We start from the raw sequence: 57,996 nt of genomic DNA on the forward strand, positions 1-57,996 counted from the left end.
TTGTTGGCCCATATCCAATAATTATAGTGAGATACTGGCGGTGGAAGGCCTGATCTATTCTGGCATCTGGTACATTGTTTTATTCTAATAATATTTGGGCACATCAGAGAAGTGAGAGAATTTTTAAAATTCCAACTTGTTCTCAAAATTGATGGACGATGCAGGCAGCGGAAACGAAGCAAATATGCTTTTTCAGTTAATGCCAACTTCTGTCATGTGGTTTTGAATTCAGAAGCATTCTTGCCACAGTCCTTTCATTACACTGTATAATTCATAGAGTTTAAGATGTCATTAATTATAAGATGCGCCATGATTTTATGCACCATTAAGAAAGACAATGTTACCAATTAAATTATGGAAAATAATAATCTTACATTTAAATTTTTGTCTTTTATCCTTATTTAAAGAGTTTTATTACACGTATTTAAGTAGATTTTTATTACTTATTACTCTTAGGCAGATATTAAAAAGGGAAATGTAAATATAATAAAGTGGCTAAGGCTAACTCTTCTTCATATTCAGTCCAACTTTTATGAATCCGTTTTGAGACAGACTAGTCAATGTCCAAGTTATTGCCCTCAAAATATAATGAAAGTAGAGCACAATGACAACTGCATCACCACCATCACCTGGCTGACAGTGAGTCTAAGTGCCAGCAATTTCTAAGATGTCTTGGCTTGTGAGAAACAGGATTTGAGACACACCCTGATTTCAGAGATCTTAAAATGTGAATATAAAATGTGCATCTTAAAATGAAAGAAATAAGTGTTTTGGTATTGAAGCATGGTACCAGGTGTACTTACATAAAATTCTACAAATATTTTACAAAAATCTCTGTTACTATTTCTTAGGTTCAATATCAACCTTAGGAAAGTAAACAAAGTTTAAAAATCACCTCTGCTCGAAGCATTTTGCTGAGATTGAATTACTGTTTTAGTTTAAATGATTTATAGGGCTCCTAAGTGAGCATGCTTATTTTGCTTCTAGAAAATCTCTCCTCGACAAGTGGCTACTGACTGGTTTTATCAGTCAGTGCATCGGGACCATGAAGCAATTTCATATAGTTACAGGGCAAGGTGCCTGCCAATATTTACGCCTTTCGTGAAAAACAAAGAAAACCCAAAATGCAATTTCTAATATAAGAAGATATGACATATGCCTATTTGGCAAAGCAATCTTGTCAAAAGAAGGCTAGTAGCAGTCTTTTACATTTTTTGTCCCTAAAGTTTATAACAAAGTACGTATTTTTCCAACGTTAAATCAATAGTATTTTCTTTATGACTAATACATTCTGTACAAGAGGTGTTTTTAGAAGGGAAAATCAAAACTGGTAGCAGCCACTAGAAGTATATTGAAGAAAATGTACTACATTATTTGAATAAATTCAAGATAAACTTCCCAGTTTCTTTTCTTTTTCTGATCTAGTAATTGCCCGTGGAGTAGATTCTGACTCATAGTGACCCTACAGGACAGAATAGAACTGTCCCATAGGGTTTCCAAGACCGTAAATCTTTATGGAGGCAGACTGTCACATCTCTCTCCAGCCACATCTTTATTCTACAGGGTGGCTGACCGACCTCTTGGTTAGCAGCTTAGGCTTTTACCACTCCACCACCAGGGCTCCTTGCATTAGACCCCAAACCCCAAAACCAAACCTATTGCCCTACCGACCCTATAGGACAGAGTAAAACTGCCTCAAAGGGATTCCAAGGAGCAGCTGATAGATCGGAACTGCCGACCTTTTGGTTAGCAGCGAGCTCTTAACCATTTTGCCACCAGGGCTTCAAAAGCGGAGGGAGTTAAACGTTGGTGATTCTGTCTCTGTCCAGCGGAGGGCAGTAGTGCACATCTTTGGAAACAGGATTCCCACTACTGGATTGGATAGGCATCAACTGAGAAACCTTACACTATGTTCATGTCTCTGCAGTCAGGTTCCTGCTACAGTTCTTGGCAGGGTCAACAAGGCCATGCAAGGTGGCTTCGGGGCTCAGGTGGCAGAGCTGAAGCCGCCTCTTCCTCGTTCTGTGAAATGTCCTGGGGTGTGCAGTACAGGAAAAATGCCAATGCAAAGGGACTGGAACAGGGCCGTACTGCTTATCTGGCCTTTGGTTAAATTCGAGAGAAAGCAGCTAAAATGCCACTTATTACCTTCCCAAAATTTCTGTCCTGGGACTAATTCCCACTTAGAAGATTCCATTTTCTCCTGCCTTCTGCTCTGATGAAAGACGATGAGTAGGAGGTGTCGAGGCTTTGGTCCTGTAGCAGTATCTTCTATTCCAAAAGCTGCCTCCCCAGCTTAGCACTGGCCAGTGCTTTGCTGTCTTCATGCAGTGTTTGAACAACCTGTGAACATCAGGCCCCTGAGAACTCCCAACGGGCTGACCAGCAGGGGTGCCTCTCTTCCTTTGAACTTTCCATTAAAATGGAGTGCCTTGAGCAAGAGTCCCCCTGAGGTCATTTTTATTATTCAATATAAAGAAAATATTAAGTTAAAATATTTCCAAATTTCCTCAGTGAGGTAGCAAATACTTAGGAAAGGAATTATTCTAACCTCACATTACTCAAGTCTATAAAAGCCCTGAAAATAACACAGAAAGGGCATAGAATCTAAAGATGTCATAACAAGTGTAGTCTTAGATCCACCCCCTCCACAGCTTTTCATTAGTACAGAGTAAATCGCCCACACTGTTAAATACTATAGAGTGTATATAATAGGTGCACAATTTAAGGAATAATAGCAAAATGGACACCAGTGTATCCACCTCCCAGCCTAAGAGAGAGAATATTTGATGCTCCTGCTTGTTCTTCCCTGATTCCATTTGCCTCCTTCTTTCTCAGAGGTAACCACTCTTCTAAATTGCAATCATTTCTGTGCTTTTCTTTATAGAATGAATCCTTCTGTATTCTGTTTCATTGCTGTGTCTATCCCTGCACTAAAACCACTCTGTCCACATTACTGAAGTTTTGTGTTGTTGTTATTGTTAGCTGCCATCTAGTTGTCTCTGGTTCATGACGACTCCATGTATAACAGAACAAAATGTTTCCTGATCCTGCACGTTCTTCACCATTGCTGGCATGTTCGAGTCCAAAAAAACCAAACCCGTTGCTGCCGAGTCGATTCCGACTCATATCAACCCTATAGGACAGAGTAGAACTGCCCCATAGGGTTTCCAAGGAATGGCTGGTGGATTCAAACTGCTAACCTTTTGGTTAACAGCTGAGCTCTTAACTACTGTGTCACCAGGGCTCTTGTTTGAGGCCAGTTGGATAATATTTTGTTCCGATCTATTAAGTTTTCATTGGCTAATTTTCAGAAGTAAATCACCAGGCCTTTCTTGCTAGTCTATCTTAATCTGGAAGCTTCACTGAAACCTGTCCACTGTGGGTGACCCGGCTGGTATTTGAAATGCTCATGGCATAGCACCCAGCATCATAGCAACATTCAAGCCAACACAGTATGAGAAACTGACAGACAAAGGGTGGAAGTTTTATAGGCATGTCTTAATTTCTAGTAGGTCAAGTACAGGTCCCCCTTCACTTCCCTGCCCTCTGTTCTTCTTTCTCAGGGGTGTCTTGACTATTCTTGAACCTTTATAGAATTGGTCTTAATATTAATAATTAACTTTTATTAGCACAAAAACTAAGAGAAAAATAGGGTATGAGAAGTTGAGTCACTTAATGTGGTGATGAAGAGCAGGGGCCCCTCAGTTTGACGACCTGGTTTGAGCTCTGGCTCTCCCTTAGATCTATACTGCCTTGGACTTAACCTCTCTTAGCTTCAGCTTCCTCATCTGTGAAGTGCAGATAATAATAGTACCTATTTTGTAGGATAGTTTTGAGGATGGCAATGAGATAATGCCAGGCACTGAACTTAGAACATTGCCTGGAAAGAGCTTGCCCAATGTCAGCTATTTTTATTGTGACTGTTGACTTTGAAAAGCCAGAATTTTAAGATCGGGGTTTCTGAAATCAGGCCTCAGCTGGAATCCTGGCTGTCTCACACCAGCTGTGCGACCTTAGAGCAACTTCTTAATTTCTCCAAACCTCTGTTTCCACATTTTCGAAATGATACTACTAAGGTTGTTGTAAAGATTAAATGAGAAAACCAAGGCAAATCATTTAGCATGCTGTCTGGCACCTTGTCAGTGCTCATCAATTTCTTTTAAGTGGTTTAAACCCATTGCCGTCAAGTTGACTCCAACTTAAAGCGACCCTACAGGACAGAGTAGAGCTGCCCCATAGAGTTTCTAAGTAGCACCTGGTGGATTCGAACTGCCGACCCTTTTGGTTAGCAGCCATAGCTTTTAACCACTACGTCACCAGGGGTTCCTTCAAATGGTTTAACTAGTTTTAAAAGTGAATTTCGCCTTAATGGTAAAAACCGCTGCATCTCCACTTCTGAGTCTCTATAAAAATACTTGCCAGGGTGAAACGGGAAAAGAATGCTGGTAGTAAAGAGATTTGCAAAACTACTTCTGTGTTCTTGCAGCTTTTCTTTGTTTTCATCTTTTCTTGTTTGGCAATAGCTTCATTGAGATATGATTCACATACTGTACAGCTCACCCATTTAAAGTGTGCAAGTCAATGGTTTCGAGCATATTCAGAGTTGTGCAACCCTCATCACAATCAATTTTAGAACATGTTCATCACACTCCAAAAAAACTGTAAACTTGACCAATGAGGGTTCCAACCTTGCTCACCTTAGTTATTATCTGTCTTTTTTATTATAGCCATGCTTTCATCTTTTTTTTTTTTGAGGTACAGGGAACTCAGGAGGGAGAAACACAGCTGTCGCTTATCAGGGCCAAGGGTTAGAGTCTCCCTCGCAGGACTTTTTTCTGCCTCCACATCCTCTTTTTCAGCTTAGGGAGGACAATGCAAAGCCATTTCTTAACATGTTTTCCAGAATCAGAGGAAAGTTCAACATAACAAAATTTTATAACTCCTGCCCAGAAACATATATTACCTTAAAAAAATAAAAATACCTTTCCCTTATCATGCATTATTCTTTTACATGTACAATTTGTCTGACGTATTGAAGTAATGTTCCATGGTTAGCTGTGACTTGGAGGTTTATAGCCCTTCTGTGGCAGACCAGACTAAACATAATTCATTCATAGCTACTTAGTGCTCAGGGAAATAAAACCCTGAACTTAAATAACTATGGTGTGACCTCTGTAAAATATTATTTATGGTTTTAAAACTACTATTATGTAGATATCAAGATGTGCCAAATGTCATAAACCAAACATCAGCCAGCAAATGGGACAACTTGTATTCCATTTATTTTTGCCTTCCTTTCTGGATAGTATTTCTCTACAAATGCTATTTTTGTTTAAATGGATTCAATGATAATTGCTAGGTAGAGGAAGGCAATGTTCATTTACATTTTATTATAGAATAGTACAGTAAAGGAAACCCTGGTGGTGTAGTGGTTAAGAGCTATGGCTGCTAACCAAAAGGTTGGCAGTTTGAATCCACCAAGTGCTCCTTGGAAACTCTATGGGGTAGTTCTTTTCTGTCCTATAGGGTTGCTATGAGTTGGAATTGACTTGACAGCAATGGGTTTGGGTTTTGGTTTTCTACAGTAAATATCACACTCAGGTAAAATTTTGCTGAAGATCACTCAAAAATTGTTGCAGTAGTACATTAACAGGGAATCACCTGAAATTCAAGCTGGATTCAGAACACGATGTGGAATGAGGGCTATCACTGCTCATGTCAGATGGATCTTGGCTGAAAGCAGAGAATACCTCTGTTTACCTGTGTTTTGTTGACTATGCAAAGGAAGATGTTTACCTGTGTTTTATTGACTATGCAAAGGCACTTGCTGTGTGGATCATAGCAAATTATGGACAACCTTGCAAAGACTGGGAATTTCGGAACGCTTAATTTTGCTTGGAACCCTGATGGCGTGGTAGTTAAGCTTTCAGCTGTTAACCAAAAGGTCGGTAGTTGGAATTCACCAGCCATTCCTTGGAAACCCTATGGAGCAGTTCTACTCTGTCCTGTAGGGTTGCTATGAGTCAGAATCACCTTAAAGGCAAGGTTTTTTTTTTTTTTTTTTTTTTTTTTTAAATCGTGCTCATGCAGAACCTGTACATAGATGAAGAGGCAATTGTACAAATAGAATAAGGGGATACTGCGTGGTCTAAAATCAGGAAAGGTGTGTGTCAGGGTTGTATCCTTTCACCATACTCTTTCTGACTGTGTGCTGATCAAATATTCTGAAAGCTGGACTATATGAAGAAGAACAAGGCATTAGGACTGGAGGGAGACTCATTAACTCATTAACAACCTGATATGCAGATGACACAAGCTTGCTTGCTGAAAGTGAAAAGGACTTGAAGCACTTACTGATGAAGATCAAAGACCACAGCCTTTAGTATGGATTACACCTCAACATGAAGGAAACAAAAATCCTCACAACTGGACAAATAAGCAACATTACGATAAATGAAGAAAAAATGGAATCTGTCAAGGATTTCATTTTCCTTAGATCCATAATCAACAGCCATGGAAGCAGCAGTCAAGAAATCAAACGACGTATTGCATTGGGCAATTCTGCTGCAAAAGAACCTCTTTAAAATGTTGAAAAGCAAAGATGTCACTTTGAGGACTAAGGTGTGCCCGACACAAGCCATGGTGTTTTCAATTGCCTCATATGCACGTGAAACCTGGGCAATGAATAAGGAAGACTGAAAAAGGATTTATGCCTTTGAATTATGGTGTTGGTGAAGAATATTGAATACACCATGGACTGCCAGAAGAATGAGTAAATCTGCCTTGGAAGAAGAACAGCCAGAATGCTCCTTAGAAGCAAGGATGGTGAGATTTTGTTTCTTTACTTTTGACATGTTAACAGGAGGGACCAGTCCCTGGAGAAAAGGACATCATGCTTGGTAAAGTAGAGGGTCAGCTAAAAAGAGGAAGTCCCTCAACAAGATGGATTGACACAGTGGCTGCAACAATGTGCTCAAACATAGCAACAACTGTGAGGATGGCACAGGATCAGGAAGTGTTTCATTCTTTTTTACATAGGGTCTCTGTAAGTTGGAACTGACATAACAGTACCTTACAACAACCACAGTAAATAAAAAAATTTCCTCTATAAAGCTGTACCACAAAAATATAAACATTCTTTAACTTCTTGAAGTTTAATAGAAAAGACATTGATTACTTTTGAATATTAAGGAACTGCCTCCACTATCAGTGGACTAATATAACCCATCTGCTATTCATTTATGGAAATTGGTTTGTGGGGGAAAATCTAATGACACATTTAAGTTATTCAAATGGGAATTCTAAACACAGCACTTTCACACTGTTAAGAATATATATGAATTCTGAGCACTCCTTACTCTAAGATTTTCATATGTTTAGGGTGCTATCCTCTGCATTTCGTTTGCTTTCTGAATTATTTTCTATGCATACAACTATTGTGGAAAATAAAATGTTGTTCAGTGGTCATACAGTAATGGACTCACCGGTTTTCCAATGCTCTAGTCATTCAACAAATGTTTGAGGTGTCAGCTTGTGCTAGTCACTCTACTTGGCACTGGAAATATTAAAACTGAATGAGAAATCTCAGCCTTCATAGAACTAACAGTCTGGACATGGAGATAAGACTGAAAGAAGCAATTTCCAGTCAATGTGTTAAGTGCTGTGAGAGAGAAATGGAATAAAGGACCATTCCTGGGGGCAGGGAGTGGAGGAAGCAAGGACGAGCTGAGGAGGACTTCGAGAAAACACAACCGCTGAGCCAAGTATTGAGGATGAATGAGTGAGTAGATAGGGATTGTCCTGTGGACCAGCACAGACCAAGACATGAGGATACTTTGGGCTCAGACCTCTTCAAATCATTCCATATGACTAAAATTGTGTGGGGCCTTGGAGGAAAAGGAGATGAAGGCCTTGTATGCCCTGTGAAGGCATTTGGACTTTGTCATATAGGCCACGCACAGGCACGAGTGATTTTATGGTGAGGAGTAACACGGTGAGATTTGCATTTTAGGGAGTTCCTTATGGCTGGAATGTGGAGAAGAAACTGAAGCTCAGTTAGGAAGTTCCTCTGTTTCCAGATTAGAAATAGCAAAGTCAGGACCTGATTGAAAGTGCACTTGGGGTATAGAAGCAACAGGATCTGATAACCAGTTGCATGTGGGTGAAAACAGAGATGGAGGAATTCAGGGGGCAGTTCAGGTTTCTGGCTTGGGCGATCGGGGACATTAAGGGAGTCATTTTCAGCATCTAGTAATATACTTGGAGGAACAGGTTTGGAGAAGAGACTGACCCCACTGAACTTGAGTACCTGTAGGACATTCAGTCGAGTCCAAGAGGTGGTTGGAAATATGAGTTTGGAGTTCAGGAAATAAAGTCAGGGTTGGAGATGGAGATTATGTCATTTATTTATGTGATGTTGAGTGATGTTTTAAAAGATTCTTGAAAGTTAATATACAAGTTAATTTGCTCCTCTAATGTTAAAACTTGATAAATATAATTCAGTTATTTGAAAATTATGTTGATGAAACAGATGCCTAAACCCCTAAAATCTTCTAGGAAAAAGTAAAGAGTAGAAAGTATTTTACATTTGATTGCTTGATATGAATAAAAACAAAAACCAAACCCAGTGCCGTCAAGTCGATTCCAACTCATAGCGACCCTACAGGACAGAGTAGAACTTCCCCATAGAATTTCTAAGGAGCGCCTCGCTGATTTGAACTGCCGACCCTTTGGTTAGCAGCTGTAGCACTTAACCACTATGCCACCAGGGTTTCCTGCTATGAATAAAAAAAAAATTTTTTTTTTTTTTTATGAATAGGAAGCATCAAATCTCCATTTCAGATTCTTTAACAAAAACGGGCAATGTTTTTTGCTTATCAAAATCATAGCAAGGATTAATCAATTCTTCTTTTGAAAATACTCAAGTGTTCCATTTCCAATAACTTTACTGCTGCCTCATCCAGAGCCTATGCTATTTTTTTTTTTTAAACATTACCTACTATTATAAAATTCTAAACAAAACTGAGCAAAACAGAAAGGGATCTATTTCTACATTGTTGATCTTGATGACTTTCTAAAAGCTCATTTATCTTGATGGATAAGATTAATGAGACCACATAGTGTTAAGCACCTTGGACTTTCAGAACAAAGGCCTTTTAGCAAAACAAAGTATCATTATTAATGACACATCATTTACAGTTTTCAGCAGTAATGTAAGATTTCAGCCGCTTTAATGGGAACTTAGTTAAGAGCTCAATGTGGAGGCCAAGACTCTTAGCTAAGTTTCTTGACAGTAATACCTTTTGCTTCTAAGGAAAAAGATACATCACACTCAAATTGATCAAAAAGACAAGCTGAGGAGTTCAAAAGGAGGTGAGCCACTGGTTGCTTCCTGACTTTCTCAAAGGCCTTGTCATCAGTGAGTGCTATTGGTGAGCCCTGCCCTCTGCAATGGGCTCCCTTCACTGGCCCTTCCCTGCCTCCTGGACACCTACTGGCCTAGAAAATGCCTCGTGCTTCAGACCTCATCTTTCCTTTTTATTTCCCCACTCCTATCTCTCTCCACCACTCATCTGACTGTTGTACTGTGGTGGCTTGCATGTTGCTATGATGCTGGAAGCCATTCCACCAGTATTTTAGATACCAGCAGGGTCACCCATTTTGGACTGCTTTCAGCAGAGCTTCCAGACTAAGACAGACTAGGGAAAAAGGCCTGGTGATCTATTTCCAAAAACTAGCCAATGAAAATTCTATAGAACGCAACAGAATATTGTTCAATATAGTGCTGGAAGATGAGTTGTTAGGTTGGAAGGCACTCAAAATACACAGTGGCCACAACAGTGGACTTGAGCACACCAATGATAGTGAAGATTGTGTAGGACCAAGCAACATTTTGTTCTGTTGTACATGGGGTTGCCATCAGTTGGAGCTTACTCGAGGGCTACTAACAACAACAATAGCCTATGTCTCTACAGCCCCCAAACAATCTTTGTTGAGTTTAATTGCCCCAGGGTTTTTCTGTATCCTATATAAGCTGGACAGCAAAGTACAATAAATGAAGACGGAACACTTCAGTAACCTAGTTTTCAAGAATACAGCCAATGATGGGAATCGTAATGCAAAGTGGCAAATCAGTGGGGAAGTTTCTGTCTGAATACGCATTGATAGTCTCATCAGGGAAATAATGAGGAATACGTGTATACCCAGAGTCAACACTGTTAGGAATTTTCTCAAATTCTGTACACAAAGTGCTGCTCTTGTTTTCAATCTCTCAGGGACCTTAACGTTTTTCAGTGAGATTCACTAAGGCCTTCTCAACGGTGATTCAAAAATGACTGTTTTTGTTGGAGGACAATTAGGAGAAAATTTCCTGCAGGAAAAAATTGAAGGTTAATTTTCTTTTTTAATTTGCTGTTTAAAAATCAACCAATCATGTTTTAGCCACAGAAAGAAACAAAATCTGGGATGCAAAGAAATTCCCAAAAAAGGAGGAGGGAATTTACTATCATTACAGCAACTAAGGACTTACATCTAAAAGCACATAAGGAATTGATTATGTTGCGACTCTTCCAACAACTCCCTTTGAGAATTAAGATTGTTGAGGTCTCCAATGACTAGAAGAGGGCAGTGGCCTTAAAGGTGAGGCCAAAGTGTTGTGGCTATACATTATGAAGTGATATTTGCTATTAAAGGAAATTCCAGACTATTTCATGTCTCTGGTTTTTAACAATTGCATAGTCAGTAAATTGTTTAGCTGATTTGATTGCGGAGATACCTGAAAAGCCTTTCTTATTTTGTCATTGTTTCAGGAGCTTCCATTGACCACTTTAGTCTTTTGTTTGTGGTTTTATTTTACAAGGTAGGTCAAAAGCACATTTTCAGTCAAATTGTTGAGGTCACTCTTTTCTACCTTACTTCCAGAGGGCACACCTTCAGCTGGGGAGCAGTTACTGGATAACATGGGGATTCAAGCCCAGCTAGAAACCTGAGATACCAGACAAAAGTTACAGCACAGGGATCATCACGGGAAGATATTTCACGTTTACATTTTTTCAGTTTCTGAGGCTTTGCAGCCCAAAATGTGAAACATTTCCCCATGATGATGCCTATGCTGTAGAAGTAAGACCAATTATGATCACACATTCCTAACTTTTAATATGAAAAAATTTTTTTAAATGACTGTTTTACCAAATTTAAACAATAGTTAGCACCATCTAATTCATACTACATGTTGATAGAAATCCAAATTCTGTTTCAGAAAGTTAATAATGAAAGATTATGTTCACTTTAACTGAGACTCATTCTATAAGATGCTTTTCTTGCTGCAATATAAATGGGCTAACAAATGAGCAAAGGGCTGATATTGTCTGTGCCTTTAAGATCATAGTTCAAAAGAATTAAGCAAACACAGTAACAAAGGTAAGACAAACATAACCTTTATTCACTTTTGGTAACTCAAAGTAAGGGGTTGGAATCATATTCAGTATTTTAGTCAGAATACCTTAAGTTTCATGGTCTCATTTAAGATTTTATAGTAATGGACTGAATGTTCTAAAAATGTTGTAAGGGACTGCTGGAAAGTAGTTGTAATAGAGAGCAGGTTCTGGAGAATTCTGTCTGACAGAACACTAAATACTGCTTGCTTTCAGGAAATAAACTGGTTAAGATGATATCACAGAGTTTTTTTTTTTTTTTAAGTTCCTTTAAGTTATTTTGCTATGAAAGGAAATTTTGTTTTTAATATTTTATTGCTTCTTAGAGTAACTTTATACATATTAGGATGACTATAGAATAGTCCAGATTTGAAAATTATCTCAGAGGTTCAAATAATTCTCAAGATTCCAGTTTACATATAAAACTCTATACTCCTTAGCATTCATTCAAACATGATTATTGGAAACAAACATCCTTCTTCTGAGAACATGAATTAAAAAGTTTTCTCTCTGATCCAAGGGAAAAGGTATGAATGAAACCATTTCTCTTTAAGCATATAAAAAAGTCAGATGGCACGGAGAACTGAGCCAGGAGTCAGAAGATGCAGATATGACTTTAGGAAAGTCACTTTCTCTCTAAGATCTCTTCCAACTCTCTGATTCTAAGGTTAAAATTTTCAATTTTCTACACAGTACCTGGTATAGCTTTTTTCTTTTTTTTAACTCCAATATTAATTGATACAAACCCTGCCCTGCAAATTTGTATGACAACTAATTCAATTAGAGATAGCATTTTTTTTTTTCCTATTCATTCCACAAATCAGTTAGAGCTTCCTGCGTTCAAGGGAAGGAGCCCTGGTGGTGCAGTGGTTAAGCACTGGCTGCTAACCTAAAGGTAGGCGGTTCAAACCCACCAGCCACTCGGCAGGAGAAGGACCTGGCAATCTGCTCCATAAAGATTACAGCCTAGGAAACCTTGTCTGTTCTACTCTGCCCTATAGGGATGCTATGAGTCCAATCGACTCCATGGCACACAACATGTTCAAGGGGATGTGCTAAACCAAACCTGCAAAACTGTGATTGTCACTCTCCCTAGGAAGGAATTACTGCCTGAAAGCCTGGACTAGGTGGCTGTTTTAACAGCTTCAGTTTCAACCTCAGATACAGGAGAAAACGGGGAAACATCAGTATTCTATTTGCTCCCTGGTCAGGGCAGTGATTGCCAAGCTTGAAGGAATATAGGACTCTCCAGAGGAGCTTATTAAAACACAGTTTCAAGGGCTCTAGCCTTATTGCGTCAGAATCTCTGGGGACGGTGCCTCCAAGCCCATGTGTTCTCCCCCATCCCTCCACGCCTTGGCAGGTTACCTGTAGGCCTCACTCTACACCTCCCCTTCCTCTCCCCACCTCACCTCTCCACAAAAAAGGAAAGGAAGAATAAGAAAATCACTGGACTGTAGTGGCAAAAGCTCTAGATTCAGGAGTCAGGAACCAATAAGCAGCTGCTTGATCTTGAATGAGTTATCTAAAAGAACACAACTCGTTATTGGATGGTCTCAGTCTCTCCATCCGATAAGGAGTCTCTACTCCCCTCTGCTCTCAAATGTTACAGACTGTAAGGATCTAATGATGGGGAAATGTCCAAGGATGTTTCACTCTGCAGTCCGAACAACGCAGGGAGGATGTCTGGCAGCCCCAATTCGGTGGGATTCCTTTCTCTGGCTTCTCATTCCCAAGAACCGGAAAAGGGAGGCAAGGTTGGAATTGTGCGAGAAGGGAGGAGGAGATGGCCAAAAGAAGCTTGCGAGAGAGTTTTAGCAAGAAGTAGGAACTACTCCTCGTCGTCGTCGTCGTCGTTCTGGTCCTGGTAGCGAATGTAGACGACCAGCATGACAAAGCCTGTGAGGATGCAGAGGGAGCCGACCACCAGGTAGGCGATGCCCAAGAAGGGGTTTTTGCCGCCCATCCACGAGATGCTGCTGAAGATGATGCGCTTGTGGCCGCCGAAGGCCGTCACCGGGTAGTTGTAGGTGATGTTGACGCGGTAGGCGCCCCGCGGCAGGCCGGCCGTGTAGTTGCCCTGGCGGATGCGCGCGTACAGCTTGCGGAACGTGGGCAGCGCCGCCGTGCGCATCCACACCACGAAGTCCTGGTTGATGAAGCCGGTGTTGTTGGGGTCGGAGCTGAGCTCGTAGACCGGCCTGGGCCAGTTGGGCGGGGGCGCCGTGCCCTGGAAGGCCAGCGCCAGGCTGCCGTTCACCAGCGGCGGGTTGCGGAACTTGACGTGGTAGTCGCTCCACCAGGCGATGCCGGTGCGGTCGAGCGGCACCTCGACGTAGGGCCCGCCGGCCGAGCGCTGGTGCCACAGCGAGAAGGAGTCGTTGAAGAGGCTGTTGGCGATGGCGCCGCAGGGTGCGATGGGCAGGCCGCCGGCGCTGTACTGGTAGGGGGCGCACTCGTTGATCGGCTGGCGCAGCGCGCTCTGCAGCCCGCTCAGCTGCGCGTCGTCGCGGGACACGACGTAGCGCCGGTAGTTCTGGTAGAAGTTGGAGAGCTCGTAGTAGAGGAACACCGGGCCCTGGAAGAGCTCCGGCAGCGAGAAGTACCAGGCGCACTGGCAGCTAGGCGGCGGCGCGCGGCCCTCGGCGGCCGCGGCGCACACCGAGCAATTGCTGGTCCCCGAGTTGCCGGTGTAGTCGTACTCGAGCTCCTTGATGCCGTTGGAGGTGTAGTAGAGGCCCAGGCCCAGGCCGATGAAGGCCAGGCCGGCGCAGAAGAAGAGCGGCAGCGCGATGCTGGCGGACAGCAGCGGCTGCCAGGCCGGGAGGCGCTGCTGCGTGAACGCAGTGTTGTCCGGCTGGTGGGCGCCCCGCGCCGTCACGCTCCAGGTCATGGCGACCAGCGCGGGACGGGCCGACGGACTGACGGACGGGGGGTCGCTCAGGTGGGGCCTGCCGCTGGGACCTCCCCCTCCGCGTTGGGTGAGTCCGGGGCTACACCCGGTCTGGTTTCTCGCCGGCTCAGGTGAGTCCTTGCGCTGGCCCCGCCTCCCGCTCGGTGAGTCTTAGTTCAGGTTCTTCGTGTGGTAACCAGACCCTTCAGTTCCGTCTCCGCCCAAGCTATCCTAGCCGGCTCCGCCCTGCAGGTAACCCACGGATGCGGCTCCGCCCCTTCCGAGGTGAGTGCGCCGGCTCTTCCTCTCCTTACCTGGCCGGTCCCGGCTCCTGTTTCCTCTCAGTCCAAATGCCAACTCCTCCTCCCCGAGGTAAGTGGCGGCCCGGGGCTGCCTCTGAGTGGCTCATACCTTGTTCAGGTTCCACCTCCTCTTCCGCCTTTCAGTTAACAGTTGCACCTGGGCCGGTCCTTCTCGAAATCATAGGAGCTGTAGCCTCCGGCAGAAAGTTCCGCAGAGTGAAGGCTTGAAGATACCAGACTGCTAATTCTCTTTTAATTGGGGGGAAAAAAGTGATTCTAGACCCTCGTGTCTTTGTAGGTTAGCTTGTGGACCGCTTTTAACTTCCGCTTCCAGCCACAAATCGTAATGCCCGGGAAGTTACACCGTGTCAATGCTGTTTCAAAATCAATGCTTGCATTTAAATTCTAACATATATTTTTTTTAATAAAAAATTATGTTTAGGTCCAAATCCTCAGTTAGGGTGTATGACTAAGACAGATGGAAAATTCTCTAAAATGACTCTTAAAAAAGAAAATCGAAGACCGGAGAGGTTAAGAGCCTTTAAATATCTTTCTAGCTGTTGGTGAAACCACACAAGGAGAAAAATGCACTGGACTACATGTGATTTCTTTTTCTTCTCAGATTATTTGCCTGACCGGAGAAGGGGTTCCAGAAGACCTAACTGTTATCCACAGTGAAGGACATTTGGAATGTTTGGCCAAGGAGGTAAACTTCAAGGATTTATAGGGCTTACTGTAAAGAGAACCCAAATTTGCTCTGAACATTGCCTGGAATTCTGGCGTTTATATCCAGGCTGGTACAACCCATATGAGGGATATCCAGTAATTTCAGCCTTGTGCTAAATCCTCCCTAAGCATGGAGGTGTTCCTACCTTTCCTCCAGCTCATTAAATGCAAATAATGTAAATATTTTCTGCATTACACTTCTGCAGCTACCATAATATGTTGCGTTCAGGAGGCATTCAAAACCCATAGAATCTTGCTTGTTAAATTAAACAACAGGTTTTATTTAGTATCTTTCACATGTGCCCTATGATAAGCAATGTAGAAGACAGGAGAGAATTAATCTAAAAATGACCCTTGACTTCAAGGAATTTGCAGTCTGGTATGGGACATATTACTTAAGAGCAAGCAACAATCAAAATAGCCAATAAACTGAAAAACCAAACCAGATATGGTCAGGTGGATTCTGACTCATGGCAACCACATGTGTTACAGAGTGGAACTTCTCAATAGGGTTTTCTTGGCTGTAGTCTTTATGGAAGCAGATCACCAGGCCTTTCTTCCATGGTGTCCCTGGGTGGGTTTGAATCGCCAACCTGTAATAGTCCAGTGCAAACTGTTTGCCCAAGCCAACCCATTGCCTTTGAGTTGATTTTGACTCATAGCAACCCTATAGGACACAGTAGCACTGCCCATATGGTTTCCAAGGGTGTAAATCTTTATAGAAGCAGACTGCCACATTTTCTCCCTCAGAGCAGCTGGGGGGTTCAAACTACCAACCTTTCTGTGAGTAGCCAAGTGCTTAACCACCGTGCCACCAGAAAGCATATAATCAAATACGAATTATGCTTTAGAAGAATGATACTAAAATTAGAAAGGGTAATATTAATAATGGAAAGCTCATTCCATGTTGTTGAATGGAATGAAGGCACATTGAAATGTTTAGCAGTTAGAGAATACTGAGGGAGGCCCAATGACTTGAATGTGACTTCCCTCACTTCTTATCAAGGAGCTCTGGTGATGTGATGGTTAAGTGCTCAGCTCCACATCCATAAAGATTACACCCTAGGAAGTCCTATGGGGCTGTTCTACTCTGTCACGTGGGGTCTTTTGAGTCAAAAATTGACTTGACAACACTTAACAACAACATTTCTTATCATACCCTAAGAGAGCAGATTCCGGTATTGTCAGTAAGTTCCTCTAGTGTGAGCCATTCTCTGTTACATGTTTTTTCAATAAGTTACAGGAATAAACAGTTTTCTGCATGATTATGGTTGAGTCCCACTCAACCCTACATAATTGAATCCGTCAGTCTGCTTGATACAGAGTCTGCAAAACAGGTCCCCAATGTGAAATTCAGTTCTCAAAATATTATCTACCAAAAAACCAAACCCGCTGCTGTCGAGTCGATTCCAACTCCTAGTCACCCTATAGGGCAGAGTAGAACTGCCCCATAGAGTTTCCAAGGAGCGCCTGACAGATCTGAACTGCTGGCCTTTTGGTTAGCAGCTGTAGCACTTAACCACTACACCACCAGGGTTTCCAAGAAGATAGTAAGTGCAACAACTGCCATCACCACCACCACCCCTAAAAGTGCACACCTTCCTGTTGAGCTCAGAGCCTTTAGAACCCTCCACTTCCTGGATGATCTCAAGGCCTCAGTTTATTCATTCTGGTTACTAAGGTAACACCAGAGTGTCCAAAAGCCAAAAGAGGAGAGTATTTCCAGACAGGGAATGGTCAGCAGGGTGAAACAGCTGAGGATTCATATCAGATAAAAAGGTCTCAAAAACAACAAAGAATAAAATGAGTTAAAAAAGGAAAGGAGCTATTGGATTTGACTTTTGTTGGAACAGTTTGGGTGGTGGAGTGGGAGGAGTCGGACTGTAGTCAGGTAAGGGAAAGAGGAGGTGGAGACAGCCATGGTAGGACAACTCATTTGAGAACTGTATGAAGGGATGGAGAAAGGTAAGTGATAATTATTCTAGAAGACCATGTATTCTAAAGGAAAGGCTGCTTTCTTTTGTGGTAGTATACATACAATAAACATTTGCCATTTCAACATTTTTTACATGTACATCCCAGTGACATTAATTACGTTCACTGTGTTGTGCAGCCGTCACCAAATCTCTTTCCAAATTTTTCCATTACTTAACCAAAACTCAGTGCTCCCTAAGCAATGACTCTTCTTCCCCACCCCCTCCCCCAACCACCTCTGGTAACCACTAGTAAATGTTGGTCTCTATACATTTGCCTATTCTAAATAGTTCATGTAAGTGGAATCATACAATATTTGTCCTGTTGCGACTGACTGATTTCACTCAGCATGATGTTTTCAAGATTCATCCATATCGTAGCATGTATCAGGACTTCATTTCTCTTTACGCCTGAATCATAACCCATTGTATGTATGACCACATTTTGTTTATCCATTCTTCTGTTGATAGACACGCAGGTTGTTTTCATCTTTTGGCTGTTGTGAATAGTGCTGGCAGAGAAATGTTTATTCTGAGGGAAAAAAGATAACAGCGCAGGAGTAGTTGAAGAGAAAGGAGTGAGAAACTCATGGATGTTACAAAGACCCTGAGCAGGGATTGGGGTCCAGAGAACAGGTAGAAGGTCATCTTGCCTATGAAACTGGATGGCAGGGAGTAAGGATGAATGCAGAATACAACTGGGAGTTAGGCCTGGCTAGAAAGAGGTTTCATTTAGTAACTTCTTTTTGTGTAGCAAAAGGCAGGATCACCTGCCAGAGTGGGGAGGGGGGAGCGTAAGTGTGCACATGGGAAGGCTGAGGGGGTGGGAGAGAGGGAGCTGACTAGGACTTGAAGGGGTGCCACGTGACTTTATCTAGGAGAGTCCGGCATCCCAGGCTGGGAGAAGGCAAATGATTGACAGCATCTTTTTTTTTTAGTAGATAGGTGTTTTCGGGGCAGGTGAACTGGGAAGATAAAAAGTTCCAAGATATTGCAGTCTGACTAAATGGCCAACAAAATGAAACCAAAAGGGAGCTGGTGGATCAGAAGGAATGAACGGACCAGGAAACTGGCAGTCCTAATATTGTTTGTGAGCAGGTGGCTTGAAAGCTGGGAGGGAAAAACCCTGGTTGAGATAAACTGTTGTTTTAGTTATCTACTGCTGCTTTAACAGAAATGGAAACCCTAGTGGCATAGTGGTTAAGTGCTAAGGCTTCTAGCCAAAAGGTTGGCAGTTCAAATCTACCAGGCGCTCCTTGGAAACTCTATGGGGCAGTTCTGTTCTGTCCTATAGAGTCGCCATGAGTTGGACTTGATGGCAATGGGTGGGTAACAGAAATAATACGTGGATGACTTTAACAAATGGAAATTTATTTTCCCACAGTTTACGAGGCTAGAAGTCTGAATTCAGGGTGCCAGCTCTAGGAGAAGGGTTTCTCTCTCTGTCTGCTCTGGAGGAAGGTCCTCGTCTCTTTAACTTCTGCTCCTGGACGATCTTTACGTGGCTTGGCATCTCTCTTCCCCCAACTCTGCTTCTCTAGTTTGCTTGTTTAATCTCTTTTGTATCTCCAAAGAGATTGACTCAAAATACACCCTAATCCTACCTCATTAACATAATAAACATGACCTAACCTTCATTGACATACCCTAATCCTGTCTCATTAACATAACAAACACAACCTGTTCACAAATGGGATTATAACCACAGGTAGAGGTTAGAATTTATAACACATATTTTTAGGGTCGCTATGGATTTTTTTTTTTATGGATTGGAATCGACTAGATGGCACTGGGCTACTGGGTATTTTCAGGAGACATAATTTGATCCATAACAACTGTTAAAGATTCTGGAGGTGGAGCAGTGCCGAGATCTATGTATTTGTTATATTTCCTCTAAAAAAAAAAAAAAGATTTTTTTTTTTTTTTTTTACCTGTAAATTCTGAGAGGCCAAGGACTGATGTATCACTGTGTCCCTCAGAGTTCATTGATAACAAGCATTGTGACCTCAGGTCTCTCACTCTATTGTACGTGTTATCATGATGCATTAAAGGACATTTGGATCATGTAGAGTCTTCCATCTCAGTACCAGTAAAGAGATGAATTTGTTCTAAACAGTTCTTTATTGAATCAGGATTATTAAGAAAACTCAAAAGAAAAGGGCATTCATAATCCAACTATTCTTATAAATCACTTTATTTTTCCATTTAATTGTCTAGATTTTGTCCATATAAATATTTAATTTCCTTGGTTGTAATTATGATGAAAATGCAGTTATCATTCTACTTGTAAAATTACCTCTGTTTTGGAATGGGATGGAGAATAAAATATTTTCCATGTTTCTTTGTGGTCTTATAGTTTTTTTTTTTTAATGGTTCCATAATTCATTGAATGAGGCTACTGTATTTAACTACACTTACTGTTGGGCATGTAAATTATTCCAATTTTTTGAGTACTCCAGAGAATATCGTAGACTTATAACCTTTACTTTTAGATTATTTTCTTAGTATAAATTTCTAAAGTAGGAAAAGGAGCTTAAAAGTCAAAGGTTTTTTTTTTTAAATAGTTTTTATTGTGCTTTAAGTGAAAGTTTACAAGTCAGTCTGTCACATATAAGCTTATGTACACCTTACTCCATACTCCCACTTACTCTCCCCCTAATGAGTCAGCCCGCTCCCTCCTTCCAGTCTCTCCTTTTGTGACCGTTTTGCTAGTTTCTAACCCTCTCTACCCTCCCATCTCCCCTCCAGACAGGAGATGCCAATACAGTCTCAAGTGTCCACCTGATACAAGTAGCTCACTCTTCCTCAGCATCTCTCTCCAGCCCATTGTCCAGTCCCTTCCATGTCTGATGAGTAGTCTTCGGGAATGGTTCCTGTCCTGGGCCAACAGAAGTTTTGGGGACCATGACAGCCGGGATTCTTCTAGTCTCAGTCAGACCATTAAGTCTGGTCTTTTTATGAGAATTTGGGGTCTGCATCCCACTGTTCTCCTGCTCGCTCAGGCGTTCTCTGTTGTGTTCCCTGTCAGGGCAGTCATCGGTTGTGGCCGGGCACCATCTAGTTCTTCTGGTCTCAGGATGATGTAAGTCTCTAGTTCATGTGGCCCTTTCTGTCTCGGGCTCATAGTTATCGCGTGACCTTGGTGTTCTTCATTCTCCTTTGATCCAGATTGGTTGAGACCAGTTGATGCATCTTAGATGGCCGCTTGTTAGCATTTAAGACCCCAGATGCCACATTTCCAAGTGGGATGCAGAATGTTTTCATAATAGAGTTTATTATGCCAATTGACTTAGAAGTCCCCTTAAGCCATAGTCCCCAAACCCCCACCCTTGCTCCGCTGACCTTCAAAGCATTCAGTTTATCCTGGAAACTTCTTTGAAAAGTCAAAGTTTTTAAAGACACGTACTGCTAAGAGTCTTTTATACTGCCATAATAATGTGTATACTTTGCTCATTTCACCAACCTTTGCCAGCAAAATCAGTTGATAACCACAGGATAAATTAATCTATGCTATTGATCTGTCAGAGACTAGGGGAGGCAGTATTGATTGGGAAAGAATGCTGGTCTGGTGTTAAAGAAATTCAAATTCTACTCTCGAGTTTGTCAGGAAATAACTGTGTGACCTGGGTCTAATTGCTTAACTTCTCTGGTCTCATGATTGGTTTTCTATATGAGTGCATTAGCCAAAATGACATTTAATATCTCTTTCTATGCAAAGATTTCTATATTTCTTGTCAATCTCAAGGAATCTTTCTCACACTGACTCACTCAATAACAGTAATAACTACAACTGAGTGTTTACTGTGACCCAGTCACTCTGTAAGCACTTTGTATTATCTCATCTAATTCACAACAACATAGCTAGGCAGTGGATAAAGTTACCATACCCATTGAACTGATGGAGATACTAAGGCTTAGGTTAAAGAATCGAGGCTGCTCAAGTTCTCATAGTTGGTAAGTGACAGACCTGGGGTTCAAAGGTCAGCCTAATTCCAGCATCCTGAATTTTCAACTGCTACCTTGTAATGTCTTGGCCCACTTCCTCTTAAAAGAACCTAAAAGACCTTAGCCTTGACCCAGTTTTTAGCATTGCAGTTCTTCTCTTATACCCCAAAGATAAGAGAATTCCATTCCAGTTATGAAAAGGGCCCTAGAACATCTGAGTTGCCTTTGTTTTTGTCTTACAGAAGTTTTTGTTTTGCAGCCAACTTTTGTTTAGCATGATTATTTCTCTTGCTAAAGTAGAAATAACTTCATTTGTCTGGCTGGACTCAGTTTTTGCATTTATTTCATTTGACTCTTGACTATTTATCTTACTGAAACAGAGCCTGGGTTTTTAATTGGCATTCCCTTCTATAGGTTTATACTATTTGAGATCTTTGCCTGTTACTCTGCCCATGGGGCAGCTCTTATTTAAAAAGAATCAAATTAAATTGCTTCATAAAATTACAGCATGTGTTCAGAAAAGTTTTTTTAAAAAATTCACTGTGCCTGGGCTTCATTTTTCATTAAGAACTGTATTCAGCAGATTTCCTGTTTCAAAAATTATGGGTTGGTACCCCCTAGTGGAAGATGAAGAGAAACTTCAGTTAACTAGCATTATAAGTGCTGGAGGTTCCAAAGACGTCCAGGAATTTCTTGGCTCCTTGCCACAGTTCGTTGGTTCTTTGTCACTAACTTACTGAAAAACAGTGAAGGTCAATGAGAGAGAGAACTGCAAGCAGAGTTGGATGGGTCAAGCTGCAGTGGGCAGTATAAAATGGAAAATGGGATTGGGATAGGTGACTGTTTTAGTCATCTAGTGCTGCTGTAACAAATACCAGAAGTGGATGACTTTAACAAAGAGAAGTTTATTTTCTCACAGTAAAGTAGGCTAAAAGTCCAAAATCAGGGTGTCAGCTCCAGTGGAAGGCTTTCTCTGTCAGCCTTCTCATCAATCTTCCCCCAGACTAGGAACTTCTCTGCACCGGGACCCCAGGTCCAAAAGACGCACCCTGCTTCTGGCACTGCTTTCTTGGTGGTTTGAGGTCCCCAAAAATGTGTGTATCAATTTGGCTGGGCCATTATTCCAGATATTGTATGATTTTCCTATATGTTGTTAATCCTGCCTCTATGATGTTAATGAGGGAGGATGGGCAGCAGTTGTGTTAGTGAGGCAGGACTTAGTCTACAAGATTGGATTGTGTCTTGAGGCAATCTCTCGAGATATAAAAGAAACAAGCCAGCAAAGAGGCTGGGGGACCTCATACCACTGGCTCCTAGTCTGGGAGAAGATTGATGAGAAGGCCAATGGACAGAGAAAGGCTTCCCCTAGAGCTGACACCTTGAATTTGGACTTTTGGCCTACTTTACTGTGAGAAACTGAACTTCTCTTTGTTAAAGCCATCGACTTGTGGCATTTCTGTTATGGCAGCACTAGATAACTAAGACAGTAACCAAACCAGAAACCAAACCCTTTGTCATCGAGTCCATTCTGACTCCTGGTGACCCCATACGTTACAGAGTGTAGCTGTTCCATAGAGTTTTCTTAGCTGTAATCTTCACGGAAATGGATCATCAGGCTTTCCTTCTGTGGCACAACTGGGTGGATTCGAACCACCAACCTTTAGGTTAGCAATCAACCTTTAGGTTAGCAGTCAAACTTTAGGTTAGTAGTTGAGTACAAACCATTTGCGCCACTTAGGGATGGGGTCTTAACCTGGGTTAATGGAGCTGCCAGGTTAAACAAGCACAGATAAACCAGTAAGGATGAGTTTGTAATTGAACTGTAGTTCAAATTTGGTTGTAGGGATTGTGCTTGGTGAATTGACAGGAGTGAGACCCAAAATATGAGGAGGACAAGTTGGGTGACAGAACTGAGATAGAAGGGAAGGCAGATCTCTGTAGCTGGAAATAAAAGGGGTTGAATCAAAGCTGAAGTAGACTGTCCAGTATGAAAGATGAACAGGGTATATACCAAGGGTGAGAATTTAGGGCAAAAGAGGACACTGTGGCCGAGCAGTGTCTGTGGAGCCCCCGCAATCTGTCAAGGCCAGAGACCACCCACCTCTGCTGTCCCCTTGCCCCTGATAGAGTGAAACTGCCTGGTTTGGGGAAGGCATCAATGAGGGCTCTAACATATATACTGACTTTCCCTTCCACACAGTAATAAAATCTATTCAAAACTTTTGGGATTCCTTACTTATATAACGGCAGTAAATAAACATTAAAAAATTTCAGAAAGTTAATCAGATTTTTAAATTGAATAAAGTAAATATCTCCCCTCATTTCACGCAGGCCATGTATGTCTGGTTTAGCTTCTTTCCCCTTCCATCTCAGTTTCCTTTTTTGTGCCATTTTCTTAGGCTTCTTGCCCTCATTTACCTTGTTCATTTTTAAAAATGCAATGGCCGTGTTCCCACAGAAGAGTTTGCTTTAGAAATTAGACAGGGGCGGGGATAGATGATACATCCCATGCAAGTGATTGCTTGTTGTTTTGTTGTTGCTGTTTGTTTTTTATGATCACTTGGAGGTAAAACGTTGAGATGAACTCTCCCTATCCAAGAAAATAACATAACTCGAAAACCTTGAATAAATATGTGAGAGTGGAATCTGTTTCAAGAAACACAAAAGGGAATGCTTAGCCAGAGATTAAATGACACTAAAACAAAAGCATAAGATAAATACTGAATTGGATCTTTTATTTTAAAGCAAGATTTTTTTTTCAAGCATGTAATATATGTCCAATATAAAATGTGTATCCACTATACACAGATATTAAAAGTCTTAGTAATTATACCACCTAAGTTAATCATTCTAAACATCTTAGATAATCCTTCTTGTCTTTTTTGTATTTGTACATTAAAAAAAAAATTGAAACCATACTAGACTTTTATAACCTTTTTCCTCCCTGAAATAGATCATGAATATTTTCACTTGTTATTAAAGATTTTTCTAAGAGTAAGATGATGGTATTATAGCATTTGTCTAGGTTAACGGTATGATACTATGCTCATAATAGCCCACAGTGATCACTCTACCATAATTTCTGTAACACTCCCCGTATTGTTGAACATTTAGGTTGTTTCCAGTTTTTTTTAACCAATATAAATAATGCAGTAGTGAATAGAGATAAGTCGTTTTTTATTTGTTGTTGTTGTTAGTTGCTGTCGATTTGGCTCCGAGTGTAGCAGAATGAGATGTTGCCCAGTCCTGTACCATCTTCATGATCATTGGTATGTTTGGGTCCATTGTTGCAGCTATGTGTCATTCCATCTCACTGACGGTTTCCCTCGATTTCACTGACCCTCTGCTTTACCAAACATGATGTCCTTTTCTAGTAATTAGTCTTTCCTGATGACATGTTCAAAGGAAACAAGACAAAGTCTCACCATACTCACTTCTAAGTAGCTTGCTAGGTGTATTTCTTTTAAGACTGAGTTGTTCATTATTCTGGTAGCCCACTGTATATTCAGTATCTTTTGTCAACACCCCAGTTCAAACGCATCAATTCTTCTGTCTTCCTTTTTCACTATGCAGTTTTTGCATGCATATGAGGCAATTGAAAAGACCATGGCTTGGGTCAGACACACCTTAGTCAGCAAAGTGACATCTTTGCTTTTTAAAATGTTAAAGAGGTCTTTTGCTGCAGATTTAGTCAATGTAATGTGTTTTTCGATTTTTTGACTGCTGCTTTCATGGACATTGATTGTTGATCCAAGTAGAATAAAATCATTGACAACCTCAATTTCTTTTACATTTATCATGATGTTGTCTATCCATCTAGTTGTAAAGATTTTTATTTTCTTCACCTTCAGGTGCATAAATTTCTAGGAGAAAACTACCAAGTCAATCAATTTTTAATATTTAATTTATATTTTTATCAAACATCACGTGGTCTCTCTCTAAGGATCTTCCATGAAGAAAGAAGGAGGGAGGAAGTTAGTTCCCTGTAGAAATGCTTGGCTGGGGGGTAGAACATCGGTCTTTAAATCTGCGGATGATCTGAGGCTTATCTTGGACCATGGTAGCCCACCAAAGTCTGTGGTCCCATGACCCAAGCCAATCCCCGGCCTTCTTGAATGTCATGGCTCATCTCCCTGTTTCTGCATCAATGTGACTTTGGTATTGCTCCCTGCAGTCAGAAAAGCCTCTAGATTGCCTCAGTACCTACCTTTCCTCACTTAATTCTTACCGTGACCCTATAAGGTGTTACTGAAGTTTAGAGAATTTAAGTAACTTTCCAAGGTCAAACAGCTAGGACACAGCAGAACAAGGATCTGGACCCACGCTTTCCACATTTCGCTGTTTCCCCTTCTATTGAGGGGTTAAGAATTCTCAGGGCAGTAGTGAGTTCTTTTCTTCCCTGAGATATGCCACTGATAGAGCTCAGCTTGAGAGGATTCAGACAACTGCAGAAACAGAAATGAGGACCAGCAACTGAAAGTGTGACTTGTTTCCTGGTTGGAAAGAAGTCAGAAAGGGGGCTTTGATCAAACCCCCACTCAGCCCAGCCCCAGCTCGAGAACAGTGCTGGCTGACTACATCATATCTAGAAATGCATAGGGCAGGGCTGTCTTCCAGGAACTCACTCATGTTTTGTGGGCTTTCTATATAAGAAATATCTCAAAGCCTAGGATATTTCCACTACACAGAACTGTCTCCCCAAGACACCTAGATAGGAACTGTCTCCTCGAGACACCTAGATATTTCTCGTCTGCATTTACAAGTATCTCTTAAACCTAGGTTTGTGGCTAGACGATTAGTAGTTCAATTCTTCTCTGCAGGAGAGTAGAATTCTTTAACTTGAGAAAAAATACTTAACAGGGGGCCCTTTGGTTTTGCCTAGAGTTCAGATCATGTGAAGAGGCTCAGGCAGTGAGAATCTGAACAGTTTGCATAAAAATGTAACTTCCTTGTGCATGGAGTTAAGTCTCTGCAGAAAAGTTACTATGATATGAAGTGTTTTTCAACTGGCTGGGGAAGGAGAGAGTCTAGGGTCCCCTGGACTCTGAGAGATGGAGAGAGGACTGAGACCAGGAGGACAGAGGCCTGCTACTTGGTGGCATGTGAGGAGACGAAGAAGAGAGAGGGACTACAGATGTGCTGTGAAGGGGCTGGTTTGGAGACTCTAGAGACTAGGACATCTGATTACCAGCTTTAAGTACCCCCCCCCTTTTTTTAACCAGCATGTTCAGTTTTTATTTAAAAGGGGAAATCAGTCTTCATCAAATCACTGGAGAATAAATACTTGGAATACAATATTATTTAACTCAAAAATTTGTGCCTATAAGCAAAGACTGACTGGATAATTTCAGTTGTATATACTATACGCAAGGTGGAATTTTTCTTTCTTTAAGATAATTTCTACAAGTAAAGGTAAAAAAAAAATCAATGTTTTACAAATACTGTAAATAGGTGATGAAGTTTGGTTGACTGTCCCACAAACCAAGCAGCTATGTTTTGGCTATTCTAATGGTGGGCAATAAAAAGTCAGGGGAGGCATTTAAGACATGTTATCTTTCTAGACCATAATGTACTTCTCAGTTACAAAAATGACAAGAACAGGCTTATGAACACTTTGTGAAATATTCAAAAAGAGAAAAGGAAGATAAAGAGTTAAAACAACCTACCAGTTGCCATGGCAGCTGCAAATTGCTTAAGCTGAACACTCACTGCCATTTCAACTTTCACTATCCCTGGTTTTGCTTTGGTAAAAACCATTCACAGTTACATCCACAACTGGAGGTGAATGTAAGGCCACAGGGCACAAAGAGTGAGCAGCAGCAACAACAAAAGTCTTTTAAAGTAGGGGTAGGCGGTCAAAGGGAAGGAGCAGGGGTGAGTTGAGAAAGGAGAGAAATAAGGTGGGAAGAGGTTTGGGGTTTAAATAGATCAAAGGAGTGTGATCAAGGTAGGAAGATGGCAGGGGAGGAGTTGGGCATGGGAATTCCCTGCATTCATGAAAGTTTTCTATATTCAGGAGGTGAGAAGGGAGACATTTGTTCCTTGTTTTTGTTAGAATTTTGTTTCAGTTGTTTCACAGAGATCAAAAAGCAGTGGCATTAATAAACCATAGGGTAAGTTTGGTCTGCTTCACGAGGTTCCAGAAGTTTTTGTTTGTTTGTTTGTTTTTTACCAGTTGCTGACAAGTCAGAGAAGAAGCATGCTCCACCGGGGTTTTAATGGCTGATTTTTTGGAAGTAAATGGCCAGGCCCTTGTTCCGGTTTTTCCCTTTTTTCACATTGCAATTCCCTAATCTTATCCCCAGGTGTTCAGACACTCAGTAGCAGATGTTGTCTGTGCTTTAGAGAATTCCAAGGGAGCCTGGAACCTTGCTTAGGAGAGGCAGGCCAACTGGGCAAGAGAGACAGCAGCACGAGGAAGCACTGCACAGCGGCAGCTCTAGAAGGCTTAAGGAGCGCTGGGGCAACAGGCCGGAATAACAAGCAGGACAGAGTGGTGGAATAGGTCAGTAGTGGTTTTCCAAATTAGTCTTCCGAATTAAAGATTTCTTTTGAACAGAAATTTTTGTGGCTGATAAGTTTCAAACCACTAGTTTGAAAGAACTGCTTATCCTTCAGGTAGTTCTTCGTAAATGCTGTTGTTATGGATTGAACTGTGACCTCCAAAAAGACATGTTGAAGTAGTGAATGTCACCTTGTTTGAGGATAAGGTTTTTCTTTGCAGATGTTATCAGTTGTGCTAACACAGTCATATTGGAGTAGGGTGGGTCATAATCCTAATTCCCTTTTTTTTTTTTTCAGTTTTACTTTAGATAAAGGTTTACAGAGCAAATTAGTTTCTCATTAAACAATTAATACACATATTGTTTTGTGACATTGGTTGCCAACCCTGCATGTCAACACTCTCCCCTTCTCCACCTTGCATTCCCTGTTACCAGCTTTCCTGTCCCCTTCTGCCTTCTTGTCCTTGCCCCTGAGCTGGTATGCCCAGTTAATCTTGTTTTGTTTTATGGGCTTGTCTAACCTTTGGCTGAAGGGGGAACCTCAGGAATGACTTCAATACTGAGTTAAAGGGGTGTCCAGGAGCCGTACTCTCAGGGTTTCTCCAGTCTGTCAGACCAGGAAGCCTGGTCTTTTTTGTGAGTTAGAATTCTGTTCTACATTTTTCTCCAGCTGTGTCCAGGGCCCTCTGTTGTGATCTCTGTCAGAGTAGTCAGTGGTAGCCGGGCACCATCTAGTTGTGCTGGACTCAGTCTGGTGGAGGCTTTGGTAGTTGTGGTCCATTATTTCTTTGGACTAATCTTTCCCTGGAGTCTTTGGTAACCCTAATTCCTTTTGAGTAGCTAGCATCTTATAAAAGAGAAGAACAGACACAAAAGATGCCATGTGACGACACAGGCAGATGCACCTGTACGCAGCAAAGGAACACCATGGATTGCTGGCAGCCACCAGAAACTAGCCTCTCAAAGCCTCCAGAAGAAATCAACACAGCTAAAACCTAGAATTTGAACTTCCAGCCTCCAAAACTGTAAAAAGAATTAATTTGTGTATTTTAAAGGCACCTACATGGTGGTATTTTGTCATGACAGCCCTAGAAAACTAAGACAGCTGTACCACTTGTTTCGCCCAGGTTTCCCAGGGCTGCTGAAGCTGTGATGAGCCCAGAATTTTGTTCTTCACATGAACCTGAAGGACGTTTCTTCTCTGTTGCCACACAGGGCAAAGCCGTATGTATGGCCTAACATACATACAAGGGTGACTGCTGGTATTTGAAATTTCAATGGCATAGCTTTCCAGCAGCATAGCAACACACAAACTACCACAGTATGACAAACTGACAGGCGGGTGATGGACAGCCTTCAGTGGAGCCTACTAAGGCAGACTAGGAAAAAAGGCCTATGAAAATAGCCAATGAAAACCCCATGGATCATGCTAGAATACTGTCCGACATAGTGCTAAAAGTTGAGCCCCCTAGGTTGGAAGCCAGCACTGGACTCAAGCATGCTGGCGATCATGAAGATGGTGCAGGACCAGGCAGCATTTCATTCTGTTGTACGTAGTGTCACCATAAGTTGGAGTCAACCCAACAGCAACTAACGACTACAAACTGGGGAGGCAGGGCCGACATCTTATGAAAGTGAGTTCCCTAACAAAGACATGGTTAGATGCTCTTCCCTGTTTGATATTATCAATAAACTTAGTAAACCTACTTTTAATTCCATTATCTAGGTCAGTGAGTCAAATGTTAAAATGCCTTGGCCCAGCACCCTGGAAACCTGTATGTGTCATAGATGCTGATCAATATTTACCTGTTAATATTCAATCCAGAGATTTTATACTCATGGAGGGTGGCAGGGCCCCCTGACCTTTCTCTCTGAATTCATTGTGGCTGGGTTTAAAAGTTGTTTTCTTTCTGCAGGAGGGATATTGTGAAGATGGCTGCATCATGTCAACTTCTAAACAAAATCTGAGAATGTTAAAGGGACCAAGGCCCTAGATGACACCTTATGCAGTGGTTTCCAAGCTGACTAGGTAGCAAAATCATAGTATTATAGGAGCAGGGGCCGGGGCGGGGGCGGGGGGGTGGCTTTTGAAAATACATATTCCCTGGAGGCCATCTCTTCCCAACTAAAACAAAATCTCCAGGGGGCAGGGTCCGGGAAGCTTACTCAGAGCAATCTGATAATTGGTCAGTGTTTTTGGCCAGTGTTTCAGTAGATCTCCTCTTCTATGCCAGCCTCACATTCCATGTAGGGATTCTCTTTGATTATAGCCGAAGATTACTGGCATGCAAAGAATAGAAACTTACTCAAGCCAATCTAAGTACAGGGGTGGTTAATGTTCAGAGATGAGAAAATCACAGAAGGAAGGAAGTGAAGGAAGTATATCTGACTCTCTGAGGAGTAGAGAGTCATCTTCTCTCTTCACTGACTGGTCTCTGCATCTCTCTGCACCTCGACAGCCCAGCTTCTTCAGGCTCTTAGATTTTGCTCCTGCAATTTTGCTCCTCCAAATCTCAGGCTGGTTCATGGCTTTGGATTGTCACAGCTCAGAATCTGGTGCCAGAGCTATAACATCTTTTTGTGTGTGTGTGTTTTTGGCGAAAGTTTACAGCTCAAGTTATTTTCTCATATAAAAATTTATACACATATTGTTATGTGACATTAGTTGCAATCCCTACAATGTGACAGCTCACTCTCCCTTTCCACCCCAGGTTTCTTGTGTTCATTCAACCAATTCCTGTCCCTTCCTGCCTTCTCAGCCTGCCTCCAGACAGGAGCCACCCATTTGGTCTCATGTGTGTGGTTGAACTAAGAAGCATACTCTCCATGAGTATTATTTTGTTTTATAGTCCAGTCTAATCTTTGTCTGAAGAGTAGGTTTTAGGAATGGTTTTAGCTCTGGGTTAACAGAATGTCTGGGGTCCATAGTTTCAGGGGTTCCTCCAGTCTCTGTCAGACCATTAAGTCTGGTCTTTTTATGTGAATTTGAGTTCTGTTCCACAATTTTCTCCCACTCCATCTGGGATTCTCTGTTGTGTTCTCTGTCAGGGCAGTCATTGGTAGTAGCCAGGCACCATCTAGTTCTGATCTCATGCTGATGGAGTCTGGTTTATGTGGCCCTTTTGTCTCTTGGGCTAATATTTTCCTTGTGTCTTTTGTGTTCTTCATCCTCCTTTGCTCCAAGTGGGTTGGGACCAATTGATACATCTTAGATGGTGTTGTGGATTGAATTGTGCCCCCCAAAATATGTGTCAACGTGGCTAGGCCATGATTCCCAGTATTGTGTGGTTGTTCTCCATTTTGTGATTGTAATTTTATGTCAAAGAGGATTAGGGTGGGGTTGTAACACCCTGACTAAAGTCACATCCCTGATCCAATGTAAAGGGAGTTTCCCTGGAGTTTTGCTTACAAGAGATAAAAGGAAAGGGAAGCAAGCAGAAAGTGGGGACCTCATACCACCAAGAAAGCAGTGCCAGGAGCAGAGTGCGTCCTTTGGACCTGAGGTCCCTGTGCAGAAAGCTCCTAGTCCAGGGGAAAATTGACGAGAAGGCTGACAGAAAGAGAAAGCCTTTCCCTGGAGCTGAAGCCCTGAATTTGAACTTTTAGCCTACTTTACTGTGAAGAAATTAATTTCTCTTTGTTAAAGCCATCCACTTGTGGTGTTTTTGTTATAGTAGCACTAGATGACTGAAACAGATGGCTACTCACAAGGTTTTAAGACCGCAGACACCACTCACCAAAGTGGGATGCAGAGCATTTTCTCAATGAACTTTTTTATGCCAATTGACCTAAATGTTCTCCAAAATTATGATCCCCAGGCCCCAGCCCAGCTACTCTGTCCCCTAAAATGTTTGGTTGGAAACTTTTTAAGGAAACTTCTTAGGTTTTGCTTTGGTCCAGTTGTGCTGACTTCCCTTGTATTGTGTGTTGTCCTTCCTTTCACCTAAGATGATTCTTGTCTACTATTTAGTTGGTGAATTCCTTTCCCTTTCCCTCCCCACCCTCGTAACTATAATTACCTCTATTTTTCTAAGTTTAAACCAATCTTTTATTTCTTGATATCACCTTAACTTCCTCTCCATATGAAAGTTCTATGACTACACCATTTAGTCCCTCTTTTTTGTTTTATTGTTGTCATTTTCTACATAATGACGTCTATGTTTCCCTATTTTCAGTCTTTTGGTTTTGACTTATTTTTGCAACTTCCCTATCAGGGTTGATATCTGGTTGTTCTGTCCTATGTTCTAGTCTTGGGTTGTTGTCTGATATTGTTGGTTCTCTAGCTGAAGGACTCCCTTTATTATTTCTTATAATTTTGGTTTTAGTTTTTACAAATTCCCTTAGCTTCTGTTTATCTGGAAATGCCCTAATTTTGCCATCATATTTGAGAGACAGTTTTGCTGGATATATAATTCTTGGCTGGCATTTTTTTCTTCAAGGTTTTATATATGTTATTCCATTGCCTTCTCACCTGCATGGTTTCTGCTGAGTAGTCAGAGTTTAGTCTTACTGACTGTCCTTTTTAGGTGAATTTTTTTTATCCCTAATAAAAAAAACAACTAAACCCATTGCTGTCAAGTTGATTCTGACTCGCAGTGACCCTATAGGACAGAGTAGAACCACCCCTAGGGTTTCCATGGAGCACCTGATGGATTCGAACTGTCGACGTTTTGGTTAGCAGCTGTAGCTCTTAACCACTATGCCATCCCTAGTCACTCTTAAAATTCTCTCTTTATCTTTGGTTTTGGTGAGCTTGATTATAATATGTCTTGGTGACTTTCTTTTGGGACCTACCCTGTGTGGGTTTCGATGAGCTTCTTGGATAAATATCTTCTTGTCTTTCACGGTATCAGGGAAGTTTTCTGCCAGCAAATCTTCAACAATTCTCTCTGTATTTTCTGTTATCCCCTCTTGTTCTGGTACTCCAATCTCTCATAGGTTTTTCCTCTTGGTGGTGTCCTGCACAATTCTTGGAGTTTCTTCTTTTTTTTTTTTCAAATTCTTATATGTGATTTTTCCTTGAATCATGTCCAGGGCTTCATCTTCAGTCTCACTAATTCTGACTTCCATTGCCTCAATTCTCCTATGAACTTCTATTGAGTTGTCTTATTCTGAAATTTTATTGTTAATCTTTAGAATTTCTATTTGCTGCCTCCCTATAGGGTCGCTATGAGTTGGAATCGACTCAACGGCAATGGATTTGGGTTTTTTGGTTATGGTTTCTAGCAGCCTGTTAAATTTGTCATTCTGTTCTTAAATCGATTTCCTGAATTCCTCCATTGCTTTGTCTGTGTATTCCATGGCTTGGTCTGAGTTTTGCCTAATCTCCTTCCTGATCTCTTGAAGAGCTCTGTATATTAATCTTTTGAATTCTAACTCCAGTAATTCCAAAATCTTCTCTTTATCTGGAAGGTTTCCTGGTTCTTTGTTTTGGTCGCTTGCTGGAGCCATCCAAACCTGCTTCTTTATGTGATTTGATATTGACCATTGCCTCTGAGACATCATTAAATTGTATGTTTGCTTACTGTGTCCTGGCTTTTTATTTTGTTTTGACATGCTCAAATAGGCTGGGCATGTGAGCTGCTTTGGTTATTGGGGCCTTTGAAGCTCTCACATCCTGTCACATCAGGTGGTTAGAGTATCTACTAGGTGTGTGAGCCCAGGAGTCTGTTTATTTTTCTTGCATGGATTCAGCTCAGGTGTCCAGGTCATTGGTCACTGAGTGTGTGGTGCAGACTCTCACCTATAGTCCTAGATGGGCAGGGCTACATAGGGGTGATTGAAGAGGCGCAGATATCTGGCTGCAGTAGGGGGCTATGTGCTGAGCAAGGTAGGGGGCTGATGGCAGCCCCTGAGTGCCTGGGTGGAAGTCATGTACCAGTCCCCTAGAGCATGTAGGTGGGTGGGTTTTACAGCTAGACTTTGGCATCCAATGCTGTTGGCTATAAGGACTGGGAGGCACCACTTATTCTCAGACTCCTGTCTTGGGTGGCTAGGTGGAATGGGTGAAACTGCTAGTCCTTATGCGCCTGATGTGGGTGGGTGGGGACCCTGCTGAATGGGCAGAGCAGTGTCAAATGTCACAAATCTGCAACTCCCCCTTGGCTCCTGTAGTTGAAAATAGGCTTCAGGTATATACCCTATTCTCTGCTAATGAGAGCCTACGTGGTTGTATCAGCCCACACAGGTCTACGCAGTGATGAAGGGCATTTGAAGTCCATGGACCCCTTATGCCAGTGCCTAGGCAAAAGGGCAGACTCTGCCCTGTTTTCCCAGCTTAGGGGATTTGGCATTTTTTTTTTTTTCCTAAAGCTGTGAGACTGATTTGGGCACGATAGCTACTATTTCCTGCTTAGGGAGTGTGGCAATTGCTGAATACTGCCACAATGGAGTGGGGAGGGGGCTGGTGAGGAGCAAGTGGCACTTCTCCATCCCAGCGGGTGAGGGGTTATTTTGATCCTGAGTGGTAGGTTAGATGCTTGCACTTAACTTTTGCAGATACAGCACTCCTTCCCTCTGGCTCCAGAGGCTTATGCAGACTTTCCACTGTCTGGTCTCTCTTGACGTGGCGAAACATGTCCTGAGCGCTACTGCTTGCCTTAGCTCATGTGTGCCAGCTGACCCAGCCCACAGGGCACCAGGTAGCTCAAAACTGGCACTCCTTCTCTGCTTCTGAACTGTCTTCCCCTCCCCCTGCCACTCAGCCTGACTCCTCAACTTTGTCTTTGATAAATTATATATAGATTGTCATATATAATCAATTCACTTGTTTTTTCAAGTCTTTGTTTTAAGAGGGACCACAGGGGGCATCTGACTATTCCACCATCTTGGCTCCACCCCCAGAGCTGTGTCATCTTTCAGCTCCCCCTGACTTCTGTAGTTATGCTGCTTAGTTTAAGAGAGGGAGAAGCCAGTTTGGGCCAGGGGTCTGGCCTGGGCCGATCAACTGTGGCAGGAATAGGGAAAAGTCACATGGCACAAACATAGCTGCCTGCATCCACCTCTTCAGTAAAAGTTGAAGGGACTCTTGCAAAGGAGGGATGAGGTCTGACTAAGCACTCAAAATATATCTACAGTACCTTTGTAATATCTCAACTAGGGGGTTATTTGGGATCTACTTGAACACTCATTGTGACAAGGAACTCACCATTTCACGAGGTCCAGTCCTTCCCTGTTGAACAGTTCTAAGAATTCGACAGCTTCTTTGGTAATGACCATCGCGTATTCTAATTTTATTATTTGGAATACTACAGAATAAGCTTACTCCTTGTCTTTTAAGAACTTTGAAGCTGGTTATCATGTACACCTTAAGTTTTTTTTTTTTTTTTCTTCAGACCATGTATGCTTAGTTCCCTCACCTAGTCCTCTCTAGACTCTCATTGTTCTGGTCTCCTCCTTTTGCACATGGCTTGGGTTTGTAGATGTTGCTATTACAGAATTTATTTATATACCCATTAAGCTCCGACTCACGGAGATCCCATGTGCTACAGAGTAGAACTGCTCTGTGGGGATAAACTTTGGGGATAACCTTGGCTGTAATCTTTACAGAAGCATATCACCAGGTCTTTTTTTTTCTGTGGTGCCACCAGGTAGGTTTGAGCCACAAACCTTTAAGTTAAGAGTAAAACGAAAGTTGTTTGTGCCACCCATGGACTCTATTTGTATACAGTAGTATTGTAAAAGCCCTGGTGGCACAGCGGTTAAAGCAATCAACTGTTAATGAAAAGTCGGTGGTTCAAAACCACAAGTGGCTCCTCGGGAGAAAGCTGTGGCAGCCTGCTTCCGTAGGGTGTTTTAAAATATGGACTTGGTGATAAAAACAATGCCAAAGATCACATGTTAGAATTTTGCAAGACCAGTGACTTCTTTGTTGGAAATACCTTTTTTTCAACAACAGAAATGGCAACTTACATGTAGACCTTACAAGACGGAATACACAGGAATCAAAATGACTACATCTGTGGAAGGAGATGAAAGAGAAGTTCAATATCATCAGTCAGAACAAGGCCAGGGTCTGACTGCAGAACAGATCATTATTTGCTCATATACAAGTTCAAGTTGAAGCTGAAGAAAACAAATCCATAAGAGCCAAACTACAACCTTGATTATATTCCACCTGAATTTAGAGATGATCTCAGGAATACATTTGATGTGTTGAACACTAATGACGAAAAACCAGACAAGTTGTGGTATGACATCATACATGAAGAAAGCAAAAACTCATTAAAAAGACAGGACAGAAAAAAAAGACCAAAATAGATGTCAGAAGAGACTCTGAAATTTGGTTTTGAACGTAGAATAGCTAAAGCAAACTGAAGAAATGATGAAATAAAAGAGCTGAACAAAAGAACTCAAAGGGGCAACTCAAGAAGACACAGTGAAATAGTATAATGAAATGTACGAAGACCTGGAGTTAGAATACCAAAAGGAAAGAACATGCTCAGCGTTTCTCAAGCTGAAATAACTAAAGAAAAAACTTAAGCCTCGAGTTGCAATAACGAAGGATGCTATGGGTAAAATATTGAACGACAGAAGAAATATCAAAAGAAGCTGGAAGGAATACACACAGTCATTGTACCAAAAAGAATTGGTCAATGTTCAGTCATTTCAGGAGGTAGCATATGACCCAGAACTGATAGTATTGAGGGATGAAGTCCAAGCTGCACTGAAGGCGATGGCAAAAAATAAGGCTCCAGGAATTGATGGAATACCAAATGTCATGGGTTGAATTGTGCCCCCTGCCAAATGTGTATCAACGTGGATATGCCATGATTCCCAGTATTGTGTGATTATCTACTATTTTGTCATCTGATGTGACCTCAGCCTTCAGAATGGATTATATACCTCAACATAAAGAAAACAAAAGTCCTCACAACTGGACCAATAAACAACATCATGATAAATGGAGAAAAGATTGAAGTTGCCAAGGATTTCATTTTTCTTGGATCCACAATCCATGCCCATGGAAGCTGCAGTCAAGAAATCAACTGACGCATTGCACCGGGCAAATCTGCTGCAAAAAGATCTCTTTAAAGTGTCAGAAAGCAAAGATGTCACTTAGAGGACGAAGGTGTCTATGCCTGACCCAAGCCATGGTATTTTCAATCACCTTATATGTATGCAAAAGCTGGACAATGAATAAAGAAGACTGAAGAATTGATGTCTTTGAATTATGGTATTGGTGAAGAATATTGAATATACCATGGAACGCCAGAAGAACAAACAAATTGTCTTGGAAGAAGTACAGCCAGAATTCTCCTTAGAAGCGAGGATGGTGAGACTTCGTCTCGTGTACTTTGGACATGTTATCAGGCATGATCAGTCCCTGGAGAGGGACATCATGCTTAGCAAAATAGAGGGTCAGTGAGAAAGAGGAAACCCCTCAAGAAGATGGATTGACACTGTGGCAGCAACATGGGTTCAAACATAGCAACGATTGTGAGGATGGTGCAGGACCAGGCACTGTTTCATTTTGTTATACATAAACAGGGTTGCTGTGAGTTGGAACTGGCTTCCTGGCATCTAACAACAACAAGAACAGTGTTTTTAAAAGAATTTACAATGGCTTTAAAATATATAATAGAACAACATACAATAAACATTTCAAAGCAAAATAATGAAGTATTTTATAAAATAAGATGGAGCTGAGAGAGAAACTGGTACATGAAGTCCCGCCTATGAAACCCTGTGCTCTTGCTGGTAGTAATCTACAGGATTTCTTCTTAAGCTTTCTAGCAGCTAGCCCAAAGTGGGAAAGATGAATTGCTGCATCCATGAGAGAAAACAAGTCATTAGCTCAGACAGAATTTTAATTATTTCTGGCACAAAGAAAAGGAAAAATTTTCTCCTTGGATTTCTCCTACAGAAGATGTAAAATCACGTGTTATGGGTTGAGTTATGTCTCCCAAATGATATGTTGAAGTCCTAACCCCTGGTACCTGTGAATGTGACCTTGTTTGGAAATAGGGTCTTTAAATATGTTATCAGTTAACATGAGGTCGTACTGCAATAGGGTGAGTCCTAAACCAATATGAGTAGTATCCTTACAAAAGAGAGGAAGAGACACAGAGCTGCACAGAGAAAAGATGGTCTAGTGACAATGGCAGCAGAAATTGCCATATCTGCAAGACAAGAAAGACTTGGGGCCACCAGAAGCTGGGAGAGAAAAGAAAGAATTTTCCCTTAGAGACTTCAGAGAGAACATGGCCAGGCTGATGCCCTGAATTTGGGCTTCTGGCCCACGGAACTGTGAGAGAATAAATTCTTGTTTTCATCTATACTTCTTGGTATTTTGTTGCAGCGGCCCTAGGAAGCTAATACATCTGGTAAACAATATCTCTAACAACAACCTTGCAGTAAATATTGCAGGAAATCTCATAGGATTGTTTCTTATAACATCTACCAGAGTGAGATATAATCGTATTTAGTCAAAGCACGGTTTACTAAAGGATCTCTATGGAGGCTCTGTGTCGTAGGCTGGGTTCTCTAGAGAAGCAAAACCAGTAAAGCATACAAGTATATATACATAGAGAGAGAGAGATTTATATCAAGGAGATGGCTCACGCGGTTGCAGATGTTGGAACGTCCCAAGTCTGTGGATCAGGATAGAGGTTTCTCTTGATTCACGTAGCCACGGGGGCTGGAAAACCCAAGATCAGCAGGTTGGAGAGCAGGGCTCTTGCTTACAGGCTGTGAAGACGAATGAATTCCAAAGTCAGCAGATAAGCTGATAGCTCAAGTCCCAAGAACCAGAGGTCAGATGAACAGGAGACAGTCACAGGATCCAGAATAAGCAAAAAAGCCAGAACGTCTGCTTATATTTGGATGCAGGCTACACCCCCGAGGAAACTCTCTTTCAACTGATTGGCTACTCACAGCAGATTCAATCATGGGAGTGATCATATATAAACATTGAGAATCATGGCCCAGCCAGGCTGACACACAATCTTAACCATCACACCTTGTGACTCAGCTGTGCCACTCTATGGTTCTCTGATCTGTCCATGCATGGGTGTTAGAGGATCTAATAGTTTTCAGGCTGTGCTCTGAGGGCCCATCAGTGCTCAGACTTCAAGCTCCCCATCCCTTCCCCTGGCACAGGACCAGGCAACATTTCCATCTGTTATACATAAGGTTGCCACAAGTGCTATGGCTGCTAACCGAAAGGTCAGCAGTTCAAATCCACCAGGTGCTCCTTGAAAACTCTACGGGGCAGTTCTACTCTGTCCCATAGGGTCACTATGAGTCGAAATTGACTTGGTGGCAACGGTTTTTTTTTTTTTTTGGCTTAATAACAGTGTCCCTTCCTAGCATTTCATCCTTCCGACCCTGAACTTCTAAAACAGTCATGGTTTAAACAAGAATTCTATGGTTAAAAAAGATGTTTGAAACTACTGATCTAAAACAATGAGTGGACAGCTGTCATGGAGTCAGTTCCAACTCATGGCGACCCTATGTGTTACAAAGTAGAACTACTCCTTAGGGTTTTCTTGTCCGTAATCTCTACAGAAGCAGTTTGCCTGGCCTTTCTTCTGCGGACATGGTGGATGGGTTTGAACCGCCAACCTTTAAGTTCATAGCTGATATCCAGCCACTTGTGCCACCCAGGCTTCTATCCTTCAGGTAATCCTCCCTCTATATTGTTCATTTTCCCAAGTTTTCAACAGTTAACGAGCAGCAATGAGTTCGAAGATTAAATATGCTGATAAATTCCTGGAGCACAGAGCTTCTATGTTTCCAGTTTAATGCAGAGCCATATGTTTTAATAATCAAGCAAGCTAGGGAGGGATTGACAACTTCTTATTAAATCTGAGGTATTTAACAAGGACATATGGGTAGACAGAATGCCACTGTACCTCAGCTTGGAGGTGGGCTAAGGAAGGACCATCTGTCAGTGCTCAGATTCTCCTTAAGAAGTAATTTGGTGTTTGCTCCAACAAGACAACACACAAAGTACAGCCTCAGTGATTTCAGCTTAAAAACATTTTTTGAGTCTCTTGTAACCAACCAAAAAAGCCAAACCCATAGCTGTCAATCTGTTCCAGCTCATAGCAATAGGACAACTATAGGGATAGGACAGAGTAGAACTGCCACATAGGGTTTCCAAGGAGCGGCTGGTGGATTTGAACTGCTAGCCTTTATGGTTAGCAACCATAGCTCTTAACCACTCTGCCACCAGGGCTCCCTTATAACCAAATGCCCATTTTATCCATAAACAAATCTCAGTAAGTCACTCATAGGAACCACTGAGCTCTTTATATTGAAAAGTATGTATATTAGTTTAAATATATATATACAGTTACAAAGTTGATGGTGTTGGATTTAGAGCAATTAGCCCTTCTTTTTGATAATAATAGGATCAACTGTCTATTAATGCCCTTCTGGTTTTCGATAATAAAACCATGGTATTGATGCACCAGAGAAAGCCTGTTTCTCTATTATTTGTAATTGGGGTAAACACTGTATCTGAAATGCACAGTGGTATTAAGTACAGACTGAGTTTAAATATTTGTGGCCAAGGGTGGGAGTGGGATGGGGAAATCAGTATTGAGCTTGTAGCTCAGCCTGTAACCAATTTTAGTTCTCAGAGCCAAAGATTATGGAAAGGTGGGTAAAAATTACAAGCACACTTAGGTTTTTCTTATAAGATTGCTCCACGAGGTTGGCAAAGAGTTTAATAATGATCACGGGTGGTATAGCCATGCCTGTAGCTGACCTTATGTAGAACATTGTTCCAAGAAACCCAGAACTTAACAATTTATCAAGCAGGAAAGTAGCATGCGTTTAAATGGACCATCTAGTAAATTAGGAGGGGAGTAAAAGATTGCCCTTAGAAAGAAATGGGGTAGACCAAACTGTGATCCAGTTAGTAAGACGGAATTTCTTATTTAAAATACCACTGACAAGAGTCTTCACCATTTACTCATAAATCCATGTGATGACTCTACCTTTGTTTCAAAAGTTTTATGGGAATAATGTATATGTATGAGTTTCCCTGGGTACCACAGTTACAGGTGATTTGAGTGAAAATGAGAAGTTGTAAAATTAAAATATAAGCCGGTGGTACAAATGGTTAACACACTTGACTCCTAACTAAAAGTTTGGAAATTCAAGTCCACCCAGAGGCACCTTGGAAGAAAGGCCTGGAGATCTACTTTCAAAAAATCAGCCATTATAAACTCAATGGAGCACAGTTCTACTCTGACACACATGGGGTCGCAGTGAGTCAGAACTGACTCCACAGCAAGTGGCACTGGTATCTTTATTAAGTTCTCAAGATAGCAACAGGGTAGGTATAGGTGGATACCAACTGTCTGTTGGGGTAAAACCCTAAACCTCCTGGTTGGTCACAACCACCTGGAAAGACGGAACCCCTAACTGTGATGGAGAGCCTGGCAGGTGGTGCTGGAAGCAAAAGCGTCTGGTTCTCAGAGGGTCCCCTTTACCTCATCTCAGATGACCAGGGTACAGACAACACACCAGAGCCTAAAAGCCTGACAGTCTGGGTAGCAAGTATGACACTGACAAAGAACAGGCTTGTGAAGGTCTAGTCCCAAGTCTTCCTTCTAGAAGCAGAAGAAGGACCCCTTGCCCCTATACACACATTGTTTCCTCTTCCCTGTGGGTCCACAAAGCCCACCTCTGTGCTGTCCTTATATTCAAGTAGGGACAGGGCACTCCCAACATTAAAGTGGCAGAGTTCCCTCTGCCCAGTTTGTACAAATATACAACACTTGCCAAAAAAAGCCAAATCCCTCGATTTCTAAAACACCTGAAGATAAAAACATTTTTAAAGGGTAAGGTAAGATCAGAGCTCTCTATTAACAGTGACTTGCTAACCATTCACTTCTCCAAGAGTTTTATTTTCCTTAATGTTTAAAATGTCTAAGTAATAGGAGGAAGTATTGCCAGGTCCCATTCTCTGACTAGGTTCACAGACTTAGGGCAATCAGCCTCAGCTTGCAAGCCGTGGAAAGTTAGTCTCCCAGGCAGTACTCACAATCTTAACTTTTGGTGTGTCTCTGAGGAAATCTTACCAGGGAAACTCTGCCCCAGAAACTGCATATTAACAGTTATGACCAAGCTCAGGGCCTCCCAACCAAGTTCTTTTGCGGTAAGGACATGTTTCTATTGGTTTTATTTTACATGTTCCTAGGTAGACATTAACAATTTTCAGTTCTCATGATGCCCCATTAACCTGGGTATACTTGTTTGTTGCCTGACTGAAGAGGACAGGTCAGCCAATTTGCCTGTCCTACCTATGTTTCCTCGAAATATCAGTGCAATCCCCACTCCCAGAAGTATGGGCTTTGGATGCAGACACAAGAGATGATCACTGTCCAAAATTTTACTTAAAAAACAAAAAAAACAAATCTGTTGCCGTTGAGTAGATTCCAACTCATAGTGACCCTATAGCACAGAGTAGGACTGCCCCATAGGGTTTCCAAGGCTATAATCTTTATGGAATCCAACTGTTGTATCTTTATTCCACGCTGACCTTTCAGTTAGCAGCCAATCTCTTAACTACTGTGCCTTAACCACCAGGGTTCCTCCAAAAATTTATAGTTCTTACTAAATTTTATCTTAATTTAGAGTCATCATTCCCATTTATTAAGATGACTTTATGTCCTGACTCTTCGTATCTAGTATGTTAGCCATCTCTTCCAGCATTATGTTACTCAAAGATTTGACCAAGATACCTCTTCGTCCAAGTCACTAATAAAAATGTTGACTGTGCTGGTAGATTTATTTGGTGGAATGTAAGTGAGCATTCAATATGTTGGTGCAGATCTTTGTTTATTGTCATGGAAAGGCCATAGTATGTTGAAAACTGGAAAAAAATCATCAAATATTATGCATTTTTCTATTGTTATAAATGTGTACAGGTGTATATAAATATAGAAAAAGTTCTTGAAATAGACCAAAAAAAAATCATGCCAGCGATAATCTCTGAGTGGCCAGGGTACCACCTCTATGTATCTTTTAAAAAAATAATTTTGTAATGAACATAGATTACCTTCATAAACAGAGGAAGCGAAGAATTTTATATTTAAAAAAAATCAAAAGAAAAAAGGGGAAAGATTAGAGAGAGTCCTGTGGCATGTCTCTAAAGATCTTCCAGGCCCAATGGAGTAGTTCTCAAATGTCTCTGCTGAACAGAATTATTTGAAGAGGTTTTTAAAAACCATCTCCTCTGGGAAAAGAACCAGATGATGCTGATGTTGCCAATCTCTGGACCAGCCTGCAGACCCACCCACTCGCCCACTGCCCTCAAGTCGATTCCAACTTATAGTGACCCTATAGGACAGAGTAGAACTGCCCCATAGAATTTCTAAGGAGCACCTGGCTGATTTGAACTGCTGACCTTTTGGTTAGCAGCCGTAGCACTTAACCACTATGCCACCAGGGTTTCCGGCCTGCAGACAGAGCCATTTAATTAGCTATGAATCTGCCTAACTCCTCTGCCTCTTACTAGATGTGGGGCTTTGGGCAAGTTACTTAAGCTTCAAAAAACCCGTTTCTTCAGCGGCAAGATGGGATAGCAACACCAATCTTGAAGGGTGGCTGTGAGGCTTACTGATAAATGTAAAGTGTAGTAAACAGTGGCATGGATCTCCACAGCATCCAGCCCTCGGTGGTTCTCAACCTTACTGACAGTCACCTCCATACCACACCTCTTCCCCCTTCTCCCTTTCCTAATGCTAGGCTTTTCAACACATTTTCGGATCTGAGAAAACGAAGTAAAGACAGTACTAATGTTACTGTTGCTGCCAACTTGCTAAAATCATTGTTTCTCATGCTCTTCACATAAAGAAATGAACCCTCGATAAATAACTTACTGGTTGTTTCAAACTCTTTGGGTCTTTTTTGTGGGTTTCCCATTACTGAAATTCCCCTTACAACTCCGGCAACTCTGGAAGTTAATTCAAGAAATATTTGGAATTGTGCATAAAGCAATCTTCTAAGCAACCTGATCTTCATTCCCCACGGAGCTTAAAGCCAGGTGACTGAATGGTAAAATATCAGTTTTGTACCTCATAACATTTTAGTGGAATTTTTGTGATTTGAAATATCCTAATTGGTGGGGGATGGGAGTGTGAAATAGCATACTTTATTTTTTGTCCGTTTTCAATTAGAGCAGGATATTTTAAAAGTAACTCTTACAGGCAGTTATTGATTTCTATAGAATATGATTCAAACCACCTCAGAAGGGCTGAGGTGAAGGAGACTTAGCCCTGAAGAGGTCACCGAGCTGGACTGGGAGGTGACTGGTTTACAGAGGAGCCCCACGCCAGAGTCTAAGTTGGGGAAGCATTGCTTTTGGAGTAGCGAGCTTGGCTGCTTGGGGATGATTGACAAAGATCACACACAGCTGCATTCCTCCCACACAGCTTCTCTGCTTATACCCACACAGTTGGGTGGCATGTGTGAGCAAAGGAAAATTCTTTTGGCCCCAGAGCTGGGCTGTGGATGAATCATGCCATACTGCAGGTTTCCAAAACAGAACCAATGGATGGCAGCTTCGAGCCCAAAATTCATTTAGTAGTCCTGTAATCCTCCCAGACTTGGGCTGTAAGGAGCCTGGAGGTGCAACAGTTAAGTGCTCGGCTGGTAACTGAAAGCTTGTCTGTTCGAACCCACCTAGAGGTTTCGCGGGAGAAAGACCTGGTGATCTGCTTCCATAAAAATCAGAGCCAAGAATACCCTATGGGGAAGTTCTGCTCTGTCACATGGGGTCACTATAAGTAGGAATCAACTCAGTGGCAACCAACAACAAGAGGAAGGGAGAATGGTTGGAACAATTATTTTCCATACACTATTTTTTTTTTAGTCTGGTAGAGGAAAACCTGGTGGCATAGTGGTTAAGTGCTGCGGCTGCTAACCAAAAGGCCGGCAATGCTAATCTACCAGGCTTTCCTTGGAAACTCTATGGTGCAGTTCCACTCTGTGCTGTAGGTTGTTATGAGTCGGAATTGCCTGGATGGCGATGGGGCTGGTTTTTTTTTTTTTTTAGTCTGGTAGAAATCAAGGTAAAGTTCTTCTGTTGATCCCCCTAATTTAACCTCCTTAAAAAAAAAATGAAACTATCCTACTTGAACATATATTTCAAAGATGATGTTTCTAATAATTCTGTACATTTTTTTACGTATATAAATTATGGTTTGCAGATTTGTCATGAATTATTTAAATTTAAAATATAGATGATCACGTTCATGCACAGGAAAATGACAGAGAAAAGTTAAAATTGATATGTGCAAGGCCAATTAAGTGAACAATTTTGAAACTGGAAATTCATTCGATCTTAATGTTATTATCATTATTTTAGTTCTGGTTCTTTTTCTTTGCCTGTCTCTTTTGGTTTATAGTTTGTGGCCAGTAGATGGCACTGTGTATTTCCAATATGAAAAGCACTTGAAATCCTAATGCTAGGTTGTGCAGAAGAAAATAATATAGTTTTTTTTTTTTTAGTTAATAGTTCCTTATTTCAATGAATTTCCCACAAAATTTGTCAGTATTATAGTTTTTTAAAATTGGAATTCAAATTTATTTCAGGAAAATAATTGAAAACAACTTGTACAAATATCCATAGTGGCAAGTAGGGCTCCACTGCCAAAATGGTGCTGTCCATAAAATGGGATTGTTCATAATTAAAAGCAATAAAGGTACTGACAGATGCTAGAACATGGATGAACCTCAGAAACGTGCTACGTGTAAGAAGCTGGACGCAAAAGGACACCGATTTACGTATGTAATGTCCAGAAGAGGAAAACAGAGGCAAGATTAGTGGTGGTTGGATGATAAATAAAATAAAAAATTATTATTTTATTTATTTATTTTTGGGAGGGAAATTCCTCTATGGGATTGACTTAAAAGTTAATTTGTCTAAAAACATTTCCGATATTTCAAACTTACCCCTCCAATGTGTCCCTCAAGCAGCGGTCAGTATTATAGCTTCTTAAACAGAAATCCAGAACATAATTCCAGAGTCCATATGAAACTTACCTTGCATTAAAAAAAATTCCTTTGTATGTGACGCAAGAATACTGCCTCCTGTGTCAAATGCGATAACTCCTTTACATCCTTTTCAGAGCATCACACTGCTGATTTTCTAATACTGTTGATGAACTCGTGTTAGTCTAATCATATGCTCTCATTTAAAGCTCCTCATCACCAGAAGCATTTACTTAGGATACAAATTTATTTACAAATTTTTCTGAGATGCTATCTTTAACTCTGGAAAAGAATACAATTAATTTTCTTTCTTAGGGATTGATCCCAGGAGATAGCTTCATCACTCTCATCTTTAACCAGTTATTAGAAAATGATGTTTGATTACTGAAGTTTCACTTACCAGGCCTCACCCCCCAAAAGCTTCTTGTTCCTCTAACTCTCCATTGTTTCTAATAAGAAGTCAACTGTCACACATAGCATTGTTCTCCTGCGTGTTATTAACTTTTTTACTTTAACTGTTACATTTCCTCTTTATCTTTGGCCTTCAGTCTTTTGACTATGATGCACCTAAGATTTTTTTTTTTTTAATGCATTTATTCTGCTTGGAGCTTGTTGATCTTTTGATCTGGAGGCTGCTGTTTTCCCCAGGTTAGTGGAATTTTCAGCCATTGGTATTTTCAAATTTTACCCTATTCCATTCCATATGTATATTCCATTATACATATAATTGGAGTCCCCTATGTATACTAGATGCTTTGTTCCACAGGTCTCTGAAGCACTGTTCATAATTTTCTTCAATCTTTTCTTTTTGTTATTCAGATGAGATCATTTTTATTGATATCTCTCAGAGTTAACTGACCTGTCCTTCGGCCATCTCCAATCTGCTCCAACAGTCCAGTAAAATTTATATTTTAGATATTTGCTTTTTAGTTCTAATAAATCTGTTTGGTTTATTTCTTTGCTGATACTCTCTATGTATTTACTAATTATATTCATCTTTTCTACATGTCCTTGAATATATTTATAGTAGTTGTTTTAAGGACCTTGTCTGCTAATTCCAACATCTGGGTCATTTTGGGTTCTGATTCTACTGACTGTTTCATTTCTTGATTATGGGTCGTATTTTACTGCTTCTTCACATGTCTAGTACTTTTAAAATTATTATTTGATGGATATTGTTATAACGTAGTTACAGGGAGTCTGAATTATCTTACAGTCTTTAAGGTTGTTTAGATTTCTTCTCACAGGCAGTTATGTTACTGGCAGAGCCTTGATTTTGTTAGGCTTTTTAAAATTTTTATAATTTGTTAGGGCAGTTCTATTATATTTTTATTCCTTAGTCCTGGGGTATACCCCTTTCTTGGGGCATGGTACTTATTCCTAAAGTGTGGCCTCTTTGGAGTTTCGGTGAATATCTGAGATGCTCAGTAAGGTCTCTTCCCTTTGTCTAGGCCAGTACTCCAGTGATTCCAGCAGTGCACAACCTCTGACATCTTGGCCCTGTTCTCATTCAAAGCAGCCGCTCTCTGCTAGCCGTCCTGAAGTCTCATCCTGCGCCTGGGCTGCATGGGAACCCTCACGAGGTCTTCTTTGTCCTCCTTCTCCGCACGCACCTTCTTTCCTGGTAACTGCCTTACAAATTCCGGGGACCACAGACGTGTTAAACTTCTGTCCCCATCTCTTCAGCTCAGCAAGACTGCCACATTCTCTTGCATCCTACTTCTTTTGTCCAGTAGGTACCCCTAGGCAGAAAGCTGAAGAAGACATGGAGCTCACTTTGTATTTCTCTTCTCACAAGGATTGCAGTCCTCCAGTGCTTGTTGTCAAATGCCTGAAATCAGCTACCTTACGGATTACAGTTGTTTTGCATATAAGGGCAAGTCCATTACTAGTCACTGTGTATGGCCGTAAGTGAACAACTTCTTGAATTAAGTTTTCATATGTATATACAGCTTAATAAAGTACTAACACAAAAATCACATTTTTCAAAAAATTTAAAGGTCTTTTCTTCATTTCTATATCAGGGCACTCTTTTTAATGCTTAGTATGTATACTTAACCTAACCTCAATAGTCATTAGTTTGTTGAAGTTCATTTATTTATTATAATTAAAATTTCTCAATCATAATGATTAATATTTAAAGTGAACACGTATCTTTAAGACTCATTACAGAGCATATTAAACATTGAAAAGACATTTTTTTCAAAAGTTTAAGGTAAGATTTGAGTATAACAAAGTGTCCTTCCTACTGAAAAAAAAAGTAGGGATCTATTAAATTCTAAGACAATAAAAGTATCTATACAAATCTTGTTCATTACAAAATTTAACTTGTAATTTTCCAAAAAACAACCAAAATAATTTCTTTCACTGGTTATAATTTAATGGGGACATGAAAGGAAAATGCCAGAAACAAACTTGCCTGGCACTGTATTTCTAGGAAAGCTGATATAAATCATTGACGGCACCATAATTTATGTGTGGGTTTTTTTTTTTTTTCCAATTGTTAAACAAAACATAGCAAAGCAATATAAATGATAATGCTGTTTATATAAATCAATAGAGATAAGGCATGTTGAGTCTAGTTTACTTGAGACTAGAACCTGCCCTGGGGACCCAGGGAATGTGTAATAAACAACCTAGGAAATACTTCAGTACTAGCTCCTTATTTACAAAACAAAAGTTTGGTCTAGAGTTCACTAGTACCTCTTCCAGATCAAAGCGTTCATCCTTTCTCTGTTCCTATTTTTAACTTCTGTACCATCTTCTTATATTGCTGTATTTTTTTCTTATCCTAAAGCACTCATTCCATACACTTAGTTTCATCTCAAAGTAATGACAACCATATTTTTGGAAATATCAGGCTCAGTGCCAGGTAATTTTAAAAACTTAAAAATTGTGATGATCCCATAAATACAGTACATTGTCTCCTATTGCTATTACAGAAATCGTAAAAACAAAAAAAGAGAGAGAGAAACAGCATGGGCATTTACTTGGAAACATACATGCTGGAGTGGTATCACCACCTGCCATGAGTTATCTCAAACTGAGTCCAAGTTTTTAAAGTCATTTCCTAACTAATGTTAACAAGCACAGGTGTTTCCTGATTTCAGTTGTTGGAACTCTTAAAATGAGTAACTCAGGAAAACGTGTAAAATTCCTTTGTCGGCTTCCTTTCTCCTGTATCAAGCTCAAGGTTCATCTCGGTACTATGTATATGTGGTTTTTGTATGTCCACACCCGCTTAACCCATGAGCTTATCTTCTGTCCCTGTCTATTTGTGATATGCACCGGTGTTTTCTTTTGTCTTTCCTCTTACTTGCATTATTTTTTCTCCACAGTTAGAATCCCAATCTCGGTAATTATGGTTGTGCTAAGACAATGTGTGAAAACATTTGGCAGGTGATTTGAAGGGTCTCTGCGGGTGGCAGGGTTGAGCTCCTGCATGGCTATGGGTCTATGCCTGATCTTGAGCCCTTTTACCTACCGCAGATGGACACATGGTAGCAAGTACAGAGCAGCAAAGATGAGGCGGTGGAAGGAAAGTGGGGCAGGACGGCAAACATTTGTGCAATGCTGTTAATGCTGCTGCCGTTGTTGTTCGGTGCCCTGGAGTCGGTTCTGACCCACAGGGACCTCACGTGACCGAGTAGAACTGCCCCGTAGGGTTTTCTTGGCTGTAATCTGTATGGAAGTAGATCACCTGGTCTTTCTCCCAAGGAGCCACTCGGTGGGTTCAAATTGCCAACCTTTCAGTTTGCAGCCAAATGCTTAGCCGTTTGTGCCACCGAGATTCTTTGCTGTTAATGCTAATGTACTTTAAATTCAGTTTCTCACATAATCTGTGCAATTATATAACTTGTCCAGGGTCATCTAGTACTCTTGGAAGATGCAAACTAAAGACTCTGAATGCTAGTGTCTCTTACGCCTGGGGTTCTTAAACTTGAGTGCAAAAGAATCACCTAGGTTTGATAAACTTTGTCAAAAATGCCAATTCCAGGACCATGCAGCTCCCCATCCCTAACACCAAGGGTTTTTGGCTGGAAAGTCTGAATTGTCCTGCTATCACTTATTGGCTTCTGGAGCTAAAATTATATTGAATTCATAGCAGATTTCATTAAGTTACTATTATTAACATTGAAAGTCTGCAGTACCTTGATTTACCTACTTCACCCTGCCTGTATTTTGAATAAACATTTGCTAACTTACTGAGCTTAAAACAAATGTCTCAATTCAGATTTCTAAATGGGCGTGGGTAAAGGCGAACGGGAGATTTTAAAGTAGGAATATATCTTGGCCAGTATTGTGGAAAGTTAAATTTTTGTCTTTGCATGACCAGGATTGCAAGACAACAAAAGGCCCTCTTTTATCCTTTTTTATTACAAAATGTAAGCTCTAGGGACCAGGCACCAAACTGCTTTTTCATTTCAAAGAACAGAAGACGTTCAAGTTTCACCAGAAAGAAGACAGTAAATGATTAAGATTTGAAAGGATTAAAGTCAAGCTTATCTGTGATTTGGTGTGTAATTTTTTAATTTTAATATTAGTTTAGAAACTGAATACATTGATAAACTTTTCATTATGGAAAAATAACAAAATACAGATTAAAAAAAAGAAGCCACCGCCCATAGTAACAAATACTTATAAAGTTGTTACTGCTAGGCACTGTTCCAAGTGCTTTACGTATAATAACTCCTATGAAACTCGCAACAACCCACTTTTACAGATAAGAAAACTAAGGTATAGAAAGGCTAGGTAGAGCGTAAAGCCACACAGCTAACAAGTGGCAGATTTGGAATTTGGATGGAGGCAGTCTAGTTCCAGAGTCCTTGTTTTTAACCACTACACTAGACTAACTCTGCCCTGTAGTCTGTGACTCTGTGATAACCAGTATTAACATTGGGGGTATACGCTTCCAAATTTACACACACAGAACATATACATGCAGATTTTGCGTGAAATAGGATCCTACTGAATTAAAGTTTGATAGCCCATTTTTTCACTAATGGTACACCATGAAAATCTGTAACGGTCACTATAGTAAGTGGTTATGGCTGTATCCTGGTAAATGTTCTATTTAAAGTGAAGCTCTCCTTGCCCTTGCCTCCAAGGTACAGATATGAAAAAATACAACCAAGGAGGCTCAAGTGATCACTAATATTAAGATCATTTGAATTGATGAAAATCATTTCATATATTAAATTGTACATTCAATTCAAAAGAACATTCCATTCAGAGAATGAAAGTGTTTAGAGGTTCTTACAAATGATCTAAAAGCCATTCCAGAGGCCTTTCGAGAGTCCAAGTATGAAGCCCAATGACCAGAGTGGAATTACTGATTGTATGGTCACCGAGTGAACTGAAGAATGCCATCAACAAGACGTGGAGAAAGTCCGGTAAAGGGTGAAGAGAAATGTCGTTGGAGCAAAATCGTCACTTTCTTTCACAGGTCTCTTACACAAGCCATCAGATCTAATAGCTTGGTTGCTACTTGTGCTTAATAACCACTCAGCTCGTTAATATACCGGAACCAAATGAGAAAAGTTAATGGAACAACCTGACCATTAGCTATATTAATACCTAATAGGTGTAGAGAAAAAATATTACTATTTTAAACCATATTCACTTGTTTCCATTACTAGTGCTTTTTAAAAATGCTAAGAAAAAATATTAAAAGTGAGGAGTGATAATAAGTTCCAAATTCAGAATTAAGGAGTTTTAAGTTTTTCTTAGTTTGAAAAGATATTTTGCCACATTTGGTGGCACGTTAAGTTGTTATTGCAGAAACGGATACAAAGAAATATTTGCTGTGACTAAATGCAGTCTTAGCTCCTCTAAACTATTTGTGTCTTCTTTTTATTGTGTATGAAGTGTGTTTTATTATTTTTTTAATCTATAAAATTATAAATCAGGCTGAGGACATTTATAAACATATTTCTTGATAGAATGCCTGTAAGGTTTTCCAGGGTTCACACTATTGCTACAAAAGGTACTTAAAAAAAAAAAAGTACTTAATGTAAAATATTTCAAATGAAAATATTCTAATATGGGTAGATTCAATTAGATGTCTTATGTCAAAAAATAAAGCCATCATGGGAGAGTTGTAGTTGTTTTCACACGTAAAATACTTAACCTCACTCAATTTTCCTGTTTAAAAAGGATGGTAGAAATGTTTTATGGAGTCATTCCTCTTGGTCACCAGGCTATGTCTAAGCAATTGTCTGTACAAAGTGTTATTAACTTGATTACTTTTCATGGAGGTATTACTTTTATGGTTTCTCCTCTGTTCTGATCTCAATCCCTGGAATCTGTCTTATTTAAGAAGGTTTTTGAGGCAAATAGTAATATAAGGCCTTCCCTTTGAAGAAGTCTGAAGAAGGGTCTGCAGCTCTGCCTGTCAACTCTGTCTTCCTGGCTTCCCTTCAGACTGCTTTTCTTTCATTCCCTCTCTCCTGAGCTCTTCATCCATTGCAGCCCTTAGTCAACCTTCCTATCTGGTGTGTCAGGACCTCTGGGCTCACTGAGGACCTCACTACTCTTATCTCTCCTCTCCTACTTTGTCCTCTTTTCTTCCCCTAATGAGAAAATCACAGAGAGGAGAGGGGGGTGGTTTGGTTTGCCATTGCTTTATTTAGAAACACATATTTACTATTGGACCTCCTTGGAAATGAAATGGGCTTTTTCAAAAGTGATGGGCCCCTTATCTGTGGGATTGACCAGACAGAGGCTGAATGCCCATGCAACTCACATGTCCAGGTGTTAAGATGTGTACGTCTTTCTTTGTTCTTCTTTTTTCCCTCCTAAGTATCCATGCCAAGTGTAGGTGACCATATACTGTTCAAACTCAGATACTCATGAGTATGGTGTGGCACCATTATTATGCTGAGATAACAGGCTAAAACTGGGATTGTCTTGGGCAAATGGTCAACCTATACACCAGGGCCAGACCTCTTTTTTGTAACCATAATTCTCTGTATTTATAAGTTGGTTCCAAAGATTGAAAATCAGAAAACAGTGATTATTATGATTATGTAAATATGGCTCACTGCAGAGCCAAGTAGAATGTGATCATTATGGTTCTTTTCTGGTATAGCTTTTGTTTTTCCTAGAGTTTCTGTCTCTTTTTTTTCCTCGCAGTCTCTGCTTTTTTCACACGCTCAACCTCTTCTAACGTCTGAAGGATACTGTCTAATCTGTGGAATTCTCTAAGCCCTCCTCTGTTTTCCTTCTCTGAGATGGCATGACAGATGGCCTCCCAGGCCTGTTCCCACAATCACCCTAGGCTTCTCTTCATTTCTTTTATGGGTTGAAGTCTTCATTTCCTGGGTCACATGTCTTTTTTTCTTGGTTTACTCTATTGGTTTCCTGAAGCACAAAAGAAAACTTCTGAGCCTTTATATGTCTGAAAATATCTTCATTCTGCCTTTCCCCTTGATTGATAGTTAATTCCACGTAGAATTCTAGGTGGAAATAATTTTCTCTCAAAACTAGCATTATGACTCCATCGTCTTCTAGCATTAGCTGAGATGCCAGTCTGATTCTCATTCCTTTTAGTTATCTCTTTCCTTTTTTCACCTCCTGGAAACTTTAAAGATCTTTTCTTTATCCTGGTTTTCTGAAAATTTACAATAATGTGTCTAGGTGTGCATCTTTTTTCACTCGTCTTGCCTAATACACTGTGTCATCTTCCATATGAGACTAGTGTCTTCCTTCCACTCTAAGAAATGTTATTACATCTGTGAGATGCCTTACCTTTTTCTGTGTTTTTTGGGACATCTGTAAGTAGGACACCTATAAGGAGCCCTGGTGGCTCAGTGGTTAAGCGTTCAGCTACTAACCAAAAGGTCAGCAGTTCAAATCCACTAGCCGCTCCTTGGAAATCCTACGGGACAGTTCTACTCTGTCCTATAGGGTCTCTCTGAGTCAGAATTGACTCGATGGCAATGGGTTTTTTTATAAGTAGGATATTTTAGCCCCACTTATTTATATGTACCTGTGCATATTTAGAAATGGATATGGAATGGCACTGCTATAACCTCTACCCTGCATACTACTCTCTCCTGCCTGTTGAGAATCTTGATCTTCCTTCTTGTACTCAGTACATAGCGGTATTAGAATCACTCTGCAACAGGGCTTAGGCACTGCATTTTTTTAAAGCGTCCCAAGTGATTCTAATATGCATCAAGGCTGGTGAACTATGTAGGCACTGGAGGCAGTTTGGGTGTGAATTGTTTTCTATTACTTACTATGTGAACATGAGAAAGTCATTTAATCTCTGCAAGGCCCTTATAGGGCTGTGAGGACTAAGTAACATAATCCACGTAAAAGGTTTAGGTCAGTGTCTGGTCAGGTCATTGCAAGTAATAATAATATTAAACATAGTTAACACTGAATACTTAGTGTATTCTAGGCACTATAATAAACACTTTGTGTGCATTATCTCATTAAATTCACTTTATGAATTAAGTACTGTTATTAATCCCCATTTTACATATGAAGAAACTGAGGCAAGGTCACACAGGTAACAATTGGCAGGGTCAATATACAAACCCAAACAACCGAACTCTAAACCACAGTACTATTGTCCTTACAGCTATATGTCCAAATTGCCTCACCTTATCTATTTGTCGGTGTTGCAGTCCCCTGGTGCTTTGTGTACATTGGCTTGGGATCTGGGCAGACTCTATGGTCAGCTACTTGAATTGTCCTTCCTGTCCTTAATATTTTACCCAGAAGGGCTGGGTCTGTCCAGAGGAGTGAGTGGAGCAGGCATTGACAATAATAGCTCAATAAATATTGTTTATTTTTTTTTCATTTGGTGACTGTCCTTCAATTTTTAAACATATTTCATTCTTCCTTTCATAAGCTTCCACTGTTATTTATTCATCCATCCCTTCATCCATCTATCCCTCATCTGCTGAGTTCTGCTATACTCCAGTAGTTGTACTAGATACTAGGGTCTCAAGGGACACAAGAGCTGCTCTCTAGGACTTAACCACTGAAGGCAGAGAATGCAGCAGGTTAAATGTCATTACAGGTGGATAAAGCTAAAAAAGAAAAAGAGAAGGGGGAACATTGGGGAAGGTGCCAAAGAAGACATATTTGAGCAGTGACTTGAAGGATGAAGAAATACTTGCAAGGTGAAGAACTGGGAATGACATTCCTGGTAAAGAGAATACCATGTGCAAAATCTAAGTGAAAGTGAAAGAACACACCATCTTCTAGAACCATTTTGATCCTGCCTTTGTCTTTCTAAAAATCGCATTTGATAAAATATAAAGTGGGATACCAGCTCCAACAGGCTCATTCATCTCCTGTCCTCAGATCAAGTTAATTTTCCAACTACTCAATGGAAATCACTCTGTTTAAGGTGTTTAATGACTATCTCTTTGCCAAAATTTAAGTCTACATTGTACCTTTCTGATCAGTCTTATCTGTATCGCTTCCTCTAATGTCTAATGATTAAACAATTTCTTTTACTCTCTTTCCTAAAATCTTAGTTCCATAAGAGTCTGAAGAGAGATATATCTGAGTTCAAACCTCAGCTCCACCATGTATATTAACTTGTTTTTAGGTGCTGTTGAGTCAGTTCCAACTCATAGTGACCCTACGTACAACAGAATGAAACATTGCCCAGTCCTGCCTCATCCTCACAATCATTATGTTTGAGCCCATTGTTGCAGCCACTGTGTCAACTCATCTCGTTGAGAGTCTTCCTCTTTTTAGCTGACCCTCTACCAAGCATGATGTCCTTCTCCAGGGACTGGGCCCTCCTGATAACATGTTCAAAGTATGTGAGACAAAGTCTCACCATCCTTGCTTCCAGGGAGCACTCTGGTTGTATTTTTTCAAAGACAGACTTGTTTGTTCTTCTGGCAGTCCATAGTATATTTGATATTCTTTGCCAACATCGTAATTCAAATACATCAATTCTTCAGTCTTCCTTATTCATTGTCCATCTTTTGCACGCATATGATGCGAGTGAAAGTATCATAGCTTGGGTGAGGCGCACCTTAGTCTTCAATATGACATCTCTGTTTTTTAACACTTTAAAGAGGTCTTTTGCAGCAGATTTGCCCAATGCAATATGTTGTTAGATTTCCAGACTGCTGCTTCCATGGGCAATGATTGTGCATCCAAATAAAATGGAATCCTTGACAACTGCAGTCTTTTCCCCATTTATCATGATGTTGCTTATTGGTCCAGTGTGATGATTTTTGTTTTCTTTGTGTTGAGGTGTAATCCATACTGAAGGCTGTGGTCTTTGATCTTCATGAGTAAGTGCTTCAAGTCCTCTTCACTTTCAGTAAGCAAGGTTGTGCCATCTGCATATCACAGGTTGTTAATAAGTCTTCCACCAATCCCGATGCCACATTCTTCATATAGTCCAGCTTCTGAGATTATTTGCTCAGTATACTGATTGAATAAGTACGGTGAAAGAATGCAACCCCGATGCACACCTTTCTTGATTTTAAATCATGTAGTAAACCTCTTTTTCTGTTTGAATGACTGCCTCTTGGTCTATGTCCAGGTTCTACACGAGCACAATTAAGTGTTCTGGAATTTCAATTCTTTGCGATGTTATCCATTATTTGTTATGATCCACACAGTTGAATGCCTTTGTATAGTCACTAAAACACAGGTAAACATCTTTCTGGTATTCTCTGCTTTCAGCCAAGATCCTTCTGACATCAACTATGATATCCTTCATTCCACATCCTCTTCTGAATCCAGCTTGAATTTCTGGCAGTTCCCTGTCAATATACTACTGCAACCATTTTTTAATTATCTTCACCATAATTTTACTTTACTTATTAATGATATTGTTCGATAATTTCCATATTCTGTTGGATCACCTTTCTTTGGAATAAGCACATATATTGATCTCTTCCAGTCGGTAGGCCAGGTAGCTGTCATGCAAATTTCTTGGCATAGATGAGTGAGCACCTCCAGTACTGCATCCGTTTGTTGAAACATCTCAATTAGTATTCCATCAATTCCTGGAGCCTTGTTTTTCACCATTGCTTCAGTGCAGCTTGGACTTCTTCCTTCAGTACCATCAGTTCTTCATCATTAGCTGTCTCCTGAAATGGCTGAACATCAACCAATTCTTTTTGGTATAGTGACTCTGTGTATTCCTTTCATCTCCTTTTGATGCTTCCTGCATTATTCAAAATTTTGCCCATAGAATCCTTCAAAATTGCAACTCAAGGCTCTAGTTTTTTCTTTGGTTCTTTCAGCTTGGGAAATGTCGTGTGTTCTTGCCTTTTGGTTTTCTAACTCCAGATCTTTGCACATTTCATTATAATATTTTACTTTGTCTTCTAGAGCCACCCTTTGAAATCTTCTGTTCAGCTTTTTTACTTCATCATTTCTTCCTTTTGCTTTAGCTACACTATGCATCTGTCAGCTTGTCATACTGTGGTGGCTTTTGTGTTGCCACCAGTATTTCAAATACCAGCAGGGTCACCTTTGGTGGATAGGCTTCAGCAGAGCTTCCAGACTAAGACAGACTAGGAAGAAGGAAACGGTGGCGTACTTCTGAAAAAACTGGCCAGTGAAAAGCTTGTGAATAGCAGTGGAATATTGTCTGATGTAGTGCTGAAGAGTCAGAAGGCACTCAAGATATGACTGGGGAAGTGCTGCCTCCTCAAAGTAGAGTCTACCTTAATAATGTGGATGGAGTTTTCTTGACCTTTCTTTGCTGATGTGGTGTGGCTCGAAATGAGAAGAAACAGCTGTAAATGTCCATTAATAATCACAATGTGGAATGCATAATTTATGAATAAGGAAAATTAGAAGTTAGCAAAAATGAAATGGAATGCTTTAAGATCAATATTCTAGGCATTAGTGAGCTGAAATGGACTGGTATTGGCAGTTTTGAATCAGACAGTCACATGGTCTACTCTGTCAGGAGCGATACATTGAAGAGGAATGGCGTCATATTCATCGTTAGAAAGAACATTTCAGGGTCTATCCTGAAATAAAATGCTGTCAGTGGTAGGATGATATCCATATGCCTCCAAGGAAGACCAATTAATACAGCTGTTATTCAAATTTACACACCAACCACTAAGGCTGAAGGTGAAGAAATTGAAGATTTTTCCAACTTCTGCAGCCTGAAATTGATCAAACGTGCAATCAAGGTGCATTGATAATTACTGGTAATTGGAATGCAAAAGTTGGAAATGAAGAAGGTTTGGTAGTTGGAAAATATGGCCTTGGTGATACAAATGATGCCAGAGATCACATCATAGAATTTTGCAGTAC

At 40.8% G+C, this 57,996-nt stretch overlaps 1 protein-coding gene across 1 annotated transcript; it reads right to left on the minus strand.

Annotated features, from left to right (window-relative positions):
* Positions 1–11,442: 11,442 nt before the first annotated feature.
* TMEM30B (transmembrane protein 30B) lies at positions 11,443–15,167 on the minus strand. The gene has a single exon (XM_010588679.3). The coding sequence runs from the start codon at positions 14,326–14,328 to the stop codon at positions 13,267–13,269; it is 1,062 nt and encodes a 353-aa protein (XP_010586981.1). The 5' UTR covers positions 14,329–15,167; the 3' UTR covers positions 11,443–13,266.
* Positions 15,168–57,996: the final 42,829 nt, after the last annotated feature.

The sequence above is a fragment of the Loxodonta africana genome, chromosome 10 (assembly GCF_030014295.1).
Source record: "Loxodonta africana isolate mLoxAfr1 chromosome 10, mLoxAfr1.hap2, whole genome shotgun sequence".
In the NCBI taxonomy this organism is placed as follows: Eukaryota; Metazoa; Chordata; class Mammalia; order Proboscidea; family Elephantidae; genus Loxodonta; species Loxodonta africana.

Excerpts from the sequence above, each read along its gene's own strand:
- TMEM30B (XM_010588679.3), bottom strand. The coding sequence starts at position 14,328 with ATGACCTGGAGCGTGACGGCGCGGGGCGCCCACCAGCCGGACAACACT.